Source organism: Pyxicephalus adspersus, chromosome 9, assembly GCF_032062135.1.
Source record: "Pyxicephalus adspersus chromosome 9, UCB_Pads_2.0, whole genome shotgun sequence".
NCBI lineage: Eukaryota > Metazoa > Chordata > Amphibia > Anura > Pyxicephalidae > Pyxicephalus > Pyxicephalus adspersus.
This window is the reverse complement of record NC_092866.1, coordinates 36,320,592-36,391,924: the sequence shown is the minus strand read 5'-3', so window position 1 is coordinate 36,391,924 and position 71,333 is coordinate 36,320,592. Positions and strand designations below refer to the sequence as shown.

Below are 71,333 nucleotides of genomic sequence, written 5' to 3'. Positions count from 1 at the left end.
GGTACCCCTGAAAGGTTTTAGGATTTCAGGGTGGTAAATGGTATTATTCACAGCCTTTGGTGCATTTGTGTGATCAGTAAGTGGTAGACATAGCCATTCATATGCAAATATACCAAACACAAAACATAGTAAACATATAAAAAATCATAAAAGACACAACAATACTAGAAATAGTTCAGACAGGTGGTGAGAACAGTGGCTACCCAAGGCCCCCCAGGGGTTGGTACCTTGCCAGCCGCTTGAATGCCCCAGCCAGTGTGATGGTTCTAAATGAATCAACTTTTTAACATTTTACAGCAGGCAGCAAAGGATACCAATCTGCTCACTACAACCCCCTATTCATTCCCTATGGATGGCTGAAAGTGAAAAGCTACATCTAGCGTCTCAACCACAGTTAAGTAAACCTGCTTAAAACCTGCTTTGTTATGTCCACATAAGAGTAGTATTATCATCTACCTCTGTGTGTTGCAGCACCACCTTTTGAATTCTTTATATTATGCGTGAAGCCTTCTTATTGGTAATAGCAGGTGTGTGAACCCAGGAACAAAGGCACAAATAGATTACCTAAAGTATATAAGAAATGTAAAAAAAAATGGTATCTAGTGAATTTTTTGGGTAAAAGATAATGTGTATGTATTGTCTGTCAAAAAAAATTTCAAACAAAACATTGCTAACAATACTTTTGAATACAGACTGCTTTCAGCATACACACCGCAATGTACACTGTTGACATCTAAGATGCAGAAGAGTTGAGCCAAATGCAATGACAGTCCAACTCCACTATACATGCATAAGAATTGCATCATTCTTGGGTATCCAATGGCTGAAAAGGAAAAAGCCTGGTTCAGACAAAAAAAAATTGAAAAAATGGCAGCAGATCAAAGAAGAGTGTATCTGTTAATGCTGGATAAGGGCAACGTTTGCTATAGGTAAGTTTGCCATAATGTGCAATATCTACTAAATGCTGAAGTATTAGGATCAAGTAGAATAACCGTTAAAATGGGCACTGGGGCCCCTTAAGTGCCCCACTATAGGAGGTGCGCTAATTAATCAAACAAAGCACTAGAAGCTCATAACCAGCAGAACAAGTGGAAGACAACCTTTCAGTGTGATAGCATCATTACAAGGAGCTTCCTTGGCCAAGAAAAATGACAACAAGGTCTCACTCTGCAGCAACTGTGTCAGATAGTCTATCACTGTTCATGCTTCCTTTCCACTAGCTGCCACCATCATGCACGGTCAATGTTTGCACAGCAAGTTACACATGTATCTGTAACATGAACAGAGCTCAGCTCTAAGTCAGCTCAGAAGCTAACTGTGACAGAGATTGTTGAACTGCAGCATAACATTTAGAAGAACTTCTTTTAAAGACATCAGCTAGTGTTCAGCCAAGACCACCAACATCAGTCTGCATCCATTTAGGTCCTTGGCAACATCTGCCTGTGTCCAACCAAATCTTCATCACTAGGGATGAGCGAGTAAAATTTTAAAATTCGATCTTGCGGCAAATCGGGTCATTCTCGCTTACCTAACATTTAAGCAAGGACGGCCTGTGTAAATTTGGCCGTCGAGATTGAATTTTGTGAGACCTGCAAGAGCAATCAGGGGAGCAGAGCTGACATGAGGCTTGCCCTCATTTAACCTCTAGTACCCGGGGATCACACACAGGAAGATTCCTACAGCTGCAGCAGCATTCTCACTCATCCCTATTTATCACCTCCAGATTATCCAAGTTTCTGCCAGTATCAGCCTGCATGCACCCAAGTGATTGCTAAACATCTGCCTGTGTCCAACCAAATCTTCATTACCTCCAGCCCATTCACGTGTCTATCCATGTGTCTGCCAGTGTCGGCCTGCATACACGCAATTGATTGCTAAACATCAGCCTGTATTCAGCCAAGTCTTCACCAGCATCAGTTGGTGTCCAGACAAGTTTTTGTGAACCTTAGCTTAAGTCAAGCCAAGTATCCTCCACCATCAACGTGTTGAACCCCTAAATATTTTTATAGAATCGTCCTTTATAGTAGGTTCAATCAATTAAGTATTTCTGTAAAAAATTCTGTTTTGACAATTTGTTTTTCTGGATATGAGGATAATGGCAACCATGTGCAGTATATCCTCTGAGCACCATAAAATGTTATTTTATCATGCTTATTAAAAGAAGGAAATAATACATTTTCACGCTGCACTCTTTTGCCCCATTACCCACAAAGGTGTGTGCATACCTGGCCATCTTACCTAGATGAACTGGTTGGACATTTCTTTGCAAAACCATGGCCATTATTATGGGCTTGTCAACCTAATGTTTTGGCTACCACTTTTCTGAGAAAAATGTCCACAGGATTTTGGAGTGTGTCTGCGAGTCATTTCAAAAATCAGAAATAATGAGAAGAGTTGGTATGCAATTACCAAGCACTAGAAGCTCAAAACCAATTCAATATAGGTCAGAGCTGTGTGCAAGGTGTTCCATTACTTTCACGCCAAACCTATGAAGCTGCATAGAGGCATTAACATGTGAAAATAGAAACAGGCCACAAGATGGCACAATTGTCTAAAGTTTAAATTGTGTATTTCTGTATATATATATATATATATATATATATATATATATATATATATGTATATATATATTTATATTTACCCTAATTGTTATACTATTGGAAATTTTCACTTGTTACTCTTCCATAGTATGCTTTGTCTGTCAGAACATAATGCTGTGTTTATTGACTCAGCCCAGCTTTGCCTGTTTACGCTTACAGCATGGATAACTCCTGACTTTACATATTGATGTAAATATGTAAATCATCACTATGGTTATTTATTGCATAACATCAAAGCGTTCTCTGTGACTGTTATCCTTAAAAGCAGTCATTTGGCAAGCATACCAACCATGCCTTCCAATAAATATTTGGATTGAGCAGCCACCATAAACTCAGCAGTATGTTTTGAATGAAGTGAATGGGTTCCTAAAAGGCTGATTATACTTAATGAAAATTGCAGTTTCTTGGTTAATATAGAATTTTATGATTTTACCACAATACCATATTTTATATAATTATGTGGTACACTTATCAGAATTACATTTCTAGATTCCAGACACCCAGGTTCATATTTAGATTTATTAGATTATTTATTTTTATTATTATTTTTTAGAGGATAAGTTTGCCCCTAGGTAAAGGAAAAAAATTACAATAATGTATCAGTTTCTAACTCTCCATGAAAAAGAATAATACATTTATTGTTGGGAATAGGGTGGCTGACAAAATAATTCTAATACTGGCATGTCAATACTGGTAAAAATACTATAATATACTAGTATTAATACTATAATATACTGTGGATATTGTAATATGGAGAATTTCATACCATATACACTGAAACATTTAATTACTACAGTCGGTATCCCTCAATGCTAGAATAAAGATGGAAAACCTACAACAGATGATTGGCCTAAAGCTGATTGGGCCCAGGATATAGAATTATTCATAGTTTCCCTATCTAAAAGATATAAATATATAGGTACCAAAGTAAATACCCACATGAACATCCTCTCCATAAGGACTAAACATTTTCATTATAAAGTACTTAAAAAACGCTTTATCTTTGGTATAAATTGTTATTTTCAACAGGTAATTTGCACAGGTAAAGTCTACCTTGGTTCAAGTCAGTTTTTCCTCTTCTCACCTATGTTCTCTTCATCCCATCTCGTTTAGGGTTTTAAATGTTTTAAATTTTTTCTGTTTTATATTAGCCCAAAGACCACATATGGTCCTATAGCAGTGATTCCTGTAAAACAGGTCTTCAGTCTCCAACCAAACTTGAAGCATGCCCATGGTCTGTAACCATTATTTCTTTCATCAGTTGATATGCAAGGCTGGATTTGCACCATTACACGAGTGTTTTCGTGTATTTTTATGTGCTTTGACAACAATCGTTCCTGTTCTTGCTCAGACCATGTCATCAATAGGCCTATAATGTGTGTTGGAGCATCAAAAAAATGGATAACTCACATCTATACATTACACAGATGTGAACTAGTGTGCTTTATTACAATAGCTACATTATATATAAATATGTGTTGAGGAGCATTAAAATGTACAGGTGTGAATGACATGAGTCTCCAAGCTCCAACAAATGTATTTCAACAGTGTTTTCAGTTGTTTGCTTGAAATTCAGCATAAAACAAATGTAATAATTAAGTTTTTATAGCTGATTACTTCATTATTTGGTCTTACAATGGAATTTTTAAGCTCAGAACTACCACGTGTTTAGAATGCGTTTTCTGCTCTAATCTTTTTGCAACTGGAAAAAAAAAACTGAGATATCAAGGAGGCTTGATAATGTGATTTTTGCCAGCAGGCAGTAGTTTTTTTGCATATGTGATACTATACAAAACTGTATATTTACATTGACACTGCAGTCATCAGCCATCTTCTTGCGGCCATGTATTTAGCTGGAGATGGGGTTATATAGGGATTCATCTGTACATGGAAATGAGGTATCAATGTACTTACAGCAATACAGTTTGCAGTACAAGCTAATCTCCACACTTTCTTCATCTCATGGCAAATAGTGACTCCATACCAGAGCTACTGGTGTAATACTCATGAATTCAATTCCTCAAAGCAAGCATCCTTGTTTATCAGATACACACATAATTAATTTTCTTTAAAAACAAGGAACTATTCTCTTACCAGCCTCTGGGAGGAGATGCAGCAAGGTCTGCCACATTAATTGAATTTGAAGCATGTATTGCTTTACAGCAGTTCTTGTACGGTATAACCCCAATGCAATGTCACATAATTATTACAGACGTATTTATAACAGTCACCCTTTTCCCTCTTCATCTTTTGTCACTCACTGATCTGACTTTCTCCTGGGTCAGTTTGGCAGTGATAATTCTCCATGTCAGCTAGGAATGTGATATGTGATGAGAAAAGGGCAGGACTGTGGGAGTCTGTTGAACTTAGACTGCTAGACCCCACAGCTGGACCCACATTTGCTTGTATAGATCTATATAATTTTCTATTTATAAGGCAGTGCTTTGAAGAGGGAGACAGACCAAACCGAAACCTTACTGTCTCAAATACCTTCCAAAGTAAATGTTAGTGACATAGGAGAAAGATTATCAGTATTTGTTTTATGAGGGCAGGCCCTGTAATACACACTCTCACATCCCCTCTGCCCCTGTACTCTCACATTGCAGTTCTTTTGGCTGATTGGAGAAAAACAATATTTATTGTATAATTGGAAATAGCTGTGCCTCATGCAGAATGTAGCTGAGCTTTTCTTAACCTAGGAATCCTGCATGGTATATTTAAAGTGTAAGTTAAAACTGCTTATAGTAAAACTTTCATTAAAAATAAAAAATACTTATTAGCTTTACTTCCGCAGAGCCCTGATCCCTACACAGCTATGCAGTCCCATGCTGTTTTGGATTCTAGCTTCATCCCAGGGCAGAGGAAGTTCCGGGTGCTACCATCTTCTTCTGTCTTCTTACTTCTTCTACTTACGTCACCCGATCTCGCATTACGCTGATGTGAGATCAGGTGATGTATCCTCCCATAAATGTAAAAAACAAGATGCACATGCATTTTCATGGTGGGGGGAAAGACCATTCTGCGCATGCCTGATCTCGGGCAGCTCGAAGCCTCCTGGTAAATGTGACATAGGTATCTCTATGCTCTCATTCAGATGGTGTAGGGGTCTGTATTTAGGGAAACAAACAAACACATTTTTAATTTTTTAAAAGGGTTATCTACCGCACTGGGGCCTGTTAGAAACTTAAAAACCTCCAGGGATCTAAAACTTTGGGGGTTGAATATGTTTTATATGTACTTAGGGAAAGCATAGTAAACCGTTATTCAGAAAACATTGTAATTGAATGGCATTTACCCGTCTGTTTTTTGTAACCAATATCCCCGACTCTCTTTCTTTCCTAATTGTTGTGTAGACCTACATAAATAAATGTACTACTAACCAAAAATGTTTTACATTTTAAAAATGTATTACACCTTTCACTCAAAGTTTCTAATTACTCTAAAAAACTGACACCCCCAAGACTAGAGGAACCCCTGAAATCCCAGATGATTTTTGGTGCAACTAGAGACCAGCTTCCATTGTCACTGGTCTGTTTTCTGACACTTCTGTTTTAAATTTGTTCATGACCAGGTAAACAAATATTTGTCTCTGATTTTAAGCAATTACCTGGATTTCCACTGTGCACCACTGAATATATTATCAGATATCAAATAATAATGAAAACTCCTGTAACAGCTCTGCGTGTTGTAATGGCAAATAATAAGGAACACTAATATTGACTACTAATTGTCAGGGACAGAGCTCTTTCTGGCAACCAACAACCAAGAAATTCATTCTTTAAACTAAAAGTGCTCCCCTTTGAAGAAGATTAAATGGGACTACTATTTTGCATAAAACATACATTTATTTATTATTCATATTTAAAGTAATACCAAAAGTGACACCCCGGGCCAAAACCATGTCCAAAAAGCATAAGCGCAAGTTTGGAAAACATTATACAAAATGCAGTTACTTGAGAGACAATTTATACTTTGGACGTATTATATGCACAGTCCAAGTATGATAAGAATGACTGTGAGAGTGACACATTTCATGGATCTCATACCACTTCTTCAGACTCTTGTCAGTTCTTAGATTTTAGCGGAATGGAGAGGATAAGTTTCTGTTTGCTGTGTAAATAAAATAGAAGACTGCAGTGACAAGTATGAACAGGATATGCAATATGAACAGGATATGACCTAAGTAAAACCTTTACTGTAAAATAGAAGGGGATTGTATTTTTTTCATTCAAATGACAATAATGTGGGACAAAGGCATGTAGGATAACTATATGGGTCACATTGCGAGAAAACCACCACGCACTGCATTTAACATAAAGAATACTGAATAGAATAATTTGATCCAATGTCAACCATTTCTTGCAAGCAGTACACTAGTCTGAACAAAGTCAGGTCTCAGTGTGTTTGATATGGTTATGACATTGGATCCCATTGAAATGATGAAGATAAACTTGGGTAGGGAGGGCATGCAAAAAACCATTGGCCATGGTTCTAGAAAGTCCAGCTCTACCATGATACTATAATATCCATGTTTTTTTATTAAAAAAAAACAAAAGCTGTAGTTTAGTCAGGATCCTGAAATACCTCCAAATCGCTTGACCCTATACTATGTAATCCCTCGGGAGTCAGAAAGACGTCATATAATATTCACTGCAAATCATCCTTTGTGATTGTTACCAGTGAAAGATGAATGAATGAGTGCTGTACATACAGCATTTTTCTTTTCTAAAGAGAAAGGAGGACGAGCGAGTGGCACCCTGTTGTGCTACTCTTAATAGGAAAACACACCGGTGACTCCCAACCTGTTGATTATCAATCTGGTAAAATAGATTAATGCACTGCTGTACACAAATTTTCACCTGAAACAAGGACGGCCATTTGTGCCAATACATACTTGTAAGTATGTTTTATAACTGCCTTAAAAACAACTTTTCTTCATATTTGTCCAATGCAGTAGCTTTTGATTTGTGTTTCATTTTTACAACACTCTTTCTGTGTTGTAGAGAGAACATTTTTTTAACACTCTTTCTGTGTCTGCATTTTCTGATTTTTCCGCTTCCCTCTGTGAGGAATTTTAATAAGTTTTCATGCAAGTTCACACCCGCTGCTAAATCCACCTAAACACGTGTTGTGCACAAAGCGGTGTGCTATTTGCATTTAAGAGCAGAGTATACAGCAGTGTGTGATATGCACAGTCGTGTATGAAGCCTATTTATAAATATCAGTGGAATATTGGTACACTATTTATATTTACGTATATTCTGCAGAACTAAACCTAAAAGTAAAAAATAACTGTGAACAGAAAGGTTCATTTTTTAGGAAAGGACAGGCAATGTAGCTTCCACAATAATACAAACTTACCTGCTTCTTTGCAATTATTTACCCAAACTCACCTCTCCATGTCCTGGCGTCAGCACCTTCCCCTTCTATGTTCTGAATCTTTAGTCATCATACTTGGATAGGGCGAAACGAAGTAACATGCGGACAGGAGTTCAATCATTCTCAGCAGTCAGCTATGCAGGGATTGTACACTGTGCACTAGCAGCTCAGTGTACAGTATAAAGAAGATTGCAAACATGTAAATAAGTTTGTTGTGGGGGCTTTTGGTAGATTCCTTAAAAGCCACAGACAGAGGTTCCTGGGGGCTCATTTATATTTTTCTATAGGTCCCAGTGGTCTTCATGTTTTGCTCCAAACCAGCAAATTAGTCTAAAAAATAAATGCTGTTCCTGGAGGAGTCCTAGGAAAAGATGGGACTTGGGAGTACCCAAAATGAAAGCACTGTCAGGGGAGTAATATAGTCTCTCTGAAAAATAATAAATGTTTGTTACACATTGTTTAGTATGCATGCATATAGCATAAAAAATACATTAGATGTTTAGTCCTCTTTTTAATACTTTGACCATAAAATGAAATGCTGGGCAATATGTTTTACAATCGCATTATCGCAGGCACACTGGCCTTAGGTTCACACCTAGGTGGCTGCATAGCTGTGCATTGTGCAGTGCACTGTAATGGGAGGAGATAAGGCAGCTCATTCATTTGAGCACATGCACATTTGTTTGACCACAGTGTACTGTATATGCGGTAGCATGCAATGCATCGTTGGTCGGCTGGTCAGGTGTGTTGTGGCAATCAGAATGCATGTCATTGCCATGCATCAATGCTTGTTACTATACCGTGTAGTACAACATGTGATAATGCATGCAGTTCTGCACTGCAAGTAAATAGCACATCAAGTAAATCAAGTAAATCAAACATCAAAGGAATCTGGATGGGAGGATAGGAAAACATTTTCTATGACCCTGGAATTCTCCATTTTAGCAACACTTAAGGTGCAAGACATAACATGATGGCACCAATGCTGCATATAATGTTGAGATTGAGAAATGAAGGTCGAAATCACTCCCTGAATTACCATAAAAACTAGAAAGATGAACAGGTAAAATTTCACAACTAAGGGGAGCATTTGTAGCAGAATTGGCATGGGCTCTGTATTTTAGCAGCTTTAACATTTACAGTAGGTGGATTTCATTTTTTTAAGAAAAGTTCCATTTTAGCTTGTGCTATTTGATTTTGTACACTGATACAGCTCTTTGTCTAATGTTAGTTCAGGATATCTAGCAGCTTTCCTTTCAAAGCAGGGTTGGTAATGCTGATCTCAAAATTTATTTTTAAGCATAAGATCTCTGGTGCTTTTAAGCTTTCAGTCTTTGGCTTTCAGCTTTAGCTCTGTCAGATATTTGTCTTTACCTCCTCTGTCTCACTGTATGCCCGAAACCTAAAACTCTCAAAGAGTTTTTTTTTTGTAGGATTGTAATGCATTCTGAATTCTGCCAACAGTTCTCTTATACAGTATAGGAAAGAATTCCCAAACAACCACATATGTTTAAATACAGCTCCAAGCCTTCTATACTGGAGTACAGAAAAATGAATACTGTCTGATCCCTCCTGCAGTCAAATTTATCTCTGGGTTTTGTATCTATCTCATCTAGTTTTCAACAGGGCTTCCAATAAATATCAAGATGTTTGGAGATTTTAAAAAGCTCTGCATACAATGTGCTTTCTTTTTTGCATAGAGTTTAGTGAAAACTTAAATGTTTTGTTATTTGCCAATAGATTTTTATTAGATGTTATGCTTTTAAATCATGTAGTTTTCTTTCTCTATGAATTGTAACAATTTTCTGCAGACATTACAGTATGTATAAAGATCATAATAAACCAATGACAAGAAGAGACACTGCAGTGCTGTTTTAAAGGCAGAATACTGTCCACAGGGACAGAAATGCAATTTAACACTGTATTCAGTACACTATCAACACATTTTTTTAAAATGTGATTATGGAATAATAACTATGGACAAAATAAAAAAAAATGCCAAATTTGATACCTCCAATCAGCTGTGACTGCTGGAGAACTCTCAGTGGAGTTTCTCCATTGAGAGTTTATCTGAGTTCATTTGTGACCGCAAGTTCCCACGGTGATCAGCTGTGACCGCAAGTTCCCACGGTCACTGGGCTGTACTTATCAGCCCGGTGACTGTGGGAACTTGCGGTCACACCAGATTGGAGGCATGCGAGTGCTTCCAATCAGCTGTGACTCCAGATGAATTCTCGGTGGAGTTTATCCATTGAGAGTTTATCTGAGTTCAACACCACCTCGTTGTGAATCACAAGGCTGTTCTCGCTTACATTCTGTAAAGGAGAATTTACCGCATTATCAAAAAAAAAATTTTGCTTGCTCATTTTTACATACTACAGTTCCACTAGGTCTGCAAGAGCAATCAGGGGAGCCGAACTGACAGCTCTGCTCCCCTGATTGCTCTTGTAGCCCTAGCGGAACTGTAGTATGTGTTCTTGGAAAGAGAATTTCTATCCAAGAACACATACTACAGTTACGGTGTTCCATATGTATTCTTGAATAGAGATTCTCTAGCCAAGCACACTGTGTTCTTGGATAGAGAATTTCTATCCAGAAACACATGCTACAGTTCTGCTAGGGCAGCAAGAGCAATCAGGGGAGCGGAGCTGACATTGTGTTCTTGGATACAGAATCTCTATCAAAGAACACATACTACAGTTACGCTGTTCCATATGTGTTCTTGAATACAGAATCTCTATCCAAGAACACATACTACAGTTATGCTAGGGCTGCAAGTGACTAGGCCCCCAAAGACTATAATGGTGTTTGAATTCGGCGTTCGATCACCCGAAAAATATTGGGCTATTCGATCGAATAGCAGCCAAATTGAACACTGAGCTATTCGACCAACACTAATTAGCTCTTTAAAACCCTAAAAGTACAGAAAAATACTCACTTTCCTATTATTTTTTTTTACCATTAATATTAAACTTGCATTTTCATCTGTTCTGTCTGTTATTAGTAACTAATACATTATAAACACGTTACAAAATACAACAAAAATTAGATCGCTTTGTCAATATTTAAGGGGAATTAGTATATACAAGGTCGCTAAGTTCATCATATTATACATTTTGGTACTATTTATCTTCTGCCACGGGCAGATTGCATTTGTATGTGTAAGTATTAAGTAAAATAACATATCCAAGACATGAAATTTATTGTATTAGATCTTATTGCTCATATTTAACCTGTAGAACAAATGTATTAGTATAAATATGCAATGTTTTATTGTCAATGCTAGCCACTTTATAGCCAACATGATGAATGTTGCATATGTTTGTTCTATGTACTACCATTTTTTATGTATGCTCTATGTTTATTCATGATTATTTTCCCTATATTATATTTAGATCGTACAGATCTTAAACTTATGCTTAGGAAGCCTAAGAAGGTGAAACGTGTCGGGACCGCATAAGACGTATACGGTTAATAGCTAGAAACACAAATGTCTAGGAAAAATAAATTGCGGTCGATGAATGTACAAACCAGACCACATATACATTTTCATTATGCTTGTACAATAATTATGTATGTAATTGAATTTACACTAATAACTTTTCAACTAAAAACTTGAGCAAAAATCTCCTTCTTTTTCTTTTATCCTTTATACCTTATAGATACATATAGAGGTAGCTCAACATTAACTTTTAAAAGACGATTAGTAACTTTTCCCAAACTAACAAAAACTCTGCTTAATCATGTATAACAAAGAATGCATGCGTCAATGTGTACTGTTATGTTTCACAATGAAAAGTGCTTTATCATGGCTGATGAGCAAGACTTCACAAGAATTGCTCATACAAAGAGGGGCATGGACTGCAGACAGACACCAAATAAATATTAGATCTGTCTGTTGAACTTTAATAAACTTTCATTTCTTTACTAACCTTGTCTGAACTTTATTATTGTGCTAGAGGTGTTTGTGTGTCTCTTTAGAGGTGAAATCTGTGATTTGATGTTTCTTACTGAAAAGCCATCATTTGAGCTATAACTTTGATTTGGCAGCAAATTTTGACAACATCAGACAACACATAATATTAGGAAACTGTTGCAACCTGAATAAATTCCACTGCGCACCAGGGATTGTCGTTTTGTGACTGAGCTCCTACAATCACTCAAGGCCTACCCCACCAATAGTGGAGAATTTTCCTGAAAATATAGAAAGCTCTAAAGGCCTGTACCCTGGAAACTGTTGGTAGTCCAAGCCTCTATAACAATCCCCAGTGCTATATTATACTTGAAACACTGATCCCTAAAGGGTCTGCTAAACTAGCAAGTGGTTCAGTATGTTAAATTGGTATGTTTTGTTTTTTTAACATTTACCAGTCCAGTATAACATGGGCTTTAACATAAGTTCTCCAATAGTGGATTGCTGAAATGGCCCAAGAATGCCTAATTCTTCTAAAAAATGTTATTGGCCTTTATACTTGAGAGAATGGGAGGTTGTTATTGTGTTAAATCATGCAATGGCTGTATTGCACAGTTCCTTGAAAAAACTGGGATTTATACACAGTGAAAGGTTAAAGAGTGGGCTGGTCTTGTCAGACATCAGCAAACACATTCATATACTGCACAAGATTGTACAGTATTACCAAGCAAGTCATCTCCGATCTAACATCTCAGTCCAGGAGAGGTGTTGTCTCTGGAAGATGCCTAAATAAAGATAGCGCTTTCTTTCAGAAAAATGCAGGTGAAGGCACTTCTATGAGGAGTACTATGACCTCTGTAACAGGTAATAAATACCTGTACACAACCGCATGCATGCCTTTCACATTACAAAATACATATCTAATGGTAGGTCCATTATACAGAGCCCTATTTGCAAATGCTCAAAGAGTATGTTTACTGGAACAATGTAAAATCAATGAATGTTTGTTTAATTCTCTATCACCACCCTGATTCTTTTACATCTATTTTTATTACCACCTACCACCATGGTTAAATTTATGTCTGAATAAAAAGAATTACACATGAATCTTTTGGACCAGAGTTGGGGACTGGCACTATCATTGGCAGTTTTTTCCAGGCTGGAAAAAGAATCAAAGCACATATTTCTAATCCTCTTACATCATTTCATAATTCATGTTCCACAATTCATAAATGCCCCATTTATAGATAAATGAAGAAAGATTACTTGAACAAACCACTTACCCAGAGTGTAAAACACTACTTTATGAAAAGTAAATAAAAAAATGTCTTTACGTAAAACTTAGAGTTCAATTACCAGTAAAATACAAATGAATAAACTGGCTGCTGAACTCCTATATAATATAGGAAGGAATGTTTGCAGTTATATCATTTTCTGTATCTCAAGGTACAACATAGTTTTATAACATTCTCTTGTCACCCTCTGAACTTCTTGCACTTTGCCCATGCTTCAGTGAATTCCCTACATTTTATGCTTCCCCTCATTAATCCCCCACCGACTGCAGTGATACTTTAACTCTGCCGGACTCTGACTCTCTATATAATCCTGGACCTCATGCTCAAATACCTTTACTAGCTGTGCCCTGAACAACAGCAGCCACATACGCTTTCTGCCAGTCCCCATCAGAAAGGGGCACTGGGCTAAACTTCCAAAGTTTTTAAGCAGATCCCTAATTTTTATTGCTATACCTTGTCTTCAAAAAGTTCTTCTGTGACCTGCTTGATGAAACCCTGGACCATCTACAAATGCTAAAGGTAAGTTTACTGCTACTTACTAGAGAAGCTCTGGAGTGAATCTTCAGTGGTAAAGTCTAAACCAGGGGTGTCTACTGCCAATACTCGAGGCCCAAATGCTGAATTTTCTTTTAAGCATTTTTCATTTGCTGATTCTTTGTAAACCATGAGTTACTAACTTTGCTAATATCTGTTAAAGAAAGTATTGTGGGCTCTTTTGAGGCACAGCTAGTGACATGACTATGGACTTTGTATAGCGCTGCATAATATGATGGCACTACTGATCTGATCTTTACTGATCTTTGAAGAAGTCTGCTCTAACATCTTTTTGTGTGTACAGAACATTTAGCAAATGGTTATTTCTCTAAAAAGACACATCAAAAAAATGACAGGTTTAACTATTTTTTATCTGACCAAAATTTGATCTGTTTCAAGCAAAGCTTGCAGCCCCATAGACCTGTATGAAAATGCAAAACCCATATAAATCAAACAAAAGATCACAGATCTTTAAGTCTTTAAGCAGTTTTCAGTTGAATTACTTTGTTTAAATCTCTGTAACCTTCTTTTATACTGATTAGCTAAATTTAGATAACTGGTAGTTAAACATGGTTCTCCATGGTTTCTAGTTTACAGTGCTTTTCTATATATTCCTGTGTTATATAAATATATCCATGTGCTGAGTTAGCAGTTTATATTTTTAAAACCCAATAGCCCCAGTTCTTTTAATCTCCACGGTGGTCTGAATAATACGTTTTTTTAAATGTCAAATCCGTACATTTAAAAATACTTAATTTTTTAATTTTTCCACCTGGTCCCGTCCCCCATCCACACGCTTGCTCGGTCTGGCGGGCATCTGCGTCCCCTGGCCTGATGCCGCCTGGGCATCACCAGGCTACACAGATGCCGGCCGGGCATCGCCAGGGGAAACAGATGCTGGGCATCGCTGGAGGACGCCGTTTAATTGTAACAAATAATAACAGGGTCGCGCGTTGTGTAGCTTACCAGAGTCTTTACTGGTGTTCTCAAATGTGTGAATAGTCTATAGGAATTTATACAAAGTTGGAGACTTTTCAGTAAAAAGACATATAATTTCTAACCTAACCCCTATAATTACTATCCTCTTCAGACTGCCTTCTGGCTTATGATTTAAAATGACAACCTCAGTCACCTATGAGATCTGAATTGGTAGCTTTTGGTCAGCAAACTTTTTTACTCCTTTCTGGGGTAAACGAATACTGTTCAGCCAGGTGATTATCTAAGAATTATGTATTATTCTTACCCTATCAATTTTAGTTACAATTAAACTTTTTCAGTAAATAAATATATAATTTTTAACATAACCCCTATATTTACTATTCTCCTCAGACTGCCTTCTGGCTCATGATTTATTAAAACTAACTCAGTCACCTATGAGATATGAATTGGTAGCTGTTGGTCAGCAAACTTTTTTTACTTCTTCCTGGGGAAAACAAATACTGTTCTGCCAGGTGATTACCCATGAACACCTAGACTTAGTAATGGATGCATTACATGGATTCCATACACATATTTGATATGCATTGATTGTTTTTCATATGTACATATGAATAATGATATATTAGCCTCCTATGACTAGATATGTTGACATATATATGTTCACTTTTTGAACCTGCATGTTATACTGACATATTTATAATAACTGTTTCTGTATGTTTTTTGCTTTTGTTAGTATTGTCACTGGTTCCCACTAATCTCCTGAGGAAGCCTTAACGAGCCAAATATGTTGAGACCCGGGATCCAGTACAGCCAGTATATTGTAACACTCTTTAAGATCAAGTCAGTTGTACTTTGTATAGTATAGGCCTTGTCACCCTCTAAACTTTTGAGAGTTATGCACATAGTCTTGCTCTAGATATAAGTAATTCATCTTTGTTTTACTATTGTATATACCTTGTACAATCACATATAAACGTTTAGGCCACATAAAATCTCCCATTGCACTCTCCTACCTTATAATATAATAACCCAAGGGGCCTGGTTCCCAACAATAGTTTTTAGTGGTTTGGGGACACCCACGCTCGTTACCAGTATTTAGAAGAATAAAAGTCAATTCGAATAAGACTTATTGCTACTAGATATACCATAAATGAGAACCTTCACAGGCAAAAAGTGGGAAGTTTGAAATGTTTTCTCACAAAGTACATGTGTATCTTGCATTAGACCCCTAGCTTCTTAGATACATGCCTTAAAACAGGTACATTGAGTGTAGGTTGTGCTTTATGCCTTATAATTACATGTCAGAAAGTAAGATTCTTCCATCTACACACTTCCAGCTACACACACACTACTCACCTTAGTTGATTCCACTTAGTATGGATGAAGTATCACTTTAATGGATGTGCAATATAAAGCTCAAACCTAAGATAACCTAAGATCTCAGCATTTTGATATTTTTATTTAATGAGTTTAAAGAACATAAGAAAATAAAATATGGAGAATGCCATTTCTAAGCTCCTTGTGAAAGTTCTGTCTGCCTAGCTTTAACACCATCTGAGTTACTGACCCAGAAAAATGCAAATCAAAATTCTTGTTCTGCAAACCTAATACAGGTCAATCATGTATAAATGAATATAAAATTCTTGTTCACACTGGAACATGGGGAAGGTATTTTCATCTAAACAGCATTGCCAATGCCAGGGTGTGAATTTCCTACATAGGGCCTGCCTTATTAAAGCTAATCATAGCTGAATCTGGGTGATCTGGCAAGCCTGTAATGAATCTTTTCGAGGATTGAAATTACAGTATTAGCCATCCAATATTAAATTATTTTGAAGAGATCGATTCCAAGTTCACTGGGTCAACTAAGTTTTCTCATGATAGCCTATCTTTAAAAGATAGGAACAATCAGGCCAATACAGTAATGAATCTTTTCATAGTGGCTTTCAGGGAAAATGTTTGCATGGCTTTTAGCTTGTGTTAACTTTGCAGAGTGCACATGTGTTAAATGCATTTTAAATGTATGTCAAATACCTATATATTGTATATTTGTTTTTTTTACACAGTTGATAGGAGGTTAGGTATTTTTTTTCCAATTGCTTCCAAAATGAATTTGGAGGAAACTGGCATTGAAGAAATGATCGGTCATTGCAGCTTTTATATTTCCTTCATAATTTATTAAATCAAAAGTTTTGAGGAAATATCTGTCTGTATATGCATACACATATTTTCTTAGGTTAAGAATATATAAATAAATCAACAGAGAAATCTTCAACCCCAATCAGCAAACGTAGTTAAGGTTTGGGGCTGAACACAGTGAGGGATTTTATAACAGGGAAAGTATTTTTTTTATCTCCTAGACCTCCACTTTAAACTATTAACATAAAGTTCCCCTTTAAGCTTTGCTGGATTTTGCTGATTAATATTCTTATTTGATTTGTTGAACTAGTTGAACTTTGTTTGATGTTTTCCAAAAAACTGACCACAATCCTTAATTGTTTTTTCTTCAAGAAGAAAACATTTTATAACCAAGGAAAGCCAGAACTGCATCAATTTGAAACTGAAAAGGTTAACAAAGGAAATTACTTTCACAAGACAAAATATTAACTTAAACACAGAGCACAATCTTTTGCCTAAATTGGTGTGGAAAACAAAATTATGAATGTCCATTACAGTGTGACGAAAATCTAAAGAAAATTCAAAGATTATCTATGAAACTACAGTGATTATCAAGGAGTTTTTTTTACGGGTTTCGAATACCCAAAGAAAAAAGAACATAATTCTGAGCAAGAAGAGAGGATTTCATTATAATCCTGTTTAAGAATGCCTGTGGAAATGCTGGCATGGGTTCCTTAGAAAACTGAACATAGAACAGTGAATTTTTTCCAGCATTGTTCTGTCCTCTGTGCTGTGCTGTGGAAAGTTATTGTTGAAGTCCAATCTTAAGAGGAAAAACAACTTTATCTACAGTTAAAATAAAGACTATTTTTCCATATTTGGGTGGTGAAAGTGATTATAGAGGTCAAATTGAGTTATCAGCCATGGCATTTGCTGATCTTTTAGAAAAAACTGGAGGCATGGGACGGTTCCAGATCATACACGTTACATTGCTAAGCATTCCCATATTGTTGATGGCCAGCCATAACCTTCTACAGAATTTTAGTGCTGCAATTCCACATCACAATTGTAAAATAAATTGGACCGGGGTTACTAACAGCAGTACTGACAACGAGGGCTGGGTAGCAGTTTTTATACCAATGGATGGTCAGGGGAAGCCTGATTCATGTCTTGAATTTGTAGAAGTACAGTGGAGATTGGCGAATTCCAACAGCACATGGCATAATACTTCGAATGCAGAAACAAGATCCTGCACAAATGGTTGGGAGTATGATCAAGAAGAGTTCAGTTCAACCATAATCACTGAAGTAAGTGTATGGTAAATAAAGTTCTAATTATACATACTATTATATATAACCCGCTGAGTGACTCTGAAAATTTCTATACAAATCAATATATTATTTTAGTAAATAAGATATGCTAGTGAGATGAAACTGTTGATGCCTTCTTATACTCTTTGACAATTGCTGATTAAAGATCTATCCATCACAGTATTTAGTTTTGCCTCCCTGCACTGACCGTTCACTGCACCTTCTAAAGCAGTGGTCCCCAACCTTTTGGTTGTCACAGACCACTAATCTCAGACTCTGGACCACGCATGCTGTGGTGGTGTGTCACTTAAAGGGGAAGACACTTCCCCCAGAGTGACGTCATGATGCCCGAACCTGCTCACCCTCCCATCTGTACAAGGGACATGATCTGTGGCTCTGGCCAGTGCGCGTCATGTGAAGGACCCCACTGGGGGATGCGTCGGCCTGAGCTGTGGACCACCAAAATTTCCTTGCGGACCACCCACTAGTTGGCAACCGCTGTTCTAAAGCATGGTAAGTCAAATCATTTGCAAAATTCTTCTCAGATGGTAAACAATAAATAAGCCAAACAGGGAGAGTAAGGCATTGGGCCTGATTCATTAAATCTTTCCATGACTGGAGAGGATACACGTTTATCAGTGAACCTGGGTGATCCAAAAAACAATCTTTTTATGGAATGGAGGACAAATGTTTCCATTATTATTATAAATGTGTAAAAACAATGAAATCCTCTGACAATCTCAGAACTTGGAGCAGATTGGGCTAGTTTACCTTCCGCTGGAGTTTACAGCCAAGATGTAAAATGCTTTACAAATAACCTGAATTATTCAGTGAATATGTAAAGTGCTACAAAAGACTACATACTTGTTTGCTTCTAGGTTCTAGGTTCCTCAGGCAAAAACAAGTGGAAGTTTGCTACTTTTTTATTAGGCCACTCACATCACAAGGGACAGGTATTCTCCCCACATAACTCCCTGCTGTATCAAAAGCATAATTCCTATTCAGTATCCCCCCCCCCCCACCCTCGGGTAACTAGAAGCCATCCAGGGGGTTTCCTAATGAGTGGCTCATGATGCCATGATGCCATTCTAAATCCAAAATAGTGAACTGGTAAGTGCTATTTTGTGATAATTGATAGAATCAGTGTACCAGGAGAATTAAATATTACTGATGGGAGAAACAAAGAAATTAATTTTACTTTAAATAAAATTGTATTTATTTATAAGGTCTGCTCCCTCAAATCACTGGTAGAGCAGATGTTCCATTATTTTCTTGTAATGCAAGAGCTTAAGAAATGAGGAATCTCATGCAAAGAGTTTGGTCAAACAATAATTTTATACATGAACACATTTAGTTGTAAATTCCCCACAATTACTCTTAGGTTTCTTTATTATCTGACTGGAATGTTATAAGCAGCTGAAGTTTTTTTTTCTCTCTGTACACAATTATTAGCAGATTAAGGCTGAAAAACCCTAGTCAACAGTAAATGCCTTATTTGAAGTTATCATTGGTTGTAAACAACTATACTTAAGTTATCTTTACTACACCAATGAATAATAACATGTCAAATGTTACTATCCTTCAGGTTTTTATTATATAGTATATAACCAGTCAAAAGGAGAAAACATATATAGTGTTACAAGATTACACAATCAGATTGAAAAAAAGTCAGAAGGTCCACTGGGTTTAACCACAAGGTAAATAAATAAACATACTAGAAGTCTGCATATTCAGGACCAGCCTTTATTTACCTATTTATGCTTGATGGCCTTTTGAAATAGTTTTCAGCTTATGGGTGTTAGTGTGACCATTAAACTTTTTTATATTATTATATTAATAAGTGAAAAGAAGAAAAAATAAAGAGGAAAAAAACATGGGAGTGGGTTGAAGTGAAGGGAGTAGGGGGTGAGAGACACACAGAAGAGAAAGTAAGGAAGGGTATAAGAGAAAAAAGGAGAAACAACAGTGAGATGGACAAAGTGGGTGGTGGTGGGGTTCAGAGTGGGGGATATGGTAGAAGGGGAGGAAGTGGGGTGAAAGTGTCAGTAAGATGGAGGGATCAAGAGGACAAAGGGAATATGATAAAAGGAGGGAATGGTACGGTAGGAGAAGTGGGGTTAGAGACTTTGAACTTTGACCTGCTGTGAACAGAGCAGTATGCAGAGCTAGAGCAAACTTGCTGTAAAGTTATCCTGGCTAATATATGTGAAGAGTATCCTATTGTTGCAATAACCCTAAAGTGAATAGTTTTGCAGCAAGTTCTCAATATGGACCCTCTATATATTTATATATAGTGATTATATTCCACCTAAAGTTCTTTCATTTAATAAGGATGAATAGATTCAATTAGGCTGTTTTTTCTTTATAATTCCCTGTCCCATATCAATTTTTACTCACCAGTTTCACAATATCCTTGTGAAACCCTACCCTAACCAGATGAGGTCTGTCTAATGCATTGTACAGGGGCAGTAATATGTCTTGATCTCTGTAGTCTATACCTCTTTAAATAAAAGTATTTTGCTTGCTTTAGAAATTGCAGCTTGGCATTGCATGCTATAATTATTAAGTATGTGATCCCCCCCCCACAAGTGCATAACTTTACATTTATATCAATATATTCAATTAATAAAAAATTAATACAATATATCAATAATATGTGTAGTTTTTCATGTGGTTGCCCAATCCAGGTATGCTTGTTAGTTAGCAAATTAGAAAATAGTACATTGATCATTGCTTCCTTTTTATAGATAGTTACCACATTGGCCTTACGCCAATCATTTTGTACCAACCCAGTTATAAAAGAGTCTCAAAAATTAGAATGACTTTGAATAACGAATCTTAACTCTTTGAGGGCATGTGGGTGTAATCCATCTGGTACTTGTGCTTTATTCACCCTAATTTTGCCTGTTTCTGCACCATTTCAATGATCTATTGTGGTTCATTTAAGACTTTGGCAATACCATTCCCATTTTGGTCTTGAGCACCACCGTGTACACAGGGCTAAAGGAGGCACTCATTAAATCTGCCTTTTCTTCATTCCTGGGCCCCAAATAGAAGTCATCTTGTAATGGGTCTACATGTTCAGACCTGGTATATAAAAAGAACAATCTTAATAATAAGCTGCTTTGGAAATACAATACCATGTTTAAGTTTAAAAGTAGGATGTTAACATAATATAGCTCATATGCCCTAATGACTTAACACTAGCGTAAAGCATGTTAAGGTATTTATGGTAAGTTTTTTAGGTCTCTTTGCTAACATTTAGCACACATTACAGATTTAATTCATCCTTTGGTTTTTGATAATAATGAAATTGGCTAAATTATTTAGGAAATAGGGTGAAACTTGTTTTAATAAAGCATATGAGATATTCCACTGCTCAGATGTCCTTTCCTGTTTGTTATTATTTAAAAAAACAGTGCTTGGATGGGATTGTTCTTTAACCGTGTGGGCATAGCAAGTTGATTTCTGTGACCTATGTATCCAGTTTGTTATCATCTAAGTATGTGTAGCAGAGTGAGACTAAACAATAACAGAAAACATACAGTTATATTCTGTAAACATTTCATAATTGATAAAGCATCAATAACAGATTGTTAACACTTTGCAAGGCCTGTTTTTTTGGCTTACTGGGGTTTTGGCCCAAAAGACTATGGGACTGCTCTAGAATAGAAAGATCCACTAGACAAGGAGACAATGTTTATCACAGCTTGAAGTTATCTTGTCAGATGCTAGTTACAAGCAGTGGTCTTGAAACTATTGATGCCAATACTACGTTAATATTGCCCACTGTTGTCTCTGTTAGAATTTTTTAGAACCATTGGAAAGAGAGCATATAAGCAAAAAGTGGACAAAAAAGGCGCACAGAGATCAGCAGTGCTTCAAAATCAAAATGTTATCCACTTAAGCATTAGACCTACTTTAAAAAGCAGTACTACATCTCCAGCCAAAAATACATCCCACACCTGTACAAAGCATTAGTCAGACATCATCTAGAATATGGATCAGTTTTAGGAGAAGGGTGACTAAACTTTTAAGAGGCATGGGGGAGCTCATCTATAATAGGAAATAAGCTAAACTGAATCTATTCTCCCTTGAGAAGAGATGTTTAGGGGGGATATTTTAAATCTATAAATTGTCCAAATTAAGAACTTTAAGGTTATTGCAATGCACAAGAGGGCACTCTTTGCGTCTGGAGGAAAAGAGGTTTAATCACCTTGTTTGGAAGGAATTCTTCACAGTAAGGTCTGTGAAAATGTGGGATAGACTCCCACAGGAAGTAGTTTTAGCACACTGATTCCCTTGGAGTAAACTAAGCCATGCCCTATAAGGTTTTTTTTTTGCTTTCCCTTGGATCAACTGTGTGTATGGGTTTCCTTCAAGAATATGCAGGGTTTCTAGTATGTTTTTCCCTAGTGGAAGAACTTATGTCTTTTTTTAACCTGACTAGCTATGTACCTATGGTAGGGCTGATATATCATTATTATCATATCAGAGGGAAGTAGGAAACGTTTCCTCTCTCCCAGTTATCAGACTACATCATTAGAACTTTCTAGTAAGACACAAGTTAAAGGATGAAGTAGGAAGGCTGATCTGTGTCAGTCTTTCATAACCACAGCTGAAAACTACACATGTACCAGGTTTGCTTGATTGTGTTATCCCGGTGCCAAAAACTCAGTCCAGGAATAGATGCTGACCCTGGATGATGCCTGAACAAAGATGTCTTCATCCTCCTGGATAGAAAAGCAGATAAAGGCATTGCCATGGGTTGTAATGTAATCACTTGGAGAGGTACTTGCATGCATTTACTATGAAAAAAATGGACCTACTTTATCTGTACATGTATGCAGATAATTACTCTTTGCACTCACATATTAAATAGGTACATATTTATAAATATTTGACAAGGCAAAATAGCTATACATGGTTAAGCATGTCGAGCAAATATAAAGCTCTGGCAAAAAAAAAAAAAAAGATCTCAAGACACACAACCCAATTTTATGTACTCCATCAGCACTATGCATAGAACAAAAAACGTGTTTGTAAATTATTTTGTCAGAAACGGTAGACCTTTAGGTTTTTTGTTTTGTTACCAATATTTACTTTTATAGTGGGATTTGGTGTGCAGCAACAAACACAGACGACAGCTGGCTCAGTCCTTGTACATGGCAGGTGTGCTCGTGGGTGCCATCATCCTCGGAGGCCTGTCAGACAGGTGGGTGACACTTTCTAATACTGTCTTATTGAAATAATCTTGAATATCATTACATGCATGCTATGACCATAATTCACCTTTTAATCTTTCCTAGGTATGGTCGAAGAGCATTGCTAATTTGGTCATATCTACAAATGGCCATCAGTGGGGTCTGTACTGCCTTCTCGCCAAACTACCTCTCCTATTGTGTATTTCGTTTTCTCAGTGGAATGGCTCTGTCTGGAATTGGGCTAAACACTACCGCTTTAAGTATGTACAAAGGCTATACATGTAATGTATATGCAATTTTGAAATGTAAAGTACAAAGAATTTGTGATCAAGAGGTAAACTGTAGCTAAAGCCATTTTTTTGTTTTTAATCAAGTAGGTAATGGTTGGAGCCTCAGTTACATTTTTGTTTAGCTGTCTCTGAATCACTGGCAAGAGTTTTTCCTTACTCCCAGTGACAGACCTCAGAAAACAACCCCAGTAACAGACATCCTGTGCAGACTTCAGTGACAGACCACTCCATGCAGACTTCAGTGACAAACTCCAGTAACAGCCCCCCAGTGCTGAACTCAGTGATTCATATGTTAGTGACATACCCCAATTGAAGATTTCAGTAGCAGACTCCTATTACATACCTTAGTAGCAGTCCCCCACTGCAGAGCTCAGTGACAAACTGAGATGGTAGATCTTGGTGCAGATTCCAGCAATAGACCCCTATTGCAGAGATCAGTACAGACCCCCCTTTCCAGACCTTAACACAGACTCCCCAGTGTTAAGACTTCAGTGCAAACCTTTCAATAAAGGACCCCCTAGTGATAGACCTCCACTGCAGACTTACCTAACAGATCTCCTCTGTAGACCTAAGTAACTGATCCATATTGCAGGCCTCAGTAACAGACCACCATGGCAGACTTCAGCACAGGCTCCTAGTTCAGGACTCAGTACAGAATCCCAGTGACAGACCTCTGTGCAAACCCCTGGAAAAGATTCCAGGGAGACCACTGCAAATCTACAAAGATTATAACATTTAAAACTCAATAAAATGTGCTACAAACATAATCACATATTCCTGTCTGGGTTACCCAATCCTTGGGGCATACCGTGCTAATTTTCGACGCGTTTCACGGAATCAATTTGCTTCTTCCCATGTGGGGATGCCACATGCAGGCATGCTGGAGCATCAGTAAGCTAATAAGATGAATATAGATTGGATGAAAAGAATAGCTGACTACAAAGGCAATGTATGGTGGGATTAAAAGCAAAAAATTGATTGAAAATTTGGATAATGTTGCTTACTAAGCTACTACTATCAAGAAATGGAAATAAAGAGAGGATAAATACCGGATTTTGTCTCATATCATTGTGGTCCTTGCCTGCACTCAGCTACTGGGGTGGGGCTTTATGTGCCACAGGAATCAGATATTTGTGTCTCTTTCCTGAAGAAGCAGATTGATTCCGTGAAACGCGCCGAAAATCAGCACGGTATGCTCCTAGAATTGGGTAACCCAGAAATGAATATATGATTATGTTTGTTGCACATTTTAATGAGTTTTAAATGTTATGCTCTTTATGTTATTTAATAAAAATATGTTTTTTTGGATGCACATGTGGCCTAGAAAGTCCCATTCATTGGGACCCATTCATGTGGCCTGAATATGGCCTAGAAAGTCCCATTCATTGAGCTAACCCCCCAAAACCCCATTGTTAATGAGTGATATTCTACTTTGATGTCAGTCATGCACAAAATCTTGACACTTGAGATTTTAAGTAATCTCCTAATAAGTAACAAGTACAAGGGTTGTAAACATGAAGTCAACAGAAAGATAGGAAACGCTGTACTGGTTTCTTGTTAATGAATATTTTGTATTGCACATAGCAGGTTTTCTTATTAATTGACTGCTAGGCAATTTTTTATCCCATGCTTACAGCACTTCTAGTAAGACACGCCTCTAAAAACACATTTGCATCTTTAATTATTTAAAATTTTACATTTTATGCAGTCTCAGGTTACCTATGTACAAAATCCCTAACATTTACAATACCTTTAACTATACAAACTTACTTTAGGCTGTATATAATATATATTCTTAGATAGTATTCATCAATGCAAAGTCACTGGCACAGATTTGCAGCACATTTGCCTTTTTTTAAAGGGATACTACACAGGTTTTTGGTAAAGTTTTAGAAAACTTTACTTCTAGTAATAATATAAAAAAGAAGGGCTGATGCAACTTCATCTTTTGCTATTTTTTATTGCCAGTTTTGTCAATGTTGTGGAGATCCTTTCTCTTCTATTTCGGGCAGGAAGGAATATTAAATAAGGATACATTTTTCAAGAAAGTGAGGACGAAAGGGCCCTGTACATGGCAGGGTAACAAACAATATTCCAGTTGTTGCCTGTTTATTCCCATCCAGCTGACAACCACAACCCTTATTTTATGAGTAGGTGTCAAATAGCCAGGAAGTGACGCAAGTTCCCCAATGGGGTCACAAACAGAAAATTGGTCAATCCTCATATAATGTGAGTAGTTGAGGCAATGACAGTGAGATGAGAAGTAGATCTCAGTACCAGTCTGTTGAGAGTTAGTGGTAAAATCAGAACTAATATAAATGTGTATCTAAAGTCCCTACTGGGAGCATAATTCTCTAGGACTAAAAACATGACGTTGCAGTTTTGTATGCTGAAAGGTTTTTATATACTTCTAGTCACAGAGAATCTATCCAATAGAAATAATATGTGCACATGTACCACTGATTTAATATTGCACCACATGGGGCAGCTGGAGTCACTTCAAGCCCTGCAAGAAAACTGATAACATAATTATTAGGTATCAAACACAATATGGCGTTCAAATTTGTTATTTTTCTTTCATATACTGTACAAAAACTAAAACAGTGCAACTGCTTATTTTCTGTGAAATAGAAGGTACAATTTCATTTGTATGTACAATTCAATTTTTATGTATTGTTTTGCTTTATCTTTGTAGTTGTAGAATGGGTTCCAACCAATGTTCGTACAATCACTGGCACCCTGGCAGGGTATTCATATACCGTTGGACAACTCCTTCTGGCAGGTTTAGCGTATGGCATCAGAGACTGGCGATGGCTGCAGCTTTCTGTTTCCTTACCGTTTTTTGTGTACTTCCTTTACTCCTGGTGGGTAAAATAAGCTTATTTTTCATTTTTTTTGCACTGTACTGGTAGATTTGTGACGAATAAGCAAAATACTTTACAAAACTTAGAAAAGTTAATTATCAGCTTAATAGTTTTAAAAATCTTATTTTAATATTTAGTATGTAAGGCACATATGCAAGTTGCCTAGGTTGCTTATGCCAAAAAATAGCCCTGGCTTTAAATCACTGATGAATAAATTATGATAAATTATCATTTTATTAGATCATTTACACTTACATACAAAACACTGATATTTTCAGATGATTGCAAAGTGCAGAACAATACAATATGTGTTGCATTGGTTTATATATTTATTGATTTGGTATTATGAAGTTGTGCTTGTTTGTGATTACATATTCCTCAATTGATCACAAATCTATACATGTATGGCAACTTTAGGTAGATAGGCTATTGAATTTTTTGCAGTGTGAAAAGAATCAGGGAAAGGTATTTAATAAAGTGAACATGTAACTGCAATACACAGAACACAAAAAATTCATCAAAACCATGTGCTGGCCAAAAGAAGTTCCCAGACAAGTTTTTTTTAAAGCATAGTCTTCCCCTAACTATTTGTTATCTTTTCATACCAGTTAACTGACAGTCTTTGGCTTTAGTCCTTTTTGAGTTATTAGCCTTGAACAAACTTGCAGAAAGTCATTATGAAGTCTTTATTGGGATACATATACCTGTCAGTGACTCAGAGTCACTGAGTACCAAAGCCCCTGGAACTTTTAGACAGTTTTCAGTTTGGAGGTTGTACAGGGACATTACCTGCCCACCTGTATCCACCCTGTGCATGTAGGATTCATAACTTTTGAAAGCTTTATAAAAGTGCATTCCTAAATACTGTAGTACTTAGAAATACCGTGTTTTCTCTCAGGTGGTTTCCTGAGTCTGCCCGATGGCTTGTTCTCTCTGGCAAACCTGCCAAGGCAGTCAGTCAGATGAAGAGGGTGGGCACATTCAATGGAAAGAAAGAAGAAGCTGAGAAAATAACTTTAGAGGTATGATAATGACTTTTAGAGTGTTCTAAGAAATAAAATCACAAACATTACACTCCTGAAAATGACCCATTGTCTGATTGCATGTTACTAATATGTGATTGTCTCATACTGGACATTCCCATGTAAGGGAAAATCTTTAAACTGTCATCCTAATATAAAACAAAATCATTGAATAATTTTAAATGATTACTCAAACACCCATGTAAATTATTAGAATCTGTCATTAAACCTTTATATAAACCTGGTAATGCATAAAACAAGTTCTTTCCATTTAGCCACTTACTCCTTTAGGTCTTATTTACACAGATATTGTGGTGACAGTGTCTTTATGGTTTCTGCACACTTCATGCTGCCTACAGAAAAAGACCACAGGCTGTACAGTTCAACTTTTCAAAACACGCACAAAATTACTTTTTATGTTTCTTTTATGCTTTGGACACAAGTTATAGTCTCTTGCAGATTCTAATTTACACCTTGAATATTTATTTTCTCTTTTTCTTTCATTGTACCCGATAGAGACACATAAATCAGCCAAAATTGAGAGGTTCCAACTCTCTCTCACTGTAATAACAAAGTATCTCTGTCTGTAGCATAGTTCTCTTCTCAATGACAGGGGAAAAAATGGACCCAAACCAGAAACCTAAAACTTATGGGAAACATACTCTAATATGTTTTTTGACTGTATTATACTCTTTGCCTACAGACTATTTCCTTGCAGTAGTAAATGTTAATGCTCTAAAGTCTTCCTTTTTTGAATTTCCATCCATTAAAACCTAAAATGTATTATGTAACTTTTTTTTAATAAATATACCCTTATGCTCCTATTTTTATTTTCACAATAGACATTAAAAGCTGATATGATGAAAGAGGTGGCTTGTGGGAATTCATCTTATACAGTGTTTGATTTGGTCCGAAGCAGTACTGTGCGCAGAATATCCTTTGCTGTGAGCTTTGTGTGGTAAGAAGAAGCACTCTTCTACTACATTTGCACATTTGAAATTAGTTATTAAGAAGGAGGAGGTGAACTGAAATTCTTTGGAGCTTGTCTAGCTTTTGACAGGCACAAAATGGCAATTCTAGTATTTAGAATGGGCTGTATGACAAATCCTTGTGTGTTGTGGCGACCTTCCTTGGTTGCTCACTTCTCAAGAAACCCTTGATGAAATCAAGTTGAATGGGGACTTTGGGGATTTTGGGATTGTCAGATACCCATGTCCCTCACTAAATATATGAACATCTTACCAGTTCAGAGGGGAAACCGTTATCATTTCTGGAAGTGTTAAATAGCAAACAGTCTTATAGAGGCTGGGACTAGAACAAAGGGAAGGAAGAAGATGTGGGCCACTAGTGAGGTGAATATAATATGTATGTATATATATATATATATATATATATATATATATATATATATATATATAACCAGGACTGAAATCATTCACAGTATTAGGCACATGTAGAAAATTAAGTGTACCAATAACCCTATTTATTAGCAAAAACACATTCAACAAATAAACAGATACATTTCTATAAAAAATTAACTAAAAAATTGACCATCACAAATTAAATGATAACATTCTGGATTTTCTTGTTTGGTCTTTACTGTTCGTACCATATTGTACCTTTCTGTACTTTTACCAGGTTCTCCACTAGTTTTGCCTATTATGGCTTAGCAATGGACCTACAAAAATTTGGAGTCAGCATCTACCTTATCCAGGTTATCTTTGGGGCTGTCGATTTTCCAGCCAAGCTAGTTTCTACCACATGCATGATCTACATTGGCCGAAGAGTCACACAGTTCTTTTCTCTTTTCCTTGGAGGACTGGCAATTTTAGCTAACATCTTCGTACCAACTGGTAATCCAAAAGACCATCATGGTATTAGTACATAATGAAATAACTACAAAAATTAATGATTATTTGTCTTTTTAGAGCTGCAGACACTGAGGACCAGTCTAGCAGTGTTTGGAAAAGGCTGTTTGGCTGCTTCATTTAGTTGTGTTTTTCTTTATACCACTGAACTCTATCCTACAGTAATCAGGTAGGCACAATCATGTATGGTCATGGTGTGAACAATATTTTACCATTCTGAAGGCTTTTTTCTGAAAGGTTGATGATTTTAGGGTTGGCTATAGGTAATAGATGATTTTAGGGTTGGCTGTTTTTTTTATAAACTTTATTTGTAGAAACAGATAATTATACTAAAACATTTGAAAAACAACAAGGCACATATTACAAAAGTACTCAAATATATGAGTGAGTAATGAGTAGTAAATACAAAATAACAGCATATGAGAAAAGGAACACAATACAACGTTGTCTACCGGTTACGAATCTCAAGCACAATCATATATCTATAATAGAACCTGTCTATCTGTTACATTTATCCTTCATTTTCCATTTCTTTCCCGTTTCATTTTCATTTTTTTTTTTACAAGTTGGTACCAACAAAAATAGAAATATTAGTATAATTATGTTGCAGAAGAAAAACAAAAACAAAAAGGGGGAAGGGGGGGGGGCAATCTTAGAAAAAGAAACAATACTTCTTATATAAGCTTATCTACTGGAATGTTCACTTATCGTTATATATTAACTGTCGCCAAAACGTATTTATCCCATCCCATGGCAGAACATATTATATCAAGGAAAACGGATGTTATGCCATGTAGAATTACAATGTCTATGTAATATTTGGTGTAGTTCCAATGGATCCAGAGTAACATCTATATAATCAAACCATTTGTCAAAAAATTTCATGACTGCGTTATCATCTGACTCGTCTGCCTCTAGTAACTCATTATAAAACAGCGTTCTCATACAGTTAAAAACTATGTCTAGATTAGGGGGTTGAACTTTGCGTCAATTGCGTCAATATGGCTCGTCCAGCTGCCAGAAGACACAGGGAAATCAATTGACGTGAATAACACTGTCCCAGAAGTATTTTAACAATGTAGAATCCCAATAACAATGTTTAAGCATAGTCGGGGATATACCACGTTTCTGGCATTGGGTGTTCCTTACTTGATCCGTTGATGAGCGTGGTACTATAGGCCTTTACACTTTATGGGCTCTGTGGAAAATCCTAAACTGGGTTTCTCTCCAGTTTTTGTTGGGTGTTGCCTTTCGGATCTTAAGATAGCCCTGCACTAGTTTGTCTGGTAAAACCACGATATTGAAATCTCTCTGCCAGGCACGTACATTTGAGTCTACTAGCTGCTTAAGATATATGGCTTGCAATCGTAAATGTAGCGACTCTATGGACGGCAGTGTCGTAGTTACTAAATTATCAAACGTACTGTATCTCGATCAATTATCTTTGCAGGGTTGTATATACATGACACAGAAATTTAAAAATTGAAAATAATATAAGGGGTGAGCCTCCTGAGCGGTCAGCTTATAACGACGTCTTATATTTTGCATTGTAATGGGTCTTGAAAGATATATCTTATACTGCCCATTGGCGGTGGACCTGGTGCTCCGTACCTTGCAGAAATAAAGGATTTCCTGTAATCTGTAAATAATTAAAAATAGAACAGGGTAGATCGAGCTTCGGCCTGATCTCACGCCAGGTAAGTACGGTATCCCGTACCAATACGTTGTGTTTCAAGGGCACTGGTAATTGTGAGGGGCTACAATGCAAAAGTGCTGTCAAACGCCATGGGTATACCAAAGCTTGTTCCAAAATTGTGGGGACATCTTGTGCTGGATTGGACGTGAATAATAGAATATCGTCCGCAAAAATTGCGGCCTTAAGAGTAGCATTATAGATCTCAATACCGTTTAACAAAGTTCTGGTGTTAACATAGCAGATTAGTGGTTCAATTGCTATTGTGAGATTGCCCGCAGCAAGGAGGGGTGTTTCAAAGCAGGAAACAGGGCCAGCAGGTTTTAAGCGCACCAAGGGTTTATTTCACTTCACTATTCTACACAAAACAGGCAAAATAAAACAAACAGCAAAACAAAACCTGGCCACTTGGCCACTAACTCACTGTTAGTTCCCTTAACTAGCAGTCCAGCCCACCTAGTGTTGTTCAGGGTTCCAAGGCCCTAACCATTTTGCAATGGTTTGTGTCTTTACTCACAGTTCCCAGTTCACCTTGGACCTCCTCCCAGCTCAGCAGCCAAGACAGAGCCACAGGAAAAAGCAGGCTGGGAGTTTATATCCCCAGCCTAATTTCCAGGATGAATTTCAGGTGAGACAGGTACACCTGATCATACCCAGGCCTCTTTAACTCCCCCACCTGGCCAGGAAGCCTAGTACTTCAAACCCCACCTTCAGGTTAAAAGAAAAACTAACTAAACAGAAAAATACTCTGCGTATAACCTGTATCTGGGGCAAATGTACCTGTCATCCTGGACGAAACCCTGTGATTTATCTGGCCAGCTGTTACACTATGTTGAACAAAAGTGGGGATAAGGGGTAACCTTGTCTCATGCCCCGCTCAAGTGAAGATTTTTTGCTGAGTCTGAAACAGCCAAGGAACATGCGCGTTATCGAACGCTTTCTCGGCGTTGTTGCTTATAATAGCCAAACCATACGTAGGGCGTTGCATATTTGAGGAAAAGCATATTTGAGGACCATTAAAACTCTGCTTATATTGGTCACTGCCGATCTGCCTCTGATAAATCCTACCTGTGTAGGAGAAATCAGAGCTGGTAAAAATTGTGCTAGCCTATTTGCTATTATGGAGAAAGCAGTTTGGCGTCTATATTGATTAAAGATATCGGATGAAATGAGTCCAGTTGTCTAGGGTCCTTTCCTGGCTTTGGCAAAACTTTTATATGCCATTTATCCGACCAGGCATCAAATCGTGACTTAGCAGCCAGCCAGGCGTCTTTATTCAGCCTAGAGGGGTCATCTGAAAAAATACCTTGTGCATGCGATTGGATTTAAGCTCCGCCTGAAATGCTGAGTCCTTACTGAGGTAGGAAGGAAATCTCCACAACTAAGAGTTACCTCGTGGTTGTGTCTCTCGCAGAGACACAATCACCGGCGCATGATCGGAAATTACCATTGTAGAAATTTCAGATTTACATAATAAGTGAAGAGAGAGTCAGTACAGAATACACAGTCTATTCTAGATTGCGAACCATGGGCAGGAGAGAAAAAGCTCTACTCCTTGTCAAATGGGTATTGATAGCGCCAACAATCTATTAAATACACAGCCTTTGTGAATTCCTTGAGCAAAGTAACAGGACATAAAGGTCTTTGTAAATTTGTAGAGACTGTTGGGGAATAGCCGAGTTGTACTTATTATTAGGTATTAGGTATTAGGGGTCCTATCTTCAACAGTATTCATCACAGTATTAAAGTCACCTCTGACTAGTTTGTACACCAAAGGATCCTTCCGGTTTGGTCACAAGTAGAGGTTAGAACCTCACATGCCAAATTTTTACTGAGCAATATGAGTACCAGCCCTCCTACCAACAGCTGGGGAACCCAGCACTGTGCCAGCCCATTGTTTTCTCATTCTAGGAAAGTCCACCGCAGGCAAATGGGTTTCCTGTAATATTGCTATGTCCGCCTTGAGACGTTATAAAATGTCTCAGCACGGACATCCTTTTGTTTGGGGACTTGAGACCCTTAATGTTCCATGTTATTATGCGTGTCATAACAATCTAACTGAAAACATCAACCACAGCTCGCTCATTGTTTGGCTTGTGATACCAGTGGCTCTTTGATCAAGAGGAGTTGGAAAACACAAGAGTTTGAAAACAAAATGAGTTAAATCCTTATAGTAACCACAAACTGTAAGTAACCTTTTATAACTCCTAGTAAACAAAAATTGTAACTGGGAAAATGAATGGTAGCAAGGTGGAAGGTTTGGTTCAGTGCACATTCAGTCTGCCACATGTATGCACAAATAGAGAAACAGCTCCTAGGCGGATACTGCTGTGACAGATGTGAGCAAATCGCCTTTCTGGTATCTCGCATTGGAGAGCTAGAGAAGCGCATTGCAACACTGAAATCACTGGATCACCTTGAGAGGGGTCCTCTGTTCAGTGAGCAGGCAGTAAATGGCTTAGATATGGAGGGTGGAGAGGTTAGTCAGGATTAACATGTAGGGAGTTGGTTTAATGTAACTAGAGGGAGTGGTAGGGGCACCCAGAAAAAGAAGGCCAGCCCTGTGTTTGAGCACCCCAACATGTTTGCAAAGTTATGGGAAAATGTGCAGGTGGCAGACCAGTGGTGGCAACTCTAGCTGCTACCCCTAACAGCCGGGAGAGCAGCACATCTAGTAGTGGTGGGGAGGGAAATGCAGGAAGGAAAAGACAATTGGTTGTTATAGAGGATTCTATGATCAGGAGGACGGATAGATTAGTTTGTCGCCCCAGATCCCTTTAACCGAATGGTTTGCTTTCTCCCTGGTGCCAGGGTTTGGCATGCGGTGGACTAAGTGGACAAACTACTGGGAGGGGCTGGACAGGACCCAGCTGTCTTGGTCCATGTTGGAACCAATGACAATATAGATGGAAGATGGAGGATCCTTAAAAATCAGTTTAGGTTTCAAGCTGAAGAAAAGGACCCCCAAGGTTATGTTCTCTGGAATATGGCCTGTGCCATGCGCAACACAGGAAAGGCAGAGGGCCCTTAGGCAGCTAAACGGATGGCTTAAGTCCTGGTGTAAAAGGGAAGGGTTTGGGTTCATAGAGCACTGGGCTGACTTTTCATTTTGGGTACAACCTGTATGCCAGAGACGGTTTGCACCTAAATGAAGGGGGGTCTGCTGTGCTGGGGTAAAGTTTTAGGGGAATGGTGGAGGGATATTTTAACTAAGACGGGGGGTAGGGCAGTTAAATATGGTGGCAGAAAGGTTAGTCAGGGGGCCAAACACTAGTGGAGGGTGGTTTGGGGATACTTGGGGGGAGGGTTTGGATAATTGTAAGGAGCTTCCCATGTTACAAACAAACATTGGATTGTGCAGTACTAATTGTATTAAAAAACAAAAGGATTTGGCAAACAGCAATGGTAAAAGAAGCAATGGTTTAAAGAGCCTGTTCACCAATGCTAGAAGTCTAGCAAACAATAGAGGAGTTAGAAGCATTATTGAATGAGGAGGTTTTGGACTTAGTTGGTATTGCTGAATCCTGGCTTTGTTCTTCCCATGACTGGGCTGTCAATATTCCTGGGTATACTCTCTTTCGTAAAGACAGAATCAAACAAATGGATGGTGGTGTCTGTCTGTATGTGAGAAGTGATCTAAAAGTGAATGTGAAAGAAAAAATTTCGGATGGAACATGCGATTAGCATTATGGGTGGAGTTGAATGTGGGGTTGAATAACACACAATTCATTATTGGAGTTTGCTATAGGCCCCCCAGTGCTAGTGAAGAAATAGAAAACAACTACTAGCACAGATAGAAAAAGCAGCAAAAAACGGGAATTGTTTTAATCATGGGAGATTTCAACTACCCTGACATCGACTGGAGTAATGGCACTACAGGAACAGCAAAAGGGAGAAAATTTATGAATTTATTACAAGATAATTTTATAGTACAGTTTATAGAAGCCCAAACTAAAAATGATACTCTGCCGGACCTAGTTCTTTCCAACAATGCAGAGCTCATAACAAATGTGCAAATAAAAGAGAATCTGGGTAGCAGTGACCATAATATGATATCATTTAATGTAAGCTGTAAATAGGAAGCAAAAACAGGAAAGATAAAAACATTTAATTTTAACAGAGCAAATTTTCCATTATTAAGGGCGGCTCTCTTTGACTTGGACTGGGAGACAATATTGTCCTCAAAGAACACAGAACAGAAATGGGAATGTTTCAAGTCTGTTCTCCAGAAGCAAACTGAAAATATATTCCAATGGGTACTAAGTGTAAGTGTTGTGGCTCACAGCTGATGTTAAAAAAGCCATAAGGGACACGAAAAGGGCATTCTTAAAATATAAAAATGAAGGATCACCTTCATCATATGAAACCTAAAAAGAATATAACAAAAGACGTAAAAAAGGAGATAAAATGTGCAACACTTCAAAATGAAAGACAGATTGCAAAGGAAAGTAAGGCAACCCCCCAAAAAATGTTAATACGTTAATGCAAATATATCAATATCAAAAAGATCAGATCTTAGCATGTAGGCCCCTTAAAGGATGTCGCTGGGTTGGTAACTGGGGATAAAGACAAGGCAGATTTACTAAACACTTTTTTTTACGCTGTGTAGGAAAATGGCAGAGCTTAAGTCCAAATTCATAATAGCAATGTCACTGCCTTAAATGAGTCACGATGGCCCAGAATTGATATGATAGAGAAAGGGAAGCTGGGAAAAATTAAGGTTGACAAAGCACCAGGACTTGATGGATTACATCCACGTGTCCTCAAAAAGCTGAGCTCTGTTATTTTAAAGCCATTATTTCTACTTTTTAGAGACTCTTTAGTCACTGGCAAGGTACCGATAAATTGGCGTAAGGCCAATGTGGTTTCTATCTTCAAAAAGGGAGAAAAATCATTACCAGGTAACTACAGACTCATTAGTTTAACATCCATAGTTGGAAAGGTCTTGGAGAGTTGGATAAAGTGCCACATAGAGGAGTTTCTACTAGAAAATATTATTATAAGTGATAGTCAGCATGGCTTCAAGAAAGACAGAGGTTGTCAAACAATTTTACTCTCTTTTTAGGAGGAAGTAAGTAAACAGATGGACAGTGGAATAGTAGTTGATAGAGTACTTGGACTTTGCTAAAGCATTTGACACTGTACCCCACAGACGGTTAATATACAAGTTAGCGTCGATATGTTTAGAAAAGTCAATCTGTAAATGGATAGAGAACTGGCTTAAAGATCGCATCCAGAGAGTTGTAAATAATGATTCATACTCTCAATGGTCCAAGGTTATTAGTTGTGTACCCCAGGGTTCAGTGTTGGGACCTTTACTGTTTAACATCTTTATAAATGATATAGAGTTTGGGATTAAAAGTACAATTTTGGTGTTTGCAGATGACACCAAACTATGTAGAATAGAATTATGTCCATGCAGAACGTCTATAATCTACAAGCAGGCCTGGATATACTGTTTAATTGGGCAGCCAAGAGGTAAATTACAGTTAATATAGATAAATGTAAAATTATGCACTTAGGAGCTAACAACATGCATGCTTCATACTGTTGAAGGGGAATACATTTGGGGGAGTCAGAAACGAAAAAGATTTTGGAGGTTCTGGTAGATCATAGACTAAATAACAGCATGCAAAGCCAAGCTGCAATATCTAAAGCTAGCAAAGTACTTTCTTGTATTAAAAGAGGAATGGACTGCAGGGATGGAGACATTATCCTGCCCCTTTTCAAAGCATTGGTCAGACCACATGTGGAATATGCAGTCCAGTTTTGGGCACCAGTTAAATTGGAGAGAGTGCAGAGAAGGTCAACTAATCTAATAAAAAGGAATGGAGGAGCTCAGCTATGAGGAGAGATTAGCTGAACTGAACATTATTCACTTTGAGATAATTACAAAGAACAAGAGGGCACTCTGGAGGAAAAGAAGTTTAAGCTCCAGATAAGGAAGGAATTCTTCACTGTGAGGTCTGTGAAAATGTGTAATGGGCTCCCTCAGGAACTAGTTTCAGAAACTACTATAGATTGCTTTAAGAAAAAGTTGGATGCTTTTCTAGAAGCACAGAATATAACTGGTATTAAGGCTTTAAAGTAACAATAACAGTGACTGTTGGTCTAGGGAACATCGGATTGCCTCATGGAATCAGGAACAAATTTTTTTTTCCCCTGTTGAAGCAAATTGTACCAGGGTATTTTCTGCCTTCCTCTGGACCAACTATGTCTTATAGGGTTTTATATCTGGGATATGTTTTTTTTCCCTAGTGGTTGAACTTGATGGACTTATGTCTTTTTGCAACCTAACCTTCTATGTAACTATGTAACATTATTACAATCATCCATTCAACAGTCCCAATGTTCAAACTGGCCTGAACCCAGTGGGAAAGACTCGTGAAAGTTCCAATAGCCATAGATTAACAGCCACCAGATTACACTCCGTTGTGGGCGGTTGATGACGCCAGGTAGAAGTGGCCATTTTTCTTCAAGGAAATCAGATAGCAACTTTCCAGTACAGCAGAAAAAAATCATTTCAAGATCGACAAAGGGAGATAGGACATTGGGTAATAAACGATAATAAAACTAAAAAAAAAAAAACAGTAGGTGTAGGTAACTTCTTTTTTTCTTCATGGAAACAAAACAGTCCAATAATAATTGGCTCTTTTTTAGTAGGTATATTAGGAATATTTTCCCTTATTAAGAATGTAAGTTGAATGTAAGGGGAAAGATGGTCCAGAAAGTGTAAGTGGACCTTCTATATTAGGAGAAAGCCTGCTTTAAACTCAACAAAATGTACCGTGCATCAAAATCTGGATTGCTTCATAGGCCATTGATGGTTTGTAGCACCAGTTTACAACAGAGCAAAAATCACACTGAATACAATAAATTAATTTGGATCCTCATTTCCCAAAATGAATCTGTTTTCTTCATCATCAATCACACAGTGATTTGCACCACTAGGTGTTGCTGCTGTTGTGTATGCATTCAGAAGCAATCCTGGCTGTCTGAAGACACAGTTTTACAATTTTAACACAAAGGAAATCTATTATTAATCTTCGGGTTTGTACATTTATTTAAATGTCTTGCAGGCAGGTGTTTCAGCAAATATTTAGTTTATATATTAATGTTTAATATTTATGTTTTATTTACGTTTCTGACCTGATATATGCACTGTGATTAATATAATTTTGTATTTAAATAAAAGGTAAAATGAAGACAACCTAACCTTATCATTTCTTTCAAAATATGTGGGTTTTTGAATGCGTGGTGGTAAACATTTGAAAATTGCATGATTTTATCATATAAATACAGCATGCTTGTAAATAAGTTTTCTATATTCTGTAGATGCCTCCGGTATTATAGGTGTGTGCAAACCTAGACTGTATGTGTCAACACCCTGCAATGTATTATATGAAAATCCCATTAACCTGAGCATCAAATGAATCAAAATAGAAAACCTATAATGACATTTCTAAAATATGTTTTTGGGCCATTAACAAGAAAATAACAGTAGGTGTTTTGAAAAGTGACCGTACCTTGTTCCCTATGTGCAGACAGCAGACACCAATCCACAAGGTCATCATATGTGATTTATGGGTTGCATAGTGCAGGATTAGTTGCACATATATACATGGATTTAAACAGGTTATTTCTAGGCTTGTTTCTGGGCTTGGTGTTTTTAGAAATGGAGCATGTACAAGGTGTTGGTGCTTGGTACTTAAATTGTTAGCTAAGTGACTCTGGTACAGCGCTCTGTAAGTACCCCATGTGCTGGCATTCTGGTGAACAGTCTCTGGTCCAGATGTAGAATGATACTTATGTTTCTTCTTGTAGTTTAAAACACAGAAGTGCCAAACAGAGCTCATAGATCTCTTAGACCAGGGGTGTCAAACTCAAATACACAGAGGGCCGAAATTAAAAACTTAGACCAAGTCGGGGGCCAAACTTAAAAATTATTGAAAAAATTGACGTTTATCTTTCTCATTAGATATAAAACATTTTCATATGGAAACGAAGAGGTTTTGCCTAATATTCAACCTGGAACAAGCCTATATTAGAGGAAGAGGCCTAGAATTTTTTTTTTTACATTTTAAACAAAAAAAAATGAAAATCAAAATGATCTATCAAGAATAAAAATGCTAAACATACATTTATATATATAATACCGAGTATGACACAGAAGTGACTGGAGCTAATGAAACTGAAAATGAATTGAATGGCAGATAATTGCACAGATATTGCCCTACAAGTCTATGGACAGGAAGATGCAGCTCACCTGTCAGAGGAGAATGACTGCTGCGCAAGAAACCCAGTACTGCTTACCTCACACTGCTCACCTCACACTGCCCTCCTCACACTGCCCTCCTCACACTGCTCACCTCACACTGCCCTGCTCACCCTGCTTACCTCACACTGCTCACCTCACACTGCCCACCTCACACTGCCCTCCTCACACTGCTCACCTCACACTGCCCTGCTCACCCTGCTTACCTCACACTGCCCACTTCACACTGCCCTCCCCACACTGCCCACCTCACACTGGCCTCCTCACACTGCTCACCTCACACTGCCCTCCTTGACACCCCTGTCCTAGACTGTAATTCATTCTGATTAGTGCACTAAGCTCTCTCACTTTTCCCAGTTCACAATTCATGAAATGACAGCCTGACTTTGATAATCTTATATGAGGAAGTGTTAATTAATTATCTCCTGTTGTCTGACTGTTGTGGACAATTGTAAAGATTTTCCAGGACCACCAGTGTCACAGTAATGGTACAAGTGACCACAAAGTATTTTGTAATATAACTGTAGTGGTAGAGATTAGTCATTAACATAAGAAAACAGCTCAATCCACTGTAAACTGAAGAAAACTGGTTCCCATTTAGTACGAATACATACTGTACTTGCTGTGTATTGTCCACCTAAAGATCTAAAAACATTGAGTTTACAGAAAATATAAACATAAGTTAATTATTTAAAAACCTAAAAGCAAGTCAAAGCTGATTTTTTAAAATGTAAAACCAAAAACTGTAGTGATGGTGAAGCTGGTGAAGTCAAAAGCTCTCTGCTGTCATTCTTTCTTTTGGAAAGATGATAGCTGAATGTTCTTTACCTGCCTTGAACTAAAAAGTGTCCCTTTTTCTGATTTCAGAAAGTAGAGAGATACGTGAGACATAAACTCCTGCAAATTAAAACACTGATGGGGGCTGCAGATTCGTTTCAGTTTTTTTTTTTTTTGCTTCTTCAAATCGAGCCAAGTCAAAGAGAGCCAACTCCTTTTTTTGGCTGGATGGAGGATAGCGTCACCTAGCCCTTTCCTTCCTGACCACATTTGTCCTGGTTCTCTTTCATTTATTGGATTTTAGTTCTTTCAGTCATGGTCATTTCAGACATTTAGGCATTACAACCATTTCCTATTCTCTGTACGCTATGTACAGCACCCTGCCAGATCCTGTTCAGTCATGAGTTGTCTGTATTGCAGGGAACAATGTTAACTCCATCAAGTGGATAATTGCAAGAACATTTGAAAAGTTTAGGTAGAGCTGTGCAGGACACTTCAGTTGTAAAAGAGAACCTGAAAGTGAGCAAGCTGATTGATTTTTTAATTCATAAAAGGAAAAGATTCTGTACGATTCTGGCATTCGAGTACAAGCTCAATTACTGATCTTGCTTTTAATATACATCGCTACCTGGTCAATATACCAAGGTCTCAATTGCCCTGAGGAAGGCCACAAGGGCGAAATGTGTCGGGAGAGATAATTAACAGGAAAATTACCTATATTGACTCACTTTACTGGGGTTGGTGTACATTATAACCAACCCGATGTAATGTATCTAGATTCATAATGTCAGGGTACTAAAACCTTATATGTGTGTATGTAATACATTTATTTTATTTTATTGAATATAAATAAAAGGTTTTAATCAATTTTGTAATAATATTGCCTTAAAGAGCCACTTTTTTTTTCATCCTCTCCTTATCTCAAACTGTTTAGGCTCAGCAACACTACCTAAGTAGTCATGAATCTTATCCCTTAGAAACTGATCACATACCAAACCTTATAAAAAGAAAAGGTATCAAGATAAGTGAAAAGTTAACAATAACAAAAAATACTTTTTGAGTGATTTTAAACTAATTTTCCAATATTACTCATGCCATGATCTGGGATTTTCACTGTTAAATAATATAGGACACAGGGACCCTTTTATATTAAAAAAAAGTTGTCACAGATCCCCGCAGGTTCAGGTCACCTGTGCCTCCTTCTTGCTCACCCTCCTTGCAGTCCCCTGCTGCCAGCATCATCTCTGCCTCTGGATTCAACACTCTGCATACTTCCTGTTCCAAGTCAGGTGATTCTCTGTCAGCTGCTCCCTTGCCTCAGAGAACCAGAGTATTCCCCAGACGCACTACCTCTGCTGGCAAACATCTGAATAACAACTGAGAATATCTCAGCAACAGCACTCCCTCTGCTGGTGGGATTGATGTCTGCGGCTCACTTGATCCATGCCCATCACCTGACATTCCCTTCCTAAGAAAGTGACCTGGCAACAGGAAGTTTCCTAAACTAGGAGTTCATTTGAGTTCCTTCCAGGTCCCTTTTGTTTGTTTCTCCTGTTGCAGATTCCTTGTGTACTGACCCCGGCTTGTTTCCTGACCATTCTTGTTCACTGCCTGCCCTGACCTCTTGCCTGTTTCCTGACCAACTCTGTTCACTGCCTGTCTTGACCTTTTTGCTCGTCTGACTACTCTCTTGGATATCCCTTTTACACTACATTTTGGTTCCAGCTTTTTAGCAGTCACCTGCCTTGGGGGGCACGCAACCTGGCAGTAGCTTGCCGCTCAACATCCTCACCTCTAGAGGCTCTGGAGAAGACCAAGCTACTGCTTAGACCCTGCACCCCGTGAATGTCTCCACCCACAGGGTTGGTGACACAGTGGGTCCACCACTTGACCTTGTGGAGCCGTGACAAAGGTGATCAGGCAAAACAACACCATCATTTTCTTTATCTTTTTTTTTAATGCCTTTTTATAATGCCACAATAATGAAAAAGTAAACAGTTTTTTATATTGTTCATCGATAACTGATGTCTTGTAATTGTCCTAAACTGGCGATCAGAAACCTAATTTTCTTTAATTGAATACTGATCTCCACTTTTTCACTCCACCCTTTTTAAAGAGGAGATACAAACCCATTGACTTACATTGCATCTGCTGTTTGACACAAATTTAAAGACAATATCACAGACAGAGCAGCAACTTACCGGATATGTCTAAAGACACATAAATTACCATTTAGGTGTTTAACACAAACACCATTGATCCCTATTGTAGCATATATTTATATAAAACACTACAAGTAGTCCCCAGGTTACATACAAGATAGAGACTGTAGGTTTGTTCTTAAGTTTAATTTGCATGTAAGTCGGAACAGGTACATTATTTTAATAAATAAATATTATTAGGCAGCATGGTGTCAGTTACTGTATAAAATCCTCACTGTGAGTTTATCACAAACAAATCAAACAAAAAAAACTTTATGGAGCTTAGACATTCATTAACTTCTGGAGCAAGCTGTGCTTTGATATGCAAAAAGAAACAACTGCAGAGTTTGTTTTGGTCATTAAAGAGTTACAAGATGCTACAGATCAGCTCAGTTCTTAAGATCACCCACAACCTCAGCTGTGTTTAGCAAAAGATTTCTTCTGCAATTCATGCAAACTCCCCCCTCCCCCCATAAAGCCTCCTTCCTGCACATGAGCAAGCAGGGAAGCCCCGTTCGTATCTAGGAATCGTCCGCATGTTGGATGTCCTTAACTCGAGGACTACCTGTATTTCATTTTTCATAGTGTCCTATTTATTAAAGGTATGCCATATTTATCTGTATATAAATGTCTAAGAAACTTTAAGGTAAGAAAAAAAGGTGATTGTTAGCAATACTTTCCTTAGTTAGATAGGTGCTTGTCTGGTAGAAAACAATGTTATTGTAATTGCAAGTTCTTTCTTAGTTCCCCTGCAGAGAAAATCACAAATGGTATTTTTAACCAGCTGTGCTGCATTTCTTACTGTCAAAAAACAGTTATGCAGTTTTATTAGAATCCTTATGCATATCCTAGCAAATGAATACATAATAAATGTAACAAACAAGGAAAAAGGGGGTGCAGTGTTCCTCCACATACTTATTAAGATATAACATCATCAGCCAAATGTAAAACAGCCAAGGTTCATTGTGTAAAAGGTTTTCATAGCAGCAGAATTCAGATGAGAAATAGAACAGTTTTATTAAAAGAATGCATTATGCTCTGCTGCATATTTACCCAAGCTTTTAATTCCAAATGTCCTGTATGATTCTGCTCAGCTGTACTACTATAATGCCCAATGGGTTTGTAGCTCAGCATCTCTCCATCTACTGTATCCCAGCTGACAATGATCTCTTCCCTAGAGAGTCACTCCAGACATCTGTGTGGTTGTAGCAGTCTTCCAGACTTCCTCAATCTCCAGGATTTGCGCTTGTCCTTTAGAGATTTCATCCCATACTGTATCCAATATAAATGTTTATTAAAAAAAAACAGTTTGATTTTTATTATCAAGCTATGCGCCAAATATTATCAGGTAGTGCCACTGATTTGCTGCTGATGATCTTGTATTTCACACTTTTTAATAATTTTTTGCAAGATAGTCAAGAAAGTAAGATGGAAGTCAATAGGGGTAAGAAAGGCATAAATAAATAAAAGGCACATTTGTTTTGCATTATTAGTATTAGTATATCACATTTCTAAAATGACTCTAATCTACCAAAGGAAATTAAAGGGACTCTAACACTGTAATCTAAGGGACTAACACAGATGTAATCTATTTTCATCCCTTTTCATCTTTTACTATGCATATTCATATCTGCTATGGGTTTTCCTCAAATATCATATTCAGTTTTTCCCATCCATATCACACGGTTTAGTCTTCTAAGTAGTTGGCTTCTTATATAAGAAGATTCTCATAGATGTTCTGTAACCCTTAATTTGTCTCTATTGTCTTAGCTTCCTTTTAAATATTCTTCTCTTCTATTTCATCTGTCCACCTCTGCTATTAGCACCCAAAGTACATGCTGCATACATAACAATAAGTTTGGTAACAGTTCCATGAATCTGAATTTCTGTGACAAAATCCTTAATCTCCTAAATGTCTACAATGAATAATTTTATCTCTCTTCATCTACTTTCCTACAGATGATTGTTGTGTATATTTATAGTGAAACCTAGGTAGCAAAATTATTTTTACTCTTTCATAGTTATTCTCTTTAGAGTATATCCTTGACATATTGCTTCTATTTGCTGTTTCTTTTTTGTTTTGTTTTGTCGTTGCATTATAATGTATTTTGCCATGTTTTAAATTTGCGCTCTACCTGGCTTTCTGATTATCTCACTATTTGGTGCAGCTTTACTTAGTGCGTCCTATTTGTACCACATATCAGCTTATCATGGACATATACTCATTATTAGCTCACATTCTGAAATTTCTGGCCCGCTGGTCTTCCGATGTGTGATGTCTGCAGTCTGCCTAATTCCCAGGCTTTCCGTCACAGTGCACAATCGACTCCTGAGGTTGAATGACAAAGTCATCTCCTCTCTTTGTCCATTTTTAGGATGGAAAGTGAACCTGATAGCTCCAATAGGCATGCCTCTTAATCTACAAAAGGGAATTTATTTACAGATTAGCATAATAAAATATTATGGCGCATTTGTCAAATGGAACTATACTTTACATATGAATAAACTGCCACCAGGAAGGTACATTATTGCAGAAGGTGTACAGAAAAAAAAATTTACATGCCTGATCACATTTTTTTTGCACTTACCTGTCTGCCTCTTTGTGGGCACCATCATTTTTACTCCCCCCAGGTGTCAGATCTTTAGCCATCTTTAGGGAATGGGAGTTCATTCAGTCCTGGAAACTCTGGGGGATGCCGGGATACCAAGCATACTCCAGCATCCTACACTGAGCCGCACATGTGCAAATTAGTTATTGACAAGTTAACTGGCACATGCACTCTGCTATTTTTTTAGATTGTAAAGGAGACAAGGACAAGAAAAAGGCTTTTCAATTGAGGGCTATATTACAGATGGTGCAGATACTCCTAAATTTCTGTCAGGTATCAAATTGTTTTTACTCAAAATCGAAAGTCCTATTATAGTGTTCACCAGAGAGAAAATAGGGTGGGCTGAGGAATTTAAATCTTTGTAAAGAATTTAAATTCAAAGGAATGATTCTTTTCTCATTGCTTTGTAATGAGTAGTGCATTGTTGTTGGAAAAATATATATTTTTTTCTTATAGTTAAACAGTTGTTTTAATAGGTTACCATGATAGGTGCTGTACGTTGACCTTTTACATGAGGTTTATAGTGATATTTTGAAGTGATGTAATGCTTGGGCCAAGCCTGCTTGCTTTTCAAGGAGCCAGCTAATCTAGATTACACACTGGTTTACACACAAAAATGGTATTCACAGATATGCTAACTCAAGAACTCATGAGCAGAACACATTGGTGATTGTGAGTTGTGATTGTGGAGAGCAGCATTTTCCTACACATAGCAGAGCAGAAGGTACTGCATTCATTTTGTTTAGTTTATAGTGCCAAAAAAATAGAATATTATTTCAAGACTGATGGCAAACATAATGCCAAATATGCCAAGTGACCATTTATATCTGACAAAATTGGAGAAAGCCTTTTTCCAAAGGGAAGGTATACAGTCTTTGCATAAAAATGCTTATAATTCTATGTTTGGTATTTGTAAGAGCTTTGTTTATTTTGTTTATTTTTGGTAAGGTAAACATGAAATAATGTATATAAATTAAATTTATACAGCCAACAGATGCAGCTCTAGGCTACTGTTCACATGATTACCAGGCCAGACCAGACCCTTAACTATATACATACATACACCAAAAAAAATCTTATCAATATATATTTACATACACATTTTAGGTAACATATGTCTATAACAGAACATTTTAGAATTACCTTGTAGTAACAGATTATTTGTACAATTAAGATGCTGTGCACGTTTAAATCAATAAATGTAATATATGTAAAACAGCAGTTTAGCAATGTATAATATATATATATATATATATATATAATAGAATATGCTACCACTAATCAACACATCCCTAAATACAAACAATATCTTTGGGTGATAGGTCATTGTTAGATCTGTGGAGCTGAGCACTGAAGGCACCTCTGATGCATACAGTATATCCTAAGCAGAAAACAACAACAATTTTGTAGCCTGACCCTTTTTTACCCCTGTGAGCCTTAGTTGGTTGGTGCCAGGTGCAAGGTGCCAGCCACCGGGAGTCGTGCAGGATCATTCAGACCTCAAACAAGTCTGCAACTATCCCATAATCATCACTTGTTCCAGATAAAAATAGTTAGGTACAGTCATTAAGAGCTTTGACTGCCTTTTCGGTGAACAGTGCTGCAAACGTTCAACTTACTGTTTTTATTTTACTGTTGGTGTTTATGCTGCTTGTGGGTTCTGAATAAATGAACAAGTGATAATTTATTAACAGCATATAATAACTTATTTAAGACCTTTGAGTGTAGTAACTTCTTGATATATACACATTATACATTTAAAATACATTAAATAAACATATCTCTCCTCTGGCAGGCTTCATCTTCAACAATTAAGAGATTGCTCTAATTCACAGCAGAATGCACATATTCCGGTATTCCCCAGTTTTCTGAGGCTCACAGATCATTTTGTCTTTTCTTAGAAGCCTTCAGAATGTCCTTCCTAAGACAACAGTTCTTCTAAAAAGAAAACCAGATAAAAGGTCCAAGAAGTTCTTGATATTATTGAGAATTGCTTATTGGTATCTACTATCATTCAGTTTCATGTTTTTTAATGTACAAACATGTATGAGAATGGATGAGAGTTTGTACAGATCCTGCTGACTGTAAATATCATACAGTAAATAAAAGCAGTGGGGAACTTGGTGGGCCACCAATGTTAATGCAGGCAATGGTGAGTTGGAAAATTTCAACCAGTATGCTATAGATTCTTAATCATATGGTAGATGTAAACCGTTGCTATACCACCACATTATCTACAGAAGGTTATTGATAATGCTGCTGTTTGAAAAAGGAATCTTCTAAAGATATAAAAATATAATAATTAAATTTGGGTAAAAAAAAAAAAATTCTAATAATTCTAAGATATCAGAAGTCAAAGATAATTTCATAAACTAAAGAGATAATATCTCACAGCTTAATGAGCTGATAGGCTGGATTTACTGAAGTTCTTCTCTAATGGAAAATACAGACTGTCATAGGTGAACCGTGGTCATCCAACAAACCGGGAATTGAAGTTGTAACAAATCACTTTTCTCATTGCAGGTGCATGCACATGACTGTAATTGCTTTGAGAATCTTCACATACTAAATTCATTAAATGGGCCTGATTTATTTATGTTAACCAAGACTGGAGGATAGACTATTTTGGGAACCTGGGTGTTCCATCAAACATGGAATAGATTTCCTAGAAATCATTTCATTATAGCAAATGTTTTAAATCCTGGACCAGCTTCATTCCAGGTTTGCTGGTTTTCACACAATAGTCTATCCTATCCAGTATTGGAGAACTTTAAAAAATCAGGTCCAATGTGTGAAAATGATCAAATCCTGCAGTAAATCAGCTTCAAATTGCTTTGATAAATATTGAACACCTATTACCCCTTCTTCCAAAACATACCCTTCACCTATTACTTAACACTGAACCCCTAACATGTAACTTCTACCCTAACCTGTTAAGTATAGTATATGATTGGTTATTAGTATTTTGGTGATGAGCTACAGTACCCACAATACTGAAAGCATGTGTTAAGAAAGAACCAGGCAAGAGAAGGAAAAGATTAAGAAACTGGCAATCAAAAGGGACTTAGCTACAGGGATGATAATTGAAAAAAGATGAATGTATGGAGATTAGAAGTGGACGTGGTGATAACCAATCTTTGTGTTATCTTTTATTAAAAATCAAGTGTATTTTATGCAATATTTATAATTTGTTAAATTGTTTTGGGCCTAAATTTCTTCATACACCTGCACACATTTAAGGGCCTTTAAATTATTTTTTTTACCTCTGTGTCTGTAGGACATGTGTAAAAAATATTTTCAAAGTTTACAATACAGGCACTATGTTTTTCCCAGCCCACTGTTATAAGTGTGAAGTGGATGTTTGTAAACTGTTAAAAACCAATGAAACCTAACTTTAGAGCCTTTTCTCCCTTATGTTCTTTGAGGATCCTAGATAAATAATATTTTTGCATTTAAACAAACTAGAGAGATGGGGGAGAACTTGTTTTACAACAATTTAATGCTTGTTGAAATAGGTTACTACTTTAATGTTCATGGTTTGGGCACAAACACACTGTAGAAATAAGATCTGTAAACCATATTTACATAGAACACAGCAAAGAAGTTATTTAGAACCTTTTGAAATATTAGTAAACAACAGCTATAGACTACACAATTCTTCAAAATACATACACTATGTTGTAAATTGTTAAATATATCTAAAGTTAATATACAAGTATATACTTGTATGTATTATTTATTTGATGAAATAGGTCAGCTTTTCTTTATGGTGAGCGGAACTTTTTTTGCTTAACCCATGTGTTATAATGTCACTTTACAAAATACTGATAAAATCATCCATTTCAGACAGAGTGGTCTTGGTTTGGGCAGTACCATGGCACGACTGGGTGGCATTGTGGCTCCTCTAGTGAAGATGCTGGGTGAATTCTATCCTTTCTTACCATTGCTCATATATGGAGGGGCACCTATTGTATCTGGACTACTAGTATATTTCTTACCTGAAACGGTTAACAAACCACTACCAGACACCATTGAAGAAGTGGAAGAAGGGTAAGTACATTATCCAGTCTTTCACCCAGTACATACAGTCTGAATTTAAGATATACCTAGGAAGGTAAAGGAAAAAGGGGCAAATAAAGTAGATATAAACTAGAAAAAAAATAGTCTGGAAATACCTAAACAAGGCAAAATCAACTTACTATTTTATTGAAAGGCGCAGATTTAAAAACACTGAAAATTACATATGAAAGGACAGTAATACTTGTTAAACCTTATATTACATTTTAGTGATTGGGTTTAAATATACTTTAAATTAAATTTATAAGGCACGATCAATGCAAAATTTAATTTTTTTTTAAATATTTATAATGTAATATTGTTATCAGGATTGATTAATAAAAATGACTGTAAACTGGGAAAAAATGTAGAATATTTAGTTCTAGTCTGCCACTTATTTTTACTTCTCAGGTCACCCCAGATAGACAAAAGATAGAAAAGAAAAATACTTAGAACCGTTAAGGGGTAATATAAGTCATATACTGAGACATCCTGTAACGTGTTTACTTTATGTTTTTTCATGTTTTTTGTTAATACAGGAACAAAGACTCAGTGAAAAAGGAGAAAAAGGAGATTGTGCCTCTGCAGACAGCAAAAACCAACCCTGTGCGTGAGGTTGTATGAAGCACAGTGTTATTAAAGACTGACAATCTCTAAGAACGCCTTGATTTACTTACCCTAGTTTTTAGGTGGGTTCATTGGAGCTAGTCAGCAAAGAACAGTGTAGGAAGACAGAGGAACCATGTGAAGTGGTGGGTCATTATGTCAAATGCATATACAGCCAGTTTTTACCAATGGAATTGCAAAATCATTTCTACACATTGGAAAAATCTTGGTAGCACAACTGGGTTAACCTGAGCCTTTATTCAAATCGACACATGCAGGATTTCTGTAATGCTTGTTGTAGTAATGATGTTATCACAGGTACAGAGCAATAGCTAGGAGCATGTCATCGCTCATAAGTCCTGAAATCCTCTTCAAGTTGTTCTTATGCCTATATCATGGATATGTCAGAAGCCTTTGCAGGCTCAGGATAAATATGCAGAGGCTCACGGATTGTGCTTGTTGGTCCAAGGGCATGCAGCTGAGGCCATGACCATGCTTGGGTCTTGGAGCAGCTGAATTAAACACACTAGTTGGTTTTAGTAATGTACACAGCATTGTCACAGTTTTCTCAAATAGCATAAGGAGAAAAAAAATGAAGGTCTGCTACTTTTCATGAGCTGTGTGAAGATTTGTAATTAATATAATCCATGCGTTGCACACATGGCTGCTTTTATGCAGACAGGGGACATCTGCTGCATAGAAAAAACAGACTGACATGCATGCCCAAAATGATGATGCACAATTGGTTTACTTTATCATATCCGTATTCTTCTTCCTTTCATGTGCATCGAAACTTCATTCTGTCATTTTATATATATATATATATATATATATATATATATATATATATACACAGTAAATTACCAATTAATATTACTCATGAAAGGGATACATAGAACTGTCCTATGGTTCTTCCGGGTAAATGTTTAAAATTATTTTATTACTCTATTACTGGATGTCAGGTTCTGGAACATATATAAAGACTGTAGGCATTATATCCAAAGAATTTAGAGCAATGAAAATGAAATGAACCCAATGCAATAGAATGAGCTGGCAGATAACTTAGAGCAATACAGTAGGAAGTGTCAGAGCAATATTTCAGCTTCATATATGTTTGACTGAACACATTGCTCTTGAACAACAGTCAGGTCTGAAGGCAGTCTGAGCCTCTGTATAGTTACTTCTAGGTGTAAAGTACATACAAGTCCTCCATAAAGGAAAATAGATATGGCAGGGAAGATTACATTTTAATGCTTACTAACACAGCATTTGCTCCTTTTCACCTTTGAGAGTTTTAGTAATCTATTGTCTCATTACAGGATTTTTTTATATTATGTCCAAGTTTAACAACCTTATTTACTGAAGAATTTCCAGTCATATGCATTCAAATACAGTAAAAACCAGTAATCAGAAGTGATTTTTAAGTCAAACCAGTACAATGCAGATTCTTATTGGTTGCTGTGGGTAAAGGCTCTTAGGATTTAAACCATCTGTGCTTTGAGATTGTGGGTGTACAGGCGATCAGATTACCAAATTGGCTGCAAACGGTCCTTGATCTTCAGAAGCATTTATGAAGGAATATACAAAGCTCAGCAATAAATGTTACAAGGATTTGCAATTATTTAACTCTGCAAGTGAAATAAACTGACCTCTGAATAAAATGTATAATTTTGGGTTCATTATTTATGGTATATTTCTCCCGTTTCTGCTAATTAGTGATTTTATAGGATTAATCAACCCTTGATTTCATTTGCCAGCACAATATTTGATTATTGCATCCTTTTTCACCATTTTGAATATTATACGTTTTTACTGATCAACACACACACACACACTGGGCCATGATACATATTAAGTTTCTCTTATAAATTTACAGCTTGTATCAAAATAATCTTGTAAGCCATTCAATTGACACTTCTACACCTCATAACTAACTGCTCTATATAACTATAACTAGAGATGGGATATAACATAAAACCTGCCTAAATTATGCATTACTGCCAAATACTACCAATAGGCTAACTGATGACACATGCCTCTGTGGAATGTATACTTGTTTTTAATAATCTGTATTTAATAGGGTAATTATTAAAAAATATATTTTGTTCAAAATGTGGAAAACCCTACCCTGCCGCCACATTAGGCCGGATAGTCGAGAGTCTACTGTACTGTCAATTAAAGACAGTGATTGGAATAGTTGTATGTACCATATGACAAATTGGCAGACACACATTTACATCTATGTATCTTTAAAGGGGTATAACACATGTTCACAAAATGTAATTAACACTAGTTTTCCCAGTCAATTAAAAAAAAAATCCAACACTTTTGTGTACGCTTTTTAGGTTTTGTCTGTAATTGGCAGCCTAGATTCATTTTCTCGTTGTGCAAAAATCAACATGGCAGTGCCCAGTGGGGTAATGTTTGGCACTTAGGGAAAATACTGGAGCAGGGTGTGTTCTCTGTTTATAAACCAGAGGGCTGTGGTTTTTTGCAAACACTGCCAAAGGCAAAAAAAAAAAAAAAAGAAATGAGACCTATTCTAGCTCATTCTGCTTTGTCTAGATTTCTAGAAAGTACAAATTTCTGCTTCTCCCACACTGAATACTACCCTGTAGGATTCAGACACACAGACCCTGATTTATCAATGGAATGCGAGTACGCTTGCTGCACGTACGTACACGCTGGTCAGCAAGCTCTATATACCGTGAGTCGGGCCCGAGGTCACCTGCCGGTTTCCTGCAAAAATGAGCAAAGATCTCGATTTTTTTAAATTTTCAGCTATTTTAGTAAAGGATTATAGGCAAAGGATTATAGGCAAACATGTTATTATAACATGTATTAACCCCCCTAGCAGTAATCCCAAGTGTGACTTACTTTCACTTGCAAAAATTGCAAAAGTCACACTCGGAGTAACTTTAGAAGCCCCCCTTACCTTTGCCCCGCGCTCCAGCGGCAATCTGATGGTCCCGCTGTTATGCTGGGGCGTCCCGGCCACGCCGCTACTCGCATCAGCAGTGAGATGCGAAGCACAATGCAGGACTTCTGCATTGTGCTTCATATCTAACTGCAGATGCGAGCAGCAATAGTAAATTCTGGGGGTGATGCCAGCTGGCACCACCCCCGGAATTTGCTATTGCTGCTGGCATCTCTTGGAAGATGCGATGCACAATGCAGAAGGTCTGTGACATCTTCCGGGTGATGCGAGGGGTGATGTATTCAGGGGTGTGGCCGGGCGGGAAATTTAAAAGCAGATTACAATGTAATCTGCTTTTAAATGGGTTTTACAGTAAAAAAAACACTATACAACATAAAATAAAAATAAAATACATGTTTAATTTATATTTTATTTTAAATTACATTGTTGTTGTCTATTATATCATTATTTTTTAAAATTATTTATAATTATGTATTTTATTATAGTTTATGATTATAATATAATAAATAAATAGAAATGATCATACCCAGGAGTTAATCCTAAGAATTACAGGCCCACAATATAAACAAAAATTTCTATGCAAAAAAATTAGGATCACTTTTTGCATCAAAAAACTGACAGAATTAGAATGCTGGGGGGTTAAGGAACATTTAGTGATTTCACTTGTGTGTCTATGTCAAAATACATTTAAATGTATAGAAATACATAGGCATTTTCATTAGTACTAATTTAGTACTTGAGTACTTGATTGAGTTTGCTTGGATATGGAATGCATTGATGTGATTTTTTGTAATCCTCATTATTGTTAGTTTCATCTGTTGCTGCAATGTTTTTGTGCCTGGTTTGTAATGCCAGTTTCTGTTGTTTAGCAATTCTTCAGCAATGTTTTGTCATTTTCTCCACAAGTATTGAGTACAAATGTCTGCATGGTTTCCATTCCAAAGTGCTACTTGACCCCCCTCGTTGCCTTTGTCCCATTGTCACATATTGGTATTTGAATGTATTATGTACATAGTCATTTTCTGATTAAATTGTCATGGTTTTATTTCTTTTTTTTAAAAGTCTGACATTTGCACTCATGTTGATTTGCCGCCACACAACTCCTCAGTTCATTTGTATTAGTGTTATAGGTTTGTTGTCCTTGTGCTGTGCTGCCTGATCTTAACACTATTGTATACAGACACACTTCCACTGGCTGTCCAAACTGGTTGTCAATTAGTTGTCCAGCTGAGTTGCATACTCATTCTAATACACCTGATGGTAATGGAAGGTCCAGGTTGCCAAGCACAACATCAAACCACATTGATTGCCAAGCTCACATACAAGGCCAGGCATTCTTGGAAATGAACAGATGTTGTGTTGTTGCTTAACCCAATGCTCATTAAATACTGGAGTGTATGCATTTTTAGGTGTTTACACAAAACAAATAGTACTAGTATATCAAACTTCCAGGGCCAAATCCAAATTGTGCCAAATATTTTCTTGCTTTTCCATCCCTTCAGGATGTTTCTGCAGGTTTGAATAGCATTTTAGATCTTGGCCCACTATATATATTGACTTACTGACCTCAGTGTGGCAGTGGAAGCACATAAAGGTGGATTCCTTCTTTTAACAAGAAGAAATATCATCCTTGAATTTTCTTGGAGCCAAGCCCATGACATCAGAAATCATAGGAACAAATAGGCAATCTTTTCAATTTCAAGCATGTGAAGCAATATGGTCCAAAAAGCCCTCTTTGCCCATTTCTTCCTATAATTTCTCTTTTCTATGTATATGTACACACGTCTAAATGCATACATACCGTGTTTCCCCGATTCTAAGGCATCCCCATCAAATAAGCCACCCCCGATTTTTGCTAAAATAATGAAAATAAGGCACTCACCCACGAATAAGACATCCTCTAATACCTGATACTGTGTGTGTCTCCTCGATGCTGGCTGCAGTGCAGAGCGAAACTGAAAGTAACAAGCCGGCACATGCGCCCCCGCAATTCTGCACCAGGAAACAAGCTGCTGATCCCTGCCCTAACGGAGTTACCCGGCCGTACAATAGAAAAAAAGGTAAGTCAGTGAACAGAAGGGGACAATCAATGGCACAGAGTGATCAGAAGGGTACAATCAATGGCACAGAGTGATCAGAAGGGGAATAAATGTGTACTGTAGTCTTCTTCATGGAAAAATAAGACATCCCCCTGAAAATAGGACCTAGGGCATATTTTGGCATTTCAAAAAATATAAGACAGTGCCTTATATTCGGGGAAACAGGGTACATGTTTTGCTTCATGTGCACTCATGTCTATACATGCATGAGTGCACATGAAGCAAAACAAGCAATATACACAAAAAAAATAAAAACTTACCTGAATGAGGACTGTGCAAAAGTGAGATGCATTTTTCAACTGATAAAACACAGTTCAGGTGCACATAGCGGATCTGCCTTGGCATACAACTATACGCTACATACTCCTAAAGTGTGGCGTACAACTATGCGCATCAAACAACTGAGTTTTAACAAGACAATTGCGCTGTTTTTAGCCTTTCAAACAATTCAGAGAAAGGAACAGCTTAAAAACTATCACAATTGACTTTTTAAACTGTATGTCCTGGGAGATTGGAAAGGAGATCACATAACAACAAACCCCAAAAACCAAATGACAACATTTTACAAACAACTTTATTTAAAAGAAACATTTGCTAAAAGGTCACATTAAAATTAAAAAAAAAAAAAAACTCACACATCACATCACTAAATTTACACTAAATGACAACAAAATTAAAAAGAACAAACAAATCACATCTAAACCCACCCTTCCATGTAAAGCAAAAATGGCCCAACAAACATTGCATTCAAAAAATACTTACCAAACCAATATGCAATTTTGGCCTATCAGGGGTGGAAAACTGGATTAGAAAATATTTATGCTGGACAAACATTTCAAAGTGGTAATAAAGGCAGAATTTTGCAATCGAACAATATGGCCACAAACACAATAACATAGCATTAACATTGACTTCAAAATTGCAAAATGTACATTGAAACATTCAAAGTTAAAAAAAAGCAGCTATTGTGCTAAAGGGTAAGCAAAGTATCAAATGCAGCAACATAGATTAATTAGGATAACACACAAAACAACAGCCCCTCCAAGACAAAACGACAAAAGGAAAAAGCAAGTTAAACAACACCCTTATATATGACACATATTATAAGTTCTCACTTAAGATGGGATATATATATATATATATATATACACAGTATATATATATATATATATACAGGTAGTCCCCGAGCTAGGGACATTTGACATACGGACAACTCCTAGATATGAACAGGGCTTCCCTGCTTGCTCGTATGCAGGATCAAGGCTTGATGGGGGTAGGGGCGTATTGCATGACTTGCAAAAGAAATCTTTTGCTAAACAACAGGTCTAGTCTGGCATCTAGAGCTGGGTACTGGGCAGTGGGCAGGCGGCAACAGTAACAACATAAGGAGGAGGAGGAGGCAGGCCCTGAGACGGAGTGTGGACAGCATTGTTAACTGCCATCTAGAGCTGGGTACTGGACAAGCGGCAGCAGTAACAGCATGAGGAGGAGGCGGTGGGCCCTGAGACAGAACAAGGACGGCATTAGAGGTTGAGACCATCATCCTTTATTGACAGTGTAGAAGGTGTAGATATTGGAGACATGAATGGATGAATGAGATTCCCACTGTCCCTACAGTGTGGAATGGCTGTGTTACTCCTCCTGCTCTTACTGCTGTTGCCTGCCCACTGCCCAGTACCCAGCTCTAGATGCCAGACTAGACTCAAACTCAACAGGGTCTTCTTTTCCTGCTGATTCCGCCAAGCCCGTTCCCTTTCATGTGGTTTCGCTACATAGTAGGTATAGACAGATTGGAATCTCGTTCATCCATTCATGTCTCGAATAGCTACAGCTTCTACACTGTCCATATAGGTGATGGCCTCAACCTCTAATGCCCTCCTTGCTCCATCTCAGGGCCCACCGCCTCCTCATGCTGTTACTGCTGTTACTGCTGCCGCTTGCCCAGTACCCAGCTATAGATGAGTCGAATAAACAGGCAGTTCAGGTTGGTTTTGTACATTTGCAGTGATTGCTCATGATACCTGATAACATCCTATATACACGAGTTGATGATGACAACGTCGGACGGAGGTCCATGTTCGAAGTTCGAAGCCAGCACGCTCTCTATGTACTTTGAAGAGACACGGGTCAGGAAATAGACCCGTACAAGGTGGTGGTCAGTTCTGTGCTGACGCACTTTGCGGTAAATTATGCCATTGTGCATTTCACCCAGAGATCCCCCAACGTGTCATTTGCAAATGACATCTCACCCTTCCCTTTCAGCTGGTTCTCAGTCCGAAACTCATCATTCTGCAGTATTTTCACAAGATCTTTGTTGACGGATCTTTGAATGGAGTCTCCCGGGACGGCCACATACTTGTCTCCGGACGTCTGCAGAGCTGAATAACTTCATGGTTCAATGTGGTCATCCAGGACCTTTCGGTTCCCGTTACAAATACCGGTGTCTCCCATCTCATCCCCTTGACATATACAGAGGGACTGCTATCCCACTTCCCAGTTCCGGCGTAACATACACAGAAATTCTGTCCGATAAAGCATGATACCGATGGATGAAACAGAAAACGTGGCCTTCTACATTTAATCACAAATTTCAGATTACACACTTGCAATACATACTTCAGGGTGTCATTAAAGATGCACTACACCTAGCTCTAGATGCCAGTTACTAATGCCGCCCAACACTCCGTCTCAGGGCCTGCTATCTAGTGAAAGCACATGAAAGGGAACGGGCTTGGTGGAATCAGCAGGGAAAGAAGACCCTGTTTAGCTTAGTTCAGTCTGGCATCTAGAGCTGGGTACTAGGCAGTTGTCATGCGGCAGCAGTAAGAGCAGGAAGAGTAGGCAGTGGGCCCTGAGAAGTGTGATGGCATTGTTAACTGGCATCTAGGGCTGGGTACTGGGAGGAGGAGGCGGTGGGCCTTGAGACGGAGCAAGGACAGCATTAGTGGTTGAGGCCATCACCCATATGGACAGTGTAGAAGCTGTAGCTACTGGAAACATTGCTGTGTAGGGGACTGCCTTTTCCAATCTGCTAGCTGTAACTTTGTAAAATGCGGGATGGACAGCATTGTTAACTGGCATCTACAGCTGGGTACTGGGTACTGTGCAGGCAGCAGCAGCGGAGGAGGCATTAGGCCCTGAGACGGAGTGTCAACAGCATTTGTAGGTGGCAACATCTATAGCTGGGTCCTGGACAGACAGCAGCAGTAACAGCAGGAGGAAGAGGTGGTGGGCCCTGACACGGAGTGTGGACAGCATTTATAAGTGGCATCTAGAGCTGGGTACTGGGCAGGCAGCAGCAGTAACAGCATGAGGAGGAAGAGGTAAGCCCAGAGACAGATGAAGGACGGCATTAAAGATTAGGGCCATCACCTACATGGACAGTGGAGAAGCTGTAGCTACTGGAGAGATTGCATGTGTAGGGGACTGCCTTTTCTTATCTGCTAGCTGTAACTCTGTAAAATGCAGCATGGACACTATTGTTAACTGGCATCTACAGTTGGGTACTGGGTACTGGGCAGGCGGCAGCAGTAACAGCAGGAAGAGGAGGTGGTGGGCTCTGAGACAAAGTGTGGACGGCATTAGTAACTGGCATCTAGAGTAGGGTACTGGGCAGGCGGCAGCATCAGTAACAGCAGAAGGAGGAGGCGGTGGGCCTTGAGACGGAGTGCAGAGGACATTAGTAATTGGCATCTAGACTTAGGTACTGGGCAGGCAGCAGCAGTAAAAGCATGAATAGAAGGCAGTGGGCCCTGAGACGAAGTGTGGACGACATTAGTAGCTGGCCTCCAGATTTGGTTACTGGGCAGGCAGCAGCAGTAACAGCATAAGGAGGAGGCATTAGGCCCTGAGACGGAGTGTGGACGACATTACAAATTGGCATCTAGAGTTGGGTACTGGGCAGGCAGCAGCAGTAACAGCATGAGTAGAACGCGGTGGGCCCTGAGATGGAGCAAGGACGGCATTAAAGATTGAGGCCATCACCTACATGGACAGTGTAGAAGCTGTAGCTACTGGAAACATTGCTGTGTAGGGGACTGCCTTTTCCTATCTGCTAGCTGCAACTTTGTAAAATGCGGCATGGACAGCATTGTTAACTGGCATCTACAGTTGGATACTGGGCACTGTGCAGGCAGCTGAGTAACAGCATGAGGAGGAGGCGCTAAGCCCTGAGACGGAGTGTGGACAGCATTTGTAAGTGGCATCTTTAGCTGGGTACTGGGCAGGCGGCAGCAGTAACAGCAGGAGGAGGAGGTGGTGGGCTCTGAGACAAAGTGTGGACGGCATTAGCAACTAGCATCTAGAGTACGGTACTGGACCGGCGGCAGCATCAGTAACAGCATGAAGAGAAGGAGGTAAGCCCTGAGAAGGATCAAGGACGGCTTTAAAGATTGAGGCCATCACCTACATGGACTGTGTAGAAGCTGTAGCTACTGGAGACATTGCTATGTAGGGGACTGCCTTTTCCTATCTGCTTTAACTTTGTAAAATGCGGCATGGACAGTATTGTTAACTGGCATCTACAGCTGGGTACAGAGTACTGGGCAGGTAGCAGTAACAGCAGGAGGAAAATGGGGTGGGCTCTGAGAAAAAGTGTGGACGGCATTAGTAAACTGGCATCTAGAGGTAGGTACTGGGCAGGCGGCAGCATCAGTACCAGCGGAAGGAAGAGGCGGTGGGTCCTGAAATGAAGTGTGGACGGCATTGGGAACTGGCATGCAGAGCTGGGTACTAGGCAGGCCGCAGCAGTAACAGCATGAGGCGTAGGCATAAGGCCCTGGGACAGAGTGTGGACGGCATTAGGAACTGGAATCTAGAGTTGGGTACTGGGCAGGCAGCAACAGTAACAGCATGAGGAGGAGGCATTCGGCCCTGAGACGGAGTGTGGACGGCATTAGGAAGTGACATCTAGAGTTGGGTACTGGGCAGACAGCAGCAGTAACAACATGATGAGGAGGCATTAGACCCTAAGACGGAGTATGGACGACATTAGTAATTGGCATCTAGAGTTGGGTACTGAGCAGGCAGCAGCAGTAACAACATAGAGTAGAAGGCGGTGGGCCCTGGGATGAAGTGTGGACAACATTAGTAACTGGCATCCAGATTTGGTTACTGGGCAGGCAGCAGCAGTAACAGCAGGAGGCGGCGGGCTCTGAGACCAAGTGTGGACGGCATTAGGATCTGGCATCTTGAGTTGCGTACTAGGCAGGCGGTAGCATCAGTAACAGCAGAAGGAGGAGGCGGTGGACCCTGAGATGTGTGGATGGCATTGTTACCTGGCATCTGACTTGGTACTAGGAGGAGGTGGCGGTGGGCCCTAAGACGGAGCAAGGACGGCATTAGTGGTTCAAGCCATCACTTATATGGACAGTGTAGAAGCTGTAGCTACTGAAGACATTGCTGTGTTGGGGACTGCCTTTTCCTATCTGCTAGCTGTAACTTTGTAAAATACGGCATGGTCACCTTTGTTAACTGGCATCTACAGCTAGGTACTGGGTACTGTGCAGGCAGCAACAAAAAAGCATGAGGAGGAGGCTTTAGGCCCTGAGAGGAAGTGTAGATAGCATTTGTAAGTTGCAGCATCTAAAGCTGGGGATTGGGCAGGCAGAAGCATTACCAGCAGGAGGAGGAGGCGGTGGGCTCTGAGACGGAGTGTGGACGGCATTAGTATCTTGCATCTAGATTTAAGTACTGGGCAGGCCACAGCAGTAACAGCAGGAGGAGGAGGCGGTGGGCTCTGAGACGGAGTGTGGACGGCATTAGTATCTTGCATCTAGATTTAAGTACTGGGCAGGCCACAGCAGTAACAGCAGGAGGAGGAGGCGGCGGGCTCTGAGACCAAGTGTGGATGGCAATAGTATCTGGCATCTAGAGATGGGTACTGGGAAGGTGGCAGCATCAGTTACAGCAGGAGGAGGAGGTGGTGGGCCCTGAGAAGTGTGGATGGTATTGTTAACTGGCATCTAGCTTGGTACTGGGAGGAGGAGGCGGTGGGCCCTGAGACGGAGCAAGGACGCCATTAGTGGTTGAGGCCATCACCTATATGGACAGTGTAGAAGCTGTAGCTACTGGAGACATTGCTGTGCTGTAACAGCAGGAGGAGGAGGCGGTGGGCTCTGAGACAGAGCATGGACGGCAATAGTATCTTGCATCTAGAGATGGGTACTGGGCAGGCGGCAGCATCAGTTACAGCAGGAAGAGGAGGCGGTGGGCTCTGAGACGGAGTGTGGATGGCATGAGTATCTGGCATCTAGAGTCAGGTACTGGGCAGGTGGCAGCATCAGTTACAGCAGGAGGAGGAAGCGGTGGGCTCTGAGACGGAACGTGGACAGCATTAGTATTTTGCATCTAGAGTCGGGTACTGGGCAGGCGGCAGCAGTAACAGCAGGAGGAGGAGGCGGCGGGCTCCAAGACGGAGTGTGGAATGCATTAGTATCTGGCATCTAGAGTTGGGAACTGGGCAGGTGGCAGCAGTAACGTCAGGAGGAGGAGGCGGCGGGCTCTGAGACGGAGTGTGGACAGCATTAGTATCTGGCATCTAGAGTCGGGTACTGGGCAGGCGGCAGCAGTACCATCGGGAGGACGAGGCAGCGGGCTCTGAGATGGAGTGTGGACGGCATTAGTATCTGCCATCTAGAGTCGGGTACTGGGCAGGTGGCAGCATCAGTTACAGCAGAAGGAAGAGGCGGTGGGCTCTGAAACGAAGTGTGGACGGCATTAGTATCTGGCATCTAGAGTGGGGTACTGGGCAGGCAGCAGCAGTAACAGCAGGAGGAGGAGGCGGTGGGCTCTGAGACCAGGTTTGGACAGCTTTAGTATCTTGCATCTAGAGTTAGGTACTGGGCAGGCAGCAGCATCAGTTACAGCAGGAGGAGGAGGCGGTGGGCTCTAGGACAGAGTGTGGAATGCATTAGTATCTGGCATCTAGAGTTGGGAACTGGGCAGGCGGCAGCAATAACATCAGGAGGAGGAGGCGGCGGGCTCTTAGATGGAGTGCGGACGGCATTAGTATCTGGCATCTAGAGTTGGGTACTGGGCAGGCGGCAGCAGTAACAGCAGGAAAAGGAGACAGCACGCTCTGAGACCAAGTGTGGACGGATATAGTATCTTGCATCTAGAGTTAGGTACTAGGCAGGCGGCAGCATCAGTTACAGCAGGAGAAGGAGGCGGTGGCCTCTGAGACGGAGTGTGGATGGCATTAGTATCTTGCATCCAGGGTTGGGTACTGGGCAGGCGGCAGCAGTAACATCAAGAGGAGGAGGCGGTGGGCTCTGAGACGGAGTGTGGACGGCATTAGTATCTGGCATCTAGAGTCGGGTACTGGGCAGGTGGCAGCATCAGTTACAGCAGGAGGAGGACGCGGTGGGCTCTGAGACGGAGCGTGGACAGCATTAGTATTTTGCATCTAGAGTCGGGTACTGGGCAGGCGGCAGCAGTAACAGCAGGAGGAGGCGGTGGGCTCTGAGACGGAGTATGGACGACATTAGTATCTGGCATCTAGAGTTGGGTACTGGGCAGGCGGCAGCAGTAACAGCATGAGAAGGAGGCGGCGGGCTCTGAGACGGAGTGTTGACGGCATTAGTATCTGGCATCTAGAGTTGGGTACTGGGCAGGCGGCAGCAGTAACAGCATGAGAAGGAGGCGGCGGGCTCTGAGACGGAGTGTTGACGGCATTAGTATCTGGCATCTGGAGTCAAGTACTGGGCAGGCGGCAGCATCAGTTACAGCCGGAGGAAGAGGCGGTGGGCTCTGGGACGGAGTATAGATGGCATTAGTATCTGGCATCTAGAGGAGGCGGTGGGCTCTGAGACCAGGTTTGGACAGCTTTAGTATCTAGCATCTAGAGTTAGGTACTGGGCAGGCAGCAGCATCATTTACAGCAGGAGGAGGAGGTGATGGGCTCTGGGACAGAGTGTGGAATGCATTAGTATCTGGCATCTAGAGTTGGGAACTGGGCAGGCAGCATCACTTACAGCAGAAGGAGGAGGCGGCGGGCTCTGAGACAGAGCGTGGACGGCATTAGAATTTTGCATCTAGAGTCGGGTACTGGGCAGGCAGCAGCATCAGTTACAGCAGGAGGAGGAGGCAGTGGGCTCTGAGACGGAGTGTGGACTCCATTAGTATCTGGCATCTAGAGTGTACTGGGCAGGCAGCAGCATCAGTTACAGCAGGAGGAGGAGGCAGTGGGCTCTGAGACGGAGTGTGGACTCCATTAGTATCTGGCATCTAGAGTCGGGTACTGGGCAGGCGGCAGCATCAGTTACAGCAGGAGGAGGAGGTGGTGGGCTCTGAAATGGAGTGTGGACGGCATTAGTATCTTGCATCTAGAGTGGGGTACTGGGGAGGCGGCAGCAGTAACAGCAGGAAGAGGAGGCGATGGGCCCTGTGACGGAGCAAGGGCCGCATTAGAGGTTGAGGCCATCACTTCTATGCACAGTGTAGAAGCTGTAGCTATTATACCTGAGAAGGAGTGTGGGCGGCATTAGTAACTGCCATCTGAAGTCAGGTACTGGGCAGGCAGCAGCATCAGCTACCTCATGAGGAGGTGGCAGTGGGCTCTGAAACGAAGTGTGGACGGCATTCGTTTCTTGCATCTAGAGTGGGGTACTGGGGAGGCGGCAGCAGTAACAGCAGGAGGAGAAGGCGATGGGCCCTGTGACGGAGCAAGGGCCGCATTAGAGGTTGAGGCCATCACTTCTATGCACAGTGTAGAAGCTGTAGCTATTTGAGACATGATCGGATGAACGAAATTCACTCTTTCCATACCTACTATCTAGTGAAACCACATAAAAGGGAACAGGCCTGTTGAAATAGCGGGGAAATACATACATTTTTTATCATTTGTGGATATCTAGCAAGTACTATCACAGTTACATATCTGTATTTGTTTCCGATAAATACATACATTTTTGTGGGTTTTAGGATACATACCAAGCGCTATTAGAATTAAATATCTGTATTGTTTGGAGAGAAATACATACATTTTTATGGCTTTGGGGGATACATAGCAAAGTGGGATCAGAACTAAATATCTGTATTTTATGGAGAGAAATAAAGAAATATAGAATGTTTTATGGTCTTTTGGATCGATACCAAGTGCTATCAGAATTAAATATCTAGATTTTTGGGAGAGCAATACTGCAGGTTTTATGGCCTTGGAGATATATAGCAAAGTGGGATCAGAATGAAATATCTGTATTTTTTGGAGAGAAATACCAAAAATTGTATGGGTTTTAGGATAAATTGCAAGAGGGATCCTAAATTATCAAATCTCAAATGCCAGAAAAATGTCTATATTTATCCATAAAATATACAGATATTTAATTCTGATAGCACTTAGCATCTATCCAAAAACCCATAAAATGTTCTATATTTCTGTAAAAAAATACAGATATTTAATTCTAACCCCACCCTATCAAAAAAGCCAATTTCTGAATTTCTCTCCAAAAAAATACAGATATTTAATTATGATACCTCTTGCAATCAGAGACAGAGTAGAGGTAGATAGAGGGTCACGAGGGGGAGGAGTAGAAGGAGACGCAGAAGGCTGTGAAAGTGAGTAGAATGTGTTTTCCTTCCTCTTCCTATATGGAGGTGAGCCACCTCTAAAAAGTAATTTAAACAAATAAGTAGACAATGAAAAGAAAGAGGTTTGAGGCTCAAATACTTATTTGCAAAGAGTTAAGTGTATTGATAGACACGTTTTTTGCCACATTTGGCCTTCTCTGGGATATAAATTAATGTTTGGTTAACGGTCTACTTGTACAGAAATATAACATGTCAATTTATATCCCTGAGGAAGCCAAATGTGGTGAAATGCGTCGGATTATTGCGTGCCATGGCATGGTCAAATGAACAGTTGTACGGTTACATTTAATACCTTTAATGCAATGTACTGTGTATAATATGTACTTACATCTTGTTTTGTGTAAAATACCAGGATAGGAAGGGAAAAAAACATTATTTCTTTTTGTGTATTAGATGGTGTATGTATAAAAATATAATATCAATACACTTCACTCTTTACAAATAAGTATTTGAGCCTCAAACCTCTTTCTTTTCTTCGTCCACTTATCCCTTTCCATCAAGGTGTCAGCAGGCCATGCAGCAGTTGACGACTAATCAGTTCACTCTGCAGAGGGGGTGTTGAAGTCATTGCCGATCCAAGCCTTATTCATTTTAATAAAAGTGATTTGGTCGGCATTTTCTGTGGATAGCCAAATCCGCTTGTCACTCACTACACCCCCAGCTGCATTGAACGCTCTTTCAGATAACACACTTGCGGCTGGGCAGGCAAGAATCTGAGTGGCATGTTCTGCCAGCTCCGGCCATTGCTCAAGCTGGATACCTATTAGCCCAGTGAGTCCTGGCTTTGCAGGTTGCAGATGTCCCATGTAGAGCTCAGGTATTCCTGCACTATGACTGAGTAGCGCTGCTGAGTGTCATTGGCAATTGCTGCATGACTTGCGGCATGCTTCTGCTGAAAAAAAAGCCTGCATTGTTTGGCTTAGACAACCTCTACTGCTGCTGCCATCCATGCCGCTTAAGGTAGTTGTTTGGCTCCCATGGCTGGTGGAACTGCCATAGAGATCCTGGCTGCTGCTGGCAGCCAGAAAGGCTGAGCACAAGCCCTTACAAGCACTTCTTGGTGGTGCTGCATTTTAGGTCCCCTGTATTTGGGCAAGATGAGTTGTTGTATCTCAGGCTTGTAAAGTGGATCCAGTAATGTAGCAATCCAATAGTCGTCAGTCTTTGTTTTTATGTGTTGTATGCGCAGATCTTTGGCTATGCACTCCTGCATGAAAGCTGTCATGTGGCTCAAAGTTCCCACAGCTGAGGTAATTCTGGACCCACATTCCTGTGGGTCGAACAGCAGCACAGGATCATACTCCTCTTCCTCCTCCGCCTGGTCTTGCCATCCACGGAACATGCCGCCTTGTGTTTGGGTGGATGGATGCCATGTACACTCAATATCCTCCTCTGCCCCTTCCTCCCCTTCTCCCATGCCTGCAATGTCCTTCTCATCCTCTTCCACCTCCTCCTCTTCCTGAATTTGTGGTGCACTATGCCTAGTAGGCACGCAAGTCCGAGATGATGTTTAAAATGTCATCTCTTGATGCAGCGTCTGCTCTGTGTCGTGTCCGAGATCCACCATCATCTGTTTCAGCAGGCATACGATGGGGATGGTGTCACTGACACAGGCCTGATCCCTGCTGATCATCCTGGTGGCCTCTTTAAAAGGCGACAATACAGTTCACAAGTCCTCAATTTGCAGCCACTTTGCAGGGCTGAAGAAAGGTAGTTTATGTATACTACCGAAACGAACAGACTCTGCCACGTAATCCACCACCGCTTTCTGTTGTTCAGCCAGCCGCTGAAAAGGTGAAATTCCAATGTGTGGCCACATCACAAATTAACTGGTGCACTGGCAGGTTGAGATTTCGCTGTAAATCCACCAATCTGGTACTGGCTGTGTACGACCGGTGGAAATGCCCTGACAACTTTCTGGCCTTCAGCAACAGTGGCTGGAGGCCTGTGTAATTTATAAGGAAGCACTGTACTATCAGGTTCATGACGTGAGCCAGGCAAGGTACGTGTGTGAGTTTCCCACAACTCAGGGCTGCCAGTATATTGGCCCCCTTGTCACACACAACCTTGCCTGGCTGGAGTCTGTTGGGAGTTAGCCATATGTCCTCCTGCTCCCACAAGGCACTTAGAATGGCTGCGCCCATGTGGCTGAGGGAAACCCAAGCTTCGCAACCTCAGGACTGCGTTGCATTGTCTGAATTGTGCACCGAAATAGCAAACTGCAGGTTGTTGCTGGCGGTGCACAAATGCTGCTGAATGAGGGTTGCTGAGTCTCCATGGCAAAGTGTCCCTGGAGGAAGAGGTTGAGGCACAAGTGTCAAAGGAGGAGGTGGAAGTGGAGGTTGAGGAGGAGATTGCATGGCGATGTGCTCTGGGCGGAGGTAGGTATGAAGGCCTTGCTGCAGCTGCATCTTCCCCTGCTGCCACCAAAGTTACCCGGTGAGCTGTATAGGAAATATATCTTCCCACTGCATGCTTGCTCGAACCAACTGTCGGTTGTCAGGTGCACCTTGCCAGAAACTGCAGCAGGGCCATAGACACATTGCTCTGCACATGTTCCTGCAAAGAAATCAACTGTGCAATTGCCGCATTGATTAGCTTTGTTTTGGGGTCATTTGAGCCATGTTTCCTCTTGCGCTCCAGCATCTGGGGGATTGAAGGTTGGATGCTGCTAATGCTAACCACAGAAGGATTGGACGATGGGGTAGAAGGTGTGGGGGATGGCAATGACGCCTGGTCTTGACTGCTAGCAATGCGACAAACAGCAGCCGATCTGCGTTGGAGCTCCTGCTCACCGCTGGTGGAGCCTGTAAAAAGTAATGCTCAGGTACATGTCCCACTCAAATTGCTGGCAGCAGCATGGGTAACTTTGGTGGCAGAAGGAGGAAAGGCAGCGGAGGAAGATCTAGCAGTTAGAGTTTGCTTCTTGGGCGGAAGTGGTCGCACAGAGCTCTGAGCTTTGACCAGGTGTTCCTGCCAGGTTACCAGGTGGTGGCTTTTTAAATGTGTGTTCATGGGTTTGGGTTTTTGCCTCGTTTCAAGTGTTGAGCACACAATTTGCAGATGACTATAGTATTGTCATCACTATGAACATTAAAAAATCCCCACACAGGCGAACATCTTACTGGGCTGAAAGGTGCTCTGGAGCTGGTGCTCGTGGTGGCAGTCCACGGTTGTTGAGGCATAGCTGTGGTGACAAACTTCTGACGATGGACAACTATGACTTGCCTCACTGGTACGTGAAGACTGCAGAGTTTGGGCAGCTTTTACCCTCCTTCTCCCTCTTCCCCTTTGAGGGCGCTCTGCAACCTCCTCCTCCTCCTCTTCTTCTTCCTGCCTATGATGATCGCCTTGTTCGCCCCATGTTGGTTTAAGGACATCATCATCATCATCATCATCATCATCATCATCATCAGAAGAGAGAGTTTCCCTGTATGTGCCGAAAGAAAGCAGCGGCCTTTTGGAGCCAGTTTGAATTGGCTCGTTTGGCTCAGGGAGTTCTGGTGAAAAGTAAATGGAGGGAAACCCTGTGAACTGACTCTCTTCGTCAGATGACTGAAACAACTGAGCATCTTGAAGGAATGCTTCTAGCCCCGCCTCTCCAACCCCTTTCTGGGAGTCCTCTACATACTGCTGTACACGAGACTTTCCAGCCGCTGATGAAGAACTAGGAGGAACAGGTATATCATGGACATCTGTGAGGCTTGTGTCTGGGACTGGGATGAAGAGGGGGTACAATCACTTGACCCTGGCTGGGTCATGTACTCTACTACGTCTTGTTCATGGTGTGGTATTAATGGACGCCAACCACCAACAGCAGCGCTTCTTGTTCTCAGGTCTGCAGCTAAAAACAAACTCATACTGCTTTGCTTGCCACCCCTGCCAAAGCTGCCCTTTCCTCTTTGCCCAGATATTGTAGAATTTTTTTGTGTGGCTTGACACCCTGCAAAATATTTTGTAGCTAATATGCTTCACAAAGTGGAAATTTGTACAGTAAGTGGATTTTTTTATTGGGGGGGTTGACATCAAAATTGCAAGTGCGTTGTGTGTTGTATGCAGTACTTTCCTTCAGTGGTGACGCTTGTAATATGCAGCACAGTATACAAACTATATACTGCAGTATTCACTGCGTCTGTGTGTCTGTCTCTCAGTACAAGTGTGATACTGTGCACACAGTCAGGGAGGGTACTCTGCCTCAGGCTGCGTGTATGTAACACACTGACTATCTATCTATCTATCTATCTATCTATCTATCTATCTATCTATCTATCTATCTAGCTAACAGTGAAACACTCCACCTATCTGAGTACAGTAGACTTCAGGACTGCACCAATACAGTACAATCCAACAATCTAACTGACTAATACTGTGAGTGTGACACAGACTAACTAAGTAAAGCACTTTTTTTACTTTGACAAAGCAAGCCAAGCAGCAGAGAAAGGTTGTGATGCTAGCAAATCCCTGTCAGGAGTGGTAAATGCAGGCACGCCCTGGCCTTATATAGGCCAATGGCTGCCTATGTGGCATGCAGTGACAGACAGACAATAGGCTGCCTGCCATAGCAAACATGGAGGAGAGCATCCCTGCTGTTATTGGAGAGCCCTAGGCATTATGGGGGAGGTCCCTAGGCATCGTAGCATGGCCGAATTTGGGACGTCGAATCCAACAAAATTCGGGACGGGACGACCTGAATTCAAACCGCCATATTCGGGTTGAACTTTAGGACGACAACAACACTGGTGTGCACATTTACATAGAAAAGAGAAATTATAGGAAGAAATAGGCAAAGAGGGCTTTTTGGACCATATTGCTTCCCATTGAAAAGACTGCCTATTTGTTCCTATGATTTCTGATGTCATGGGCTTGGCTACAAGCAACATTCATGGAGGATATTGCTTCTGGTTAAAGGAGGAATCCACCCTATATGCTTCCACTACCAAGCTGAGGTGAATAAGTCAATATATATAGTGGGCCAAGATCTAAAATGCCATTCAAACCTGCAGAAACACCCTGAAGGGATGGAAAAGCAAGAAAATATTTGGCACAAAGTGGATTTGGCCCTGGAAGTTTAATATACTAGTACTATTTGTTTTGTGTAAACACCTAAATAATGCATACACTCCAGTATTTATTGAGCATTGAGTTAAGCAACACCACAACATCTGTTCATTTCTAAGAGTGACTGACCCTGCTTGTGAGCTTGGTAATCAGTGTGGTTTGGTGTTGTGCTTGGCAACCTGGACCTCCTTCCATCACTATCAGGTGTATTAGAATGAGTATGCAACTCAGCTGGACAATTAATTGACAGCTTTTTTGGACAGCAAGTGGAAGTGTGCTTTTATGCAATAGTGCTAAGACTGGGCAGCACAGCACAATGACAACCTATACACTACTACAAATGAACAGAGGAGTGGTGGCAAATCAACATGAGTGCAAATGTCAGACGATTAAAAAAAGGAAAAAAAAAACCATGACAATTTATTCAGGAAAGGTCTATGTACATACCACATTCAAATACCAATATGTGACAATGGGACAAAGGCAACGAGGGGGGTCAAGTAGCACTTTGGAGTAAAAACCATGCAGATAAATGACAAAACATTGCTGAAGAATTGCTAAACAGAAACTGGCATTACAAACCGGGCACAAAAACATTGCAGTAACAGATGAAACTAACAATCATGAGGATTACAAATCACATCAATGCACATCACATCAATGCAAACCATCCAAGCAAACTTACTTGATTGATCAGGTCACAAATGTTTGTTCACATATTTTTTTACAGTAATACTATTGTGTGATGACATATTTGAAAGTGCTACCTAGTATATATCCAGTTTGATAGAAATTAATTTGCAGTGTTGCAACTAAAAGAAAAAGTATCAAAACAACAAGTGCAACAAATGTAACTATAAATGAAGCAAGTTTGTGATTGAGTAGAATGTAACATAAAAAAGTAGCACTTACACAAAAAAACATCAAGCATTAAAGATTCAAACTGACCTGTAAAATGGACGGGAGATGCGCACAGAAGAGGGTGCAGGTGTGCGCTAATCAATTGCTATCACCACACCATTGAGTTTAACATCTGCTACTGAATCGCGCAGCTGAAAATTAATCGCCTTAAAGCTGAAAATTAATCGCCTTAATTGGCGTATTCGAGGTCTTTGCTCATTTTTGCAGGAAACCGGCAGGCGAGTTTACTAGTAATCGGTAATAGAGTTTGCTGACCGGCGAGTACTTACACGCGTTGAGTGTAACGATTCCATTGATTCCATTCCATTGATAAATTAGGGCCATAGTATGAGAGTTTTCCCAATGATTATGTTCTCAACATAAATGTTCATGTTTGGTTTGGATACGTGTGGTTACAACCCCCCATTCACAGTGCAGTGCACAACCCCCCATTCACAGGACTTGAGGGTGCAGTAGTGAAGATTCATTTAAGATAGTTGATTTTGTCTTGTTAGTTAACAAAACAGGTCAGTTAACAACAGGTTTAAACAGAAATCACATACTACCCATAAGCATACAACTGTTTCCTGATCTTACTATAGTAGACAGGTCTCAGGGTATTCATCTATGGACATATATTAATTATATGTTTGTAATATATTTATACTCATTATCAGGTACATTCATAGGTTGCTAGACATGAATGTGGTCAGATTGGCAAAGCTCCAAAAAAACATTATACAAGCACAAAATATTTTAAACTGCATATTACTATACCCAGCTTTTTCTAAACAAATTTACCTTTAAAGTAAAGAGGTAGCTAAAACTTTTTTGAGTTTTGGATACATTAGGGAGAATTTAAATTCACAGCCAGGTTATTTTTCTGCCATTTGTGTACAATTGGGGACATTTTCCTTCAATTGCTGTCTCACAGAAAGCAAAAGGACTACCAGCCAAATTAAGGGATTTTCCCCTCTTGTTCAGGTGATGGCTCCAAAATTTTACATTTTCATAATTTTAATCCAGATATGCAAAAAGAAACAACTGCAAAATTTGTTTTAGTCATTAAAGAGTTACAAAAGGCTGCAAAAAGAGCTCAGTTCTTAAGATCACCCACAACCTCAGCTGTGTTTAGCAAAGAATACTTCTGCCTGTCATACAAACCACCCCCCCCCTCCAAGCCTCTGTCCTACACAG

The 71,333-nt window shown here is 39.4% G+C and overlaps 1 protein-coding gene across 4 annotated transcripts; it reads left to right on the top strand.

Moving 5' to 3' along the window:
- The first annotated feature begins 13,527 nt into the window (after positions 1-13,527).
- Positions 13,528-51,221, top strand: LOC140337655 (solute carrier family 22 member 6-A-like). Of its 4 annotated transcripts, none has more exons than XM_072421422.1 (11): positions 13,529-13,706; positions 17,175-18,085; positions 23,200-23,303; positions 23,398-23,552; positions 26,278-26,446; positions 27,345-27,468; positions 28,311-28,426; positions 29,107-29,321; positions 29,397-29,505; positions 48,738-48,941; positions 49,487-51,221. In XM_072421422.1, exons 2-11 carry the CDS (start codon positions 17,702-17,704, stop codon positions 49,569-49,571), a joined length of 1,665 nt encoding a protein of 554 aa, XP_072277523.1. In that variant the 5' UTR covers positions 13,529-13,706; positions 17,175-17,701; the 3' UTR covers positions 49,572-51,221. The 4 variants fall into 4 exon arrangements, with proteins under 4 accessions (XP_072277524.1, XP_072277523.1, XP_072277522.1 ...); XM_072421421.1 differs by having other exon boundaries at positions 17,172-18,085; XM_072421423.1 differs by lacking the exons at positions 48,738-48,941; positions 49,487-51,221 and adding an exon at positions 46,793-48,731 and having other exon boundaries at positions 13,528-13,706; positions 17,172-18,085.
- Positions 51,222-71,333: the final 20,112 nt, after the last annotated feature.

Excerpts from the sequence above, each read along its gene's own strand:
- LOC140337655 (XM_072421422.1), top strand. The coding sequence starts at position 17,702 with ATGGCATTTGCTGATCTTTTAGAAAAAACTGGAGGCATGGGACGGTTC. Across the intron at positions 27,469-28,310 it reads CTGAGAAAATAACTTTAGAG|ACATTAAAAGCTGATATGAT; the intron begins GTATGATAATGA and ends TTTTCACAATAG. Across the intron at positions 29,322-29,396 it reads TAACATCTTCGTACCAACTG|AGCTGCAGACACTGAGGACC; the intron begins GTAATCCAAAAG and ends TTGTCTTTTTAG.